The sequence below is a fragment of the Mustela putorius genome, unplaced genomic scaffold, assembly GCF_011764305.1.
Source record: "Mustela putorius furo isolate JIRA1106 unplaced genomic scaffold, ASM1176430v1.1 tig00003867_pilon_pilon_pilon, whole genome shotgun sequence".
NCBI classification, from domain to species: domain Eukaryota; kingdom Metazoa; phylum Chordata; class Mammalia; order Carnivora; family Mustelidae; genus Mustela; species Mustela putorius.
In genome coordinates, this window is record NW_025422019.1 from 8452618 (window position 1) to 8513565 (window position 60948).

At 43.4% G+C, this 60948-nt stretch overlaps 1 protein-coding gene across 1 annotated transcript; it reads right to left on the reverse strand.

Moving 5' to 3' along the window:
- Window positions 1-16453: 16453 nt before the first annotated feature.
- RALB (RAS like proto-oncogene B) lies at window positions 16454-60260 on the reverse strand. The gene is made up of 5 exons (XM_004759776.3): window positions 60069-60260; window positions 36764-36929; window positions 27938-28146; window positions 23997-24174; window positions 16454-18020 (listed from the first exon to the last, which is right to left on the reverse strand). The coding sequence occupies exons 2-5, from the start codon at window positions 36875-36877 to the stop codon at window positions 17901-17903; spliced, it is 621 nt and encodes a 206-aa protein (XP_004759833.1). The 5' UTR covers window positions 36878-36929; window positions 60069-60260; the 3' UTR covers window positions 16454-17900.
- Window positions 60261-60948: the final 688 nt, after the last annotated feature.

The following is a 60948-nucleotide window of genomic DNA, read 5'->3' on the forward strand; positions in this document are numbered from 1 at the left end:
AAACAGAAAGGTCGCCCTCTCTTATAAGAGGTGCGTCCCCGAACGTTCGATCTGATTCTTGATGCTTGGCGTGGAATAAAGCTTTGCTTGACCTTCGCTTTATATCAGTCTCGCTCCTTTAGTCACGGACCCATTTTTGGGGGGAACCTAACAAGGAGAAGCACGCTTCTGGCTCTGTGAAGCACAGTGCGCACACACCCACAGAAGGGAACCTGCTGGTGCGACGGACCACAGGGCACATGGTTCCAAGGCAAGGCACTGAAGGGTCTCTCCGGCTGGACGTGGAGCTATCCCACCTTCCCTGCCACAGACTCCAAGAACGATGCCACGTGGGTGACCCCCAGGGACACAGACCGTGCACCCACCTCCTGCTGCTGGGAGAAGGGGTCAGAGACTCCGCCCAATCCTGGGCTGCAGGCTGTGGGGACTATGCAGTCATGGGTGCCCTTCTGTCTTTGAAGACCACTAACCGGGAGAGTGACCTGACTGGGGCTGTGCTTGAGGGAGTGCAGCAAGGCATCAGTGCAAAGGCCGAGGCAGGGACTAGGGGTGAAGTCGTGTAAGCCAGGACTGGGGGCGGGGAGGAGAGTGGAGGCCACCCAACAGGGACACATTGCGAGACGACCAGGAAGCATAGCGCGATTCGGGACTGGTCAGCCAGGCTAGCCCTGATCCGGTGGTTCTCAGACCAGAGTTTAGTCTAGTCTAAGCTAGTCAGAGAGAGGAGGTAGGGGAGACAGACAGACAGGGAGTGAGGGCCCCCTCCAGAAGCAGTGCTGAAGGACCGGAAGAAAAGGCTTATGGTTCAGAGGAAATGACTTCACGATGGAGAAACGAGCCGTGTTAGGACATGTGCCTCTGCTGGGGGGTGGGGGATGGGGACAGACGGCAGGTACCAGCGATGAAGGACACCAAGAAGTAAAAATTCCCACGAAGCATGAGGAATGAAGAGTGTCCGAGACAGAGCTGGAAAAGGCTCGAGGATAAGGAAAGGGGCAGACTCTGGTCAGTTGTTTCAGGACAGAAAAAGTTAGGAAAACACTGCCCTGGGGTATTTGCCTCCTACACAACCAAGGTATTCTCCAAGGTTAGTGAGAGCTTGCAGGAAGCCCCAGGCCACACCATCTTGCTCTGTTTTATTACCTTTACATTGCCCCAGAAGAGCTCACTCCATCTGGTCGTGGCTGTTAAAAATGTGCTTGGCTTTCTTCTTAAAAATAAAACCCCAATCAAGGGATGAAAGAAAGTGCTTTGGAGCCAGGCCAGGGAACCGCTGCGTACAGGTGGGGATTGAGGAGGGCCAGAGATGATTGAGGGGAAGCGGGCGGAGGGGGCTACCGAAGGCTGGGGCAGGTGATCTGGCTGACATAAGCATCCCTATTAATGAACAGGAGAAGCCAAAGGAGGTCTTTCAGTGCTCAGACGCAGCGAGGATCTGTAATTTAGGGCGCACAGAAGGAGTGGTCGGGGAGCAAGGGAGAAGAGGTGTGAAAGTATACAACAGGAAGCACACAGCTACTTTTAGCTAGGTAACAAGAGACTGTACTAAAAGTCTGCTTTGAAATTTTAAGCAGCATATGGTCACAGCATCGTTGTGTGCAAACAGGTTTCCTCTGCCTGCTCACTCCTGAACTACCCAAGGCCAGGCTAGGGGGCGGCAGGGCCTGGAAGGTGGGCCCCCTGCCCAGCCGTCATGGTCAGGGGCGGCCACAGGCAGCCCCCAAGAAGCCACGCCCATGTGGTTCTACTGTGGTACAAGGACAAAACACTGAGTGCGGGTAGTTTCCCATGACCTCCCACCCACCCGAGCAGAAGGTACGAAAACAGCCGTGGGGTCCAGCTCATCGGTCATGGTCATGGCCAGAACTGCCTCCAACAGCCCGAGCGCCCGCCAGTCATGCGTCCACCGCCCGGCTGTCTCAGGCCTCTGAGGTCAGCTTGTTTGGGCTAGGAGGAGCAGTCCTTGAAGGAAAGGCCATCCTGTGTGAGCACGGCCACCGGGGTACACGGCAGCAGCCACCCAAGTGGGGCTGGGATGTTTCTTAAACTCAAGGTCTGGGTGCCCTTTGGGACCAGGCAAGAGGGCACCCATTCCTGCCCCTCGGGCCCCCTTGGAGCACTGCTCCTGTTTCTCCAAGGAGGAAGACTACGCGGAGGGGTGTGGGCTGCCCTTTCCACTCCAGATCTCTTCTCTGTCAACAAAACTGACTGTGGGAAGAGTTGTGCTATAAATTACAATACAAATTGATTAATGCCATAAAAATGTGACTGAAACCACCGGCCCTTGCAAACAGTGGGGCTTATGTTGTCTGCTCAGCTCCCTGAAGGAACATTGCCCTTAAGAATTTGTGTATTGTTCACCCTTTTTCTTGGCACACACACAAAATCCAAAGCCTATAATAATGCAGGTCATTAAACCAAACAACTGCATTTGGACCTTTTTCAAGGGAGTGATTCAGGCAAGCGCTTTCCTCACGGAATCAGTTTACATTCGGGATGTTATCAGATGCTACCCTCCACTGAAAAGCCGGCGAAGACCAGCTCCGCGGTGTTTTCTTGGTAAAACAGACTTTTCCGTGGCCACTAGGTGGCGCTACCTGTTTACCAAAGCGGGCGGCTGTAGCCTGGGCGCCCCTCGGGAAGCAGGGAAGTGTCGTTCTTTTGTGCGCAGAAATACACACGGGAGGGAGAGGACCATTCTGTGAGAAGCAGCCGGAAGTTTTATTCCGAGGAATAAAACTACCCCATGTGGCCAGAAAGGACTCCATCCCTGCTGTATTTGAGGAACCAGGAAGGAGGAGTTGTAGGAGAGCCCCTTCAGACCCGCGCCTGCCAGCGGGTCCCTGTGCCCTGGGAGTCTCAGGCTGAGGACCAGCCCCTGCTCTGCCCACTAACTGTGCTGTCTGCTCTCCCTGGGTCGCTGTGGCCATGATCCCAAGTACCAAGAAACGGGGCTGACCTCGGCCTGGCCCGCGAATTGGACTGTTGGGAAGACCCAACAACCCCAAGAATGTGAAAGCACCCTGAAAAGATAGAACATGCCTCCAACATATACTATTATCTTGTTAGTTATTATCAGAAAACAGACTGGTAAGCTGAAGAGGGGGCATATGGCAATGGCAGATGCAAGACAAGTCATCTTGCAAACTCGGGTTATCTGCTGCTTTTTAACATAGCTTCTCTCTGATCAAACTCATTTCTTTTTTTTTTTTAATTTGATTTTTTTTATTTGACAGAGAGAGAGAAATCAAGCAGGGGGAACAGGAGAGGGAGAAGCAGACTCCCCACTAAGCAGGGAGCCCCATGCGGGGCTCGATCCCAGGACCCTGAGGTCTTGACCTGAGCCTAAGGCAGTAGCTTAACCGACTGAGCCACCCAGGCACCCCAGCATGTTCACTATTCTTATCAAACTATTTTTAACTATATATGTCAAAACTTTTTATAGCTGCAGAAAACAGAATTCTGGGTATTTAAGAGCAAGCTACTGAAAATGGATTTAATGTAAGTGTTAAAATCAGTATAGAAAAGTCAGTGAAGTGTGCTATTTCCGATTCTGAGGGGATGGAACATGAAAAAAAGCTTAAAGAGCATCCAAAGAATGTCAATGTAAATCATGAAACAGGAGTACCTGGCCCTTCAGTCGTTAAACATCTGCCTTTGGCTCAGATCATGATCCCAGGGTCCTGGGATCGAGTCCCACATCAGGCTCCCTGCCCTCTCCCTCTGCCCCTCCCACTGCTCATGCTCTCTCCCTCTCTTTCTCTCTCTCTCTTTCTCTCCCAAGTTAAAAAGAAAATCTTTAAAAAAATGCAAAATAAACCATAAAACGAAGGTTCCAAAGTACCTATTTAACTAGGGAAAGTGAATCTTATGAGTAGCTTACAGGTTTTACTGCTACAATTTTTGCTGCTGTGTGAGGTCAAGCAAGTCCCTGCCCTTCTCTGAGTATCGGGCTACAACCTTGGTACCTTAAGTCCGCAATGTTGATGAGGCTCTGGAGCAAGACCAGAGGCAATTAGCCTGTAGAGGCCACCAGCTCTAAGCTGGGTAAGCTTGCCCACTTCTGCTCCCAGATGGGTGGAGAACTGGCCCAAAAGAAGCCCTGCTGACCTGTTGTGAGGTCTGCTCTGCACTAAGGGTAACTAGCCCACTGAGGTTGTGAAGCCTGAGGGGGGCCCCTAGGATCCCCACCTCCTGCTGCTCACACCTCCCCTCCAGAGCGGACAGGTGCTGTGACTTTCTTCTACACAACCCAGTATGGCTATCATTCCTGTGATGACCGGACATTGTGATCGCCACAACCTATGGCTTGCTGGTCTTGAAGAAGCTAGCTGTCATGTGAACGCTAATGGAGGGGACCACATGGCAGGGAATCACAGGAGGCCTGGGGAACTGAGGACAGCCTCCAGCCAACAGCCACCGAGGAAATGAAACTCACTTCTGTGGCCTCAAGGAAACGAGTTCCGCCAATGACCTATAGGAGATCGGGGCGGGGGAGGGGGTCGTCCACTGTTGAGCCTCCAGATGAAAACGCAGCCCAGCTGGCCCCTGGACAGCAAGCCTGTGACATCCTGAACAGAGGCCCCAGCTGAGCTGTCCCCGTGCCCTAACCCATGGGATTTGTGAGGTAATAAATGTATGCTTTCCAAGCCACTTGGTTTGTGCCGCACCAGACAACTCATAGACCCACCCATCAAGGGTGTCCAGCATTAGAAGCTGAAGCTGAGCTGCACAAAGAGCCAGTCAGCGCTGGTGGGGACAGAAGAGATGCAGCAGATGTAGCACAGAGAGGGGCTGTGGGCAGGAGGGGAGCACCAGCGGTCGGTCACAACAGCGCGTTTCCCAGAGTGAGGAGGACTCCAATTCTGCATGGGGCTGGCTCTCCACGTACACCTCTCCTGCTGACGTCCTCCTGTCTCTCCCCAAACCTGCTCACCAACCTGTGGTTCATGTCTCAGATGGTGCCCCCACAGCCTCTAGGTGCCCTCACAAGCAGAACGCCAGAAGTCATTACGGATTCCGCACCCCCTCAGCCCCCAACCCATCCCCAAGTGGTTCTGATTTTACCTCTGAAAATGATCTCAACTGCAAACCCTTCTCTGTTTCTCCTTGGCCACTCTCCAGTTCACAGAAAGATCTCAGTCAACAGCAAGAGGCTAATCGATCCCACTCTCTCCAGTGTTACACCCCTTGTAAAACCCGACACGTGGGAGAGAAGGATCCATCGTGTACCATCGTACTCTGCATCTATGATAACCTAAGCATGGCTCACAGATTTATACATACACACTCACAAAATCTTTCCAAAGACCCTAAAAAGAAAAGTGCCATTATCCCCATTTTAGAGATGAGAAAATGATGCCTGGAAATATTTAATAACATATCAACGGGCACAGAAATTCATTGCTAAGCCAAGACAGGAAGCTGCTCCATTCAAATCCTTCTTTCCCTAGCCACGCTCGAGCTATAAACAATCCTTATGGCTGGGCCTGGAAGCTTCTGTGGTCCTGTCCTCAAGGATGGGGTCCCACAGGCAGAGGAGAGGAAGGACGGATTTGGTCTGGTGTTTCCTGGACACCCTTGTCTGGCACCAGCATCAGCGTGATCCACTCCAAACCGATCTGACAGGTCCCTCCCCAAAGAGCCCTTTGCCATGCTGTGACCTCCAGACGCTTGCCACCACCTGGCCTCTCCGTTTTCCCATCAGGAAGGTAGAACATTTTGGAGTTCCCTATATGCAGCTGGTCATATCCCTGTTCCTTCTGATTTTGTTCCTATTCTCCATTTGTCTTAAACTTCCTCTTTTCTTTGCCTGGTTGGCTCTCTCCTTTTTCATCCATCAAGACTCATCTCATCTCTACCTCTTCCGAGCAGCTTTCCTTCCCCTCCCAGACCACGTTATTTATTCTCCTGTCATTCTGCAAAACACGGACTGCACACCACTAGCACGCGTGGTCATGTGGTTGATTACACAATAGCATGGTGGCCGTGTGCACACCGCAGCTTACAACCAGACTCTAATTGGTGTCCATGCCCCCCGCCCCAACAACCTGAAAACCCCTTGAGGGCAGCATTGTTTTTCTGTTCCATCCCCAGTGCTTAGTCCAGAGCTCGGGACAGAGTAGGGTGTTAGTTGAAGTGATGTGTTCAGTCCAGGAAATGCAGCAGCAGCCCTCAGTGCCACAGCCCCGGGACTCTCCATTCATTCACGTTGCAGCCCTACCATCACCCACTTCAACCCACACCTGGCACAGGAGTTTATACAGTTAGCTACTGGACAAACACCTGTCGCATAACGGGCTCTCCCCAGCCTACCCATGAGCCTGCTGGACTCCCGCCCTCCTTCCGGGAAGGAAAGTCCAACAGTCATCCCCATCCACGTGGACCATGGGGCCGTACCTCCTAGGGGACATCTAGAAGCCCCTGGATGCCAACAAGCATGTCTGGGAGCATTCGGAGTACACCAGACAGAGGCAAGAGAATGACCCCTAGTGGTCCTCGCTGGCTTTGTTCAAGTGTAAAGCACCAGGACACAGGAGAACATGTTCAGTCAGGAAAGATGTGGACATTTAAAGACTCTACCATTGAGAAAGAGAGCTGAATGACATCTGAGGATTCTGATGATCACAGCAGAATAAACAGCTACAGAAATGCAAGTGAATAGTAGTAACCTCTTTGTTATTGTTAAAGTACACATCTAAGGCAGCAGGGACTAGAACATATTTCATCAATGTTTTAAAGTCTATGAAATTTTCAATTTAAAAAATGCCTTAAGGGGTTCAGTTGGTGAAGCGTCTGCCTTCAGCTCAGGTCATGATCTCGGGGTCCTGGGATCGAGCCCCGCATCAGGCTCCCCGCTCTGTGGGAAGCCTGCTTCTCCCTCTCCCTCTGCCCCTCCTCCCGCTTGTGCATTCTGTCTTTCTCTCATGCTTTCTCAAATAAATAAAGTCTTTTAAAAAATAAAAATTTAAAAATGCCTTGAGAAGCTCTGACGAACATTCCAAATGATGTATACAGACAATGTGTATATCATCGGTATATTTCTTAAAAGGCATGTTTTAAAATGACACTTATCTTTAAAAAAAGAAAAAAAAGTCCTCCCCTAGAATCACCAGTATTTTGCAATAAGAGAATTTGCAAGAAATGTCCTCAAACCAGGGCTCCGGCTTTACAAAAACCATCCCGCAGGTCTGCTTGGCCAGCATACGTCCTCTCTTGATCCACGCTCAGAACTTCCTCCCTTGTGCCCCCTGACATTGGTTAGAGCAGAAATCCAGAACTGACCAACTGGGTCTTATTATGTTCGTTTTCTCATTTGATTGTCTTTGTTTGCTTTGGTAGAAAGAGGGTGGCCCTTCTTTTTCTGATGGACACGCAGAGTAGGAAAAGAAACAAACAACAAAAAAAATACCTTAGTTCCTTTTGTGAAACAGAAATTCCACCAGAATTTTCTCCCTGAATTAGCTCAGAAAGAAAGTTTATAGCGATCTTTCGTGGTAACAGTAACATGTTAGTCGGTCGGAGGGCCTCTGAAACAGACTGAAACATTGTCTTCCCAAGACCTAGGCACTCCAGTTCAAGTGCTCACACATGTGGGGCCACCCTGGCCTAGCTGCTCCCCAGCATACTTCGCCCATGACTTAACCCTGGACCCGCCAGATGTAAAATTCAGGGAAGGTGCCCTGAGTCTTCTGCAGAGCAAACCCTCCCTCCCTCTGGATTAGGTGCCCACAAAGTCTACACCATCAGCAAAGCAATAAAGCCTGCCGAGCTCCAGGAAGAACTCTCTAAGTGTCAGGCTTCCACATACTCAGCACGGCCTCCTTGCAAACCTTTTAGGGCAGGCCCTCTGCTGGTTACCTTGACAGTTCAGCACGTACATTATACACGTAATGTTCCAGGAAGGACCTGAAGGAAATGTCCGTGTTTAAAATGGCTTTCCAGTCCCTTCCCTCTTTGATATTTAAGTTTCTTCATCCCAGAAGCTGGAAAGATTTCTAGAAAGTTCTTTATAAAAAGCAGCCTGGTGATGGAAGCCACGGCAATCTGTCACAGTTTTTGTCAATTTCCTATGAAACAACCTACGGCACTGGTGTCCCCATCCAAAGACAAAGGCTGGCAGGGCAGCTCCATGAAATGTGCTGAGCCAGGTGACACAGGGAAGCGGGGCTGGGGGGGACCCTAGCCCCGCCTGAGAGGGTGATCTGTGGGAAAAAGGAGCAGAGACAGTGAAGGCAGGGGGCAAGGAGTTACTGACAGGATGCCAAGGAAAGAGAGATGGTATCCAGAGCAGGGGACAGGAGAGGCCTTCTGAGGTGAGCACATGGGAGGCCGAGAAGGGGTGAGGCTGCTGTGTCCCCTCAGAGGGAGGAGTACCTTTTCAGGGTGGTGGTCCTGCGAGGATGCCTGGAACTTTATGAGCCGTGTACCGACTCTTCACAGTCTCCTGAGGAAGTCATGGCAGCCATCTCTGTGTTATGGATGTGGCCCATTCACAAAGCTAACATGGGGCAGAGCCAAAATTCAAATGGAGGGGCGCCTGAGTGGCTCAGTCTATTGAACGTCTGCCTTCAGCTCTGGTCATGACCCCCGGGGCCTGTGATGGAGTCTGGAGAAGTCTGCTTCTCCCTCTGCCTCTGCCTCTGCCCCTCCCCCAACTTGTGTTCTCTCTCTCTCTCTCTCATGTTCTAATAAATAAATTATTTTAAGAAAAATTTTTAGGGGCGTCTGGGTGGCTCAGTTGTTAAGCATCTGCCTTCGGCTCCTAGAGTCCTGGGATCAAGTCCCACATTGGGCTCCCTGCTCAGCGGGAAGCCTGCTTCTCCTGCTCCCACTCCCCCTGCTTGTGTTCCCTCTCTCGCTGTGTCTCTCTCTGTCAAAGAAATAATTTTTTTTTAAGAAATAAAATCTTAAAAAAGAGAGAGGGCCACCACTTGATAAAGGAACTTTAATTAAGTACTTCATCAAGTCGACATGACTTTATATTTGTGCTTTTTAACTCAGTTTAGCCAACACTTGAGATCCTGCAATGGGCTGAAAACAGTAGGAGGCCTGGAGACTGAGCTGAAGAGCCCGGGGTCTGTGTGCTCCCAGGACTTGCTGTACCTTCCAAAGAGCACACAGAGAAGCAGCAGGTACCTATGTGGAGGGCTGGTAAGGAATACCCAGGAAAGCCACCAGGAAGTGGATCCCTTGGCATGTTTTGGGACTAGTGGGCAGGTGGGAGGTGTGGAGGCAGGAAAGTCCTGGGGACGATAGTGCGGAGGCTGAAGGTAGGCAGAAGGTAGGCCTGGGTCCAGGCCTAATCCTGCAACTTCAGGACATTCGGGGTGAAGAGATGATCAGATCTGGACTTTAGAAAGATAATTTATTATTCATCAACAAATCTGAATTTTTTTTTTTTTATAAGAAGACAAGGAGGAGAGGGGAAGGTGGAAGAGGGGGAGGAGGGGGAGGCAGAGGAGAAGAATGAGAATGGACAAGAGTGAAGCCAGGAAAGGAATGAGACCCAGAACATTCCGAGGCTCGGGGAAAACCAGGAGAAAGCGAAGACAGGAACACATGAGCAAAACTTGAAAAAGGCCTCTGATTTTACAGGAAATCAGAAACTCCTATTTTTGAGAGGAAGTCACTGGTGACTTTGCCCCAGACAGCCTGGCAGAAATGGAGATGATGATAGAGCATTTTTCGCATTTCTAGAACACGAGGCTCTCCTCTCCTGGGCATGAAGTAAGTAAGTAAGTAGTAATAATAATAATAATAATAATAATAATAATAACAGGTTTTACCATTGAAGATGAAAAGAAAAAAATGGGTAATGTTTTCCTATACCTACACAATCCAAGCATCTCTGCAGAAAAGAAAACAAAACCTATCCACACACCAAAGGCAATTTACCCCTAGTAAAGGGCACAATCCACACAGCAGGAGTTGAGAGATGGCCAGTCACATCTGGGGGTGCTGCCATTTATCAGAGCCCTTTAGGAAGCTGCACCCCAGCGCTTCCATGATCGGGACACAGTCCCCAGCACCGTACAGGCTGCCCACCTCTGCGGGACCTGCCCACCTCTGCAAAGCGCAGAACCAGGCCGCAGCTGGGTGTTTAGCTGTGCTGAGCTGAGGAAGCTTCCTGGGCCCTAGCGTAGCCCTCCCTTGGCCCGCTCACCAAAGGCAGCAGGTGACTCAGCAATGTCAGGACCAGCCGTCATTTACATATTTTACCACAGGTTTAAAATAAGGATACTGCACATTTGCTTTCACTGGGCCAATCAGATTTTAGGAAAGCTTTTCCGGTCACACCTCCTGAAAATACACAGGGATTATGTGGTGACTTAGCCCGTAAGAAGTTAATCAGGTTACCCTTTTGGTTGCTGTGGCACACTCACCTTGAGATGCATTTGGTTTAAGTACTCGAAATAATGAAGCTTTTTTTAAGATTTTATTTATTCATCTGAGAGAGAGAGGGTGAGAGAGCACAGATGGGGGGGGGGGCAGAGGGCAAAGCAGGCTTCCCGATGAGCAGGGAGCCTGATGCACGACTCTAATCCCAGGATGCTGGGATCCTGACCTTAGCCAAAGGCAGTCACTTAACCGAACAAGCCACGCAAGCACCCCATCAAGCTTGTTTTAAAATATAAAGTTGACAGAAGCCAACTTTCCTAAGGATTTGGGGACTCCAAAATCATTCAGATGCCTGGTCCTTCCTCCATGTGTCAGGAGAAGATTGCAGCAAGAGAGTAAGAGACGAGATGTTGCACAAAAGCAATTCTGTCCTCCTGGGAGGACATTCATTGGGGGCTTCATTCCTGCTCAGGCCTAACCATGTGGACGCTTTTTAGCGTGGGTGGGGAATTCTCCTCAGATGGGCCATGCTACTGAGTTCCTCAGACACAGCCAAGGGCTGTGTTCTACTGCCAATGAACACATGACGGTACTGAGGACACTACTACCGGTACAACAGAATATCTAGCTTGGTGGCACACGTGTGAGTGAGTAGAAATGAACAGTTAGCGACACTACGTCAGAACACGCTCTAGCTTTGAAATTAGACAAAAACAGGAGGAAGACGAGTGGTAACAGAGGAAGTATCTTTCTTCAGAGAGAAGCTTCGCCATAAACCCAAGGGCCCAAATCAGTTTTAAAAATTTTTTTACGTTCTTGGGGCACCTGGGTGGTTCAGTCAGTTGAGCATCTGCCTTGGGCTCAGGTCATAATTTCAGGGTCCTAGGATCAAGCTCCGCATCTGGCTCCCTGCTCAGTGGAGAGTCTGCTTCTCCCTCTGCCCCTCCCCCTGCTTGTGGTCTCCCTCACTCTCTCTCTCAAATAAATAAAATCTTACAAAAATATTTTTTTTTTTACATTCTTTCCAAAATCCTCAAGAAGTGAAACTTAGGTAGTTACTCATAAAAAAGAAGTTGGGTAGTCGGTATCAGCAATATGCATTTTTCAAACCAGCATTGCCTGGGAGCAAGACAGCGGACAGACTGTAAATTGGCCAACAGGATACACCTAAGCCTGACAACAAAACAGATCTACACGATCCACTAATGGCAGGAGTAAATCCACTCAGATTTCTAGACCAGATTAACTAAGAGAACAAAGCCAACCACATTTCTAAAAAGATGCGACAAACTAGAAATCACTGCTTCATTCAGCAGTTTTATCTGTTCACACCCAAGAAATGAAAGACAAAAAACTGAACAAAATCAGGGCAGGCTTAGGGAAAATCCATGATTCCCTCACTTTAAAACTGGATGACAAAAAAAGTAAATAAATATGAAATAAAAATAAAACAAAATAAAGTTGGGGGGAGCCTGGGTGTCTCAGTGGGTTAAAGCCTCTGCTTTTGGCTCAGGTCATGATGCCGGGGTCCTGGGATCGAGCCCTACATTGGGGGTCTCTGCTCAGTGGAGAGCCTGCTTCCTCCTCTCTCTCTGCCTGCCTCTGCCTACTTGTGATCTCTGTCAAATGAATAAATAAAATCTTTTAAAAAATTAATAAAGTTGGGGGCAGAAGACAACCCTCCAGACCCAGGTCTGACCCCACATGATGAAGTCCACACCTCTGTAGAACAGGGATTGCCACAGACCCCCTCATTGAGGATGAGTTCTACAGAGGCTCAGATCAATGGTTTCACTCTATCCCTCGTGCAACGCTGATCTGCCAAAAAAAGGAAATAGTAAATACTTGTGAAAATGAGAATAGGTCAAAATGGAAGAGTGAGGTCAAATGTCAGTCCCCTCTGTTTCCTGACACCTACCTTCAAGTCCTAGTCAAGAAAGACTCCAATGGCTAAGAGAATGAGAGAGGGACACTAAGTGATGCAGAAGTTTGACCAACTTCTGGAAGCTGCACTCCAGAAGGGCACTGATAGATGGAAAAGGAGGAAAGATGGGGCTATGGAGAGAAGGGGCTGACTGCCCAGCTGGAGCCCCGAATCTGCAGACTGAGCAGCGGGCATATGGAGCGTGGCTGGGAACAGTGAGTTTACTCGGAGGTATGCTGGCAACAGTCCACCCTGCTCCTGCAGGCGACATAGCCTCTCCCTGCTCAGTGGGGAGCCCCCTTCTCCCTTTCTCCCTCTGCCTGCCACTCTGCTTACTTGTGCTCTCTCTCTCTCTGTCAGATAAATAAAATTTAAAAGAAAGAGAAAGAACAGAAGAGAGAGAAAAACTGGGTAAAAATTAAACAAAGGTAACTCTAGGAATAGAACTTTCCAAAGATCTAACATCCTCAGAAAGTCATACTACAGGGTTGTCTGGGTGGCTCAGTCAGTTGAGCATCTTTCTGTCAGTTTCAGTGCAGGTCATGATCTCCGGGTTGTGAGATCGGACCCCGCCCACTGTGGAGCCTGCTTGAGACCCTCTCTCTCTCTCCCCACTCACACCCCACATCCCAGCCTTAATTAATTAAAAATCTTTTTTTTTTTAAGTCATGCTATTGCATCCACGAGGCCAAGAACAGTTGCTATGAAAAAGGAACAATTAGAGACAAAGAAAGCTTTTGTTCACACAAACACACAAATAATGAGTTAGAAAAGAAAAGCTGATTGCTCTGGTGTAAGAGGGCAAAGGATTTCGTGTCTGGTCACTGCTGAATCTTGAGAACCTCCAACAGTGTTTGGCAAATCACAGGTGATGAAAAGAGAGGGAGAGGGCGGGCGGCTCTAGGAGAAAATAAACCTGGAACACCCAGGAAGAGATGGTGCAGATAAGCATCTAGGTGGTCCAAAGCAGAGAACAGGAGTTCTAGAAAGAATGCACAGAAAACAGAGGGGTGCCTGGGTAGCTCAGTCAGTTAAGCATCTGCCTTCGGCTCAGGTTGTATCTCAGGGTCCTGGGATCAAGCCCTGCATCAGGCTCCCTGCTGAGCAGGGAGCCTGCTTCTCTCTCTGCCTCACCTAGCTTGTGCTCTCCTGCTCTTTCTCCCTCTCTCAAATAAATAAATTAAATAAAAAGCAAAAGCAATCACAGAAAAACAGAAGAGAAGGGTTATTCAAAGAAATTTCAGAAATCCATTTCTAGAGCTGAAGAGAAGTGAGTGTCCACTGAAAGATGCTGAGTGCCAGGCGGGATGAACAGGAAAGACCCATGTTCAGATCCATCATGGTGCTGTTTGGACACTACAGATAAAGAGAGGATCCTCTACAATTCCAGAGGAGGGGGGAGCAGAGTGCCCAGTACAAAGAATGACAAGCAGAACAAGACCAGTTTTAACAGGAACCATAGGTGCTCAAAGACAATGAGGCAAAGCCTCCAAGTTCCAAGGGAAAATTATATTGAGCTGAGAATTCCATGCCAAGCCAAACTAGCAATTAAATAAAGGGCAAAGGTAACAAGACTTCTATACAGTGAGACACTCCGAAGGCTTACCTCTAATGCACCCTTTCTGAAAATGTCCTCCCCCACAATGAGTTAAAAACCAATAACGGAAGCTATGGGAGACTCAGGAACCTGGAATGGACCCAAGTGTCTGTGAAAACCAGCCTCCACGCACCAGTTGTGTGGAGGACCTAGAAAGTCGTGGGTCCACATTAAACAGGGCAATCCGCACGCTCTACATGTAAGGTCTTCCAAAGAACAATGGAATCAGATCCCAAGCAACAAAAGACAGTAGCACTGGGGAAAGCCTATATTATTATCCTCTCCACCAGGAAAAAAACAACCAAACTTCAGGAAAAATGAGTTGCAGGCAGGGGACACTCCAAAGAGGAAGTGAGCTAGAATGTGGAGTGAGTCAGGCAACTGAGGGGGGTGACCACATGACTGGACACTAAGGCCGCTCTCCTTTGTGTGGTGCCACCAGAACTGCTTAGCCTGAAGGAGAGGCCATCACCACATGGTGTTTGGCCCAGCAATGAGTCATATCTACGTACACTGTAATCAAATTGTTGTTGACTGGTATTCAACTTTTAAAAGTAATCTACAGATAAAGCCAGGAACCTTGAGTGATGGTCACAGAACGGAATGTTCATGTCATCGACCTTGACAATACAAAAGTGAAAGGTGTCACAGAGAAGGAAGAGGTAGGAGGGGGTCAAGAGATAAAGGGCAGACATGTGAATACCCTCACCTTTCAGAGTGGGGAGCCAAGAGATGCTGTCAAGTGTTGAGTGAATAATAAATATTATGGTTTTTTATATTTATTAAAATATAAAATTAAAATTTAAAAATATTTATATTTATTAAAACAAATAACATAGTCTTAAAAGGTGTAACTGTCACCAAGAGAAGAACTAAAAGAATCCTATGAATGTCAAAAATGGAGTAGGGGGAAGGGACCCAAGGGAGCCACGCCCTCATCTACCACAGCAAGTCATCTCCGGGAAACGCTAAGGTCAAAAACCGAGAAATCATGGCCTAAGAACAGTATTGAGAAATTCGGGAGTACCTACGGAATGATTTGAGAATAGAAATGGTGTGGAACCTGACTTTTGGGGCAGAGGGCTGGAATAGGAAGACTGGGACCAGAGCTTCCATCACAAACACTTCCAGACCAATAGAATTTTGAAGCACATGCAGTTACAATTTTGATTAAATAATTTTAACATATTTTTAAAATAAAAATATCTACATCAAGTTTACTACTATAACATAAACTGTATATATGTGTATTTTCCCCACTGTTACTACTTACCGTTGTTCAGCTTCTATTGTATTGTAAGCTTCTAGACTAACAGAGGTGAATTCTGTATTTCAACTGCCATTGAAGTTTACATTCTGTAATTCCCTTAACTCAAACATGCAGTTTTTCCCACACCTTTATGTCACCGGAGTCAGGATGGGCTCACTTAATTGGTATGCTCTTTTTCTTAGTGGTATATAAATTATGGTGGCATTTTGCAATTAATGGCGTCTTGCATTTGATGAAACAGGATACTTGTAGCAAATTACATGTCTAGGTGTTTTTCCCCTACGTCATGTTATGAAACCATAAACTGCTACATCTTTTCTACTACTCGGCCCCTCCCTCATTCCAATCCAGCCATATGATCTTTGGGGTTTTGTCCTGAACACCGTTGGGCCTTTGGACCTGCTGTTTGCAAGGCTGGGCACCTGGCTTCAAGGGCAGGCACTCTCAGCTTAAATGTCAACCCCCAACAAGAAGTCTGTTGACCATGTGGTCAAAATCAGCTCTACTGCCCAGAAACGCTTGCTATTGTATTACCCGGTTTTATTTTCATCAAAATGCTTACCCCGTCATTTTCATTTATTTGTCTCCTACCTCACTGGAGGATAAGCTCCAGGAGAACAGAGCTCTTGCCTACCTTGTTCAATACCATATCCCAGCACCTAGAACCGAGCCTGACACCAAATAGGTCCTCAAATATTTCTAGAACGAATGCTTTAGGAAAACAATGGTGGGCTCTTGGACACAATAGTTCATCATTTAGCTAGTAACAGTGTTTCAAATTTATAAATAACATTGCATCCTTATTTTCCATGTAAAAGGACCTCATATGTATAAATTCTTCTGTTAGAAAGATGCATTTCTGATTGCTATCAAGTTAAATATAATTTTAGAGATACACTAATAGCATACACCAAGAATAATCTCCATTGCATGAAATAATTCATACCATCTTTAATATATTTGTACATCTTCCAAATCTACCCACTATTGACCAAAACTGATATCAAACAGGTAGCAAACTATAATGAAAAGAAAAAGATTGTTTCAAAAACTTTGGGTGTGATTCGCTTCAAGCTTTCAAATTTTACAAAGAAAGAGTAGTCTTCTCTCCCAAAGGAAAGATGAAGTTAAAATTACTGTTCATACTTAAATTATATTTCCCACAACCAAGTTCAAAGTATTAATTGAAACAAAATTTGTCTGATAATACAGAACACTTAACAAGATCAATAATGAGTAAATTACTGTCAGTTTCTCTAATACTTGCATTTTACCTGTATGACAAGAGGAGAAAATAAAAAGGCTGAAAACTTGAAAAAAGTGTTATTTGTCTGCTTTTTTTATTATTATTAAAAAAGACCATGTTTCTTTAGGAGGTGATACAAGATTGCTTTCCTTTCAGATCATAATTTCCACAATTTCTGTACTAACTATAAATTTGAATGGTTCCCACTCTCCCCACCCCAGTTCACTTTTGGCACCTATATGTGGAATATCACTTCTGAGAAATGGGGGAAAATGTGCTGAATACTGGGTCTAAGTACTCCTTTCCTGAGGAAAAATGTTCAGATTGCTAAATTGAGAATATTGATACAAGAAAGCATAACAATATCTCAACAATAAAAGCCTTTTTCTAACCAACTCTAAGGTCATCTCAGAAGAAAATTATGTTAGAAGTAGCAGCCAATTCTCAGAGGTACAAGGGCAATGGCTTATCTTATCCTTTCCCTCTTCTCCTAAATTTAAATTTAGAATTACAGAGAAATTCTATGAGAGGTAGCAGAATGTCTGGCACAGGCTCCAGCTTCATGATTTGAGAATACAATTTCAACTCATCACATTCTTCAGAAGAACTCATGATACTGAAAAGAAATAAAAGAAGAGGCTCTCTTGACCTCTGAATGCAGAGAGGTTGACCAGAAGGAGATATTGGTTACCAGCAGAGGAGGAAGAGCCTAACCATGTCTGGCCATTAGGAAAGGATGTATCCCAAGATATATTCTTAATCTAATTAGAAAAGTGTGTCATTTATAAAGTATACCAGTCTTGAGTCCTCACTTGATCTGCGAAAAAGAAGCTTCTGCATAAAAATAAGGATGCTACAGGAGAAAAATAGACAACACAGGCTATACTTGGCTGTTTAAATATGAAGAATTCAACTTTCATTTTTCATATGGGTGAAGGGTTTATGAGCTTGTTACTGACCTATTTGGCCTGACTCATATTTATTTATTTATTTATTTTTTTGCTGTGCTTCAGATCCACAGGGTAGTGCCAAGAAACTTATCCCAAAAAATCTCTGAATTTTTATTAGAGCTTAATGGATTTTTTTGAGTACTTCTGTTAAGCTGATGAGAGTTAGGAAGGTTCTTATCTTACCCTCTGCCCAAAACTTAATAAGACCTTTTCATTTCAAAATGGAATACAGTGATGTTATAAAACTAGGGAGGGAAGTAAGATGCTATGATAGTACATTTCTGTTTAACAAAACACTTATTTCTTACCTATACACTACATATGTGATTAAACATTTGGGAGGGAGAAGGAAACTCCCAAAACCTCCTGACAAAGTAGCTGTTCCAATGCATGGACAAGGGCTTATTTCTTCTGCCAGCTACTGGTTCACAAACATTTCCCCCATTTAAAGAAGTATGTGTAAATGAGGTTTGGAAGAGCAGGGAACACACCAGGAAGTCGACTATACTCTTCTCTTAATGAGCCCACCCCATGTCCTTAGCGGCGATCGACTTCATCCGCCATCTTGGTTTTCACAGTAAGCAACACCTTTCTTTAAAACTTTTCTTGTTCTTGCTGCTTTTCTTGCCATTCTTGTCTTTGTTCTCAGACATCTTTTTGGCTCTGATTTCTCTCATTAGATCAAAGAACACCTGGGTTGGGAAGGAAGGAGTGAAAAGAATAGGGAGGAAAAAGCCATTTAATGATTTCATGAAGTATTTCCACTAAGTAGGCTATGTACTTACATTTTAAAGCATAAAGCAAACTTATTTTTATCAACTCTGTGCCAAAATTTGCATCAGACTTTCTAGCATCTCCAGCCACCAGCCAAGGTTAAGAATAGGAGTGCCTGCCACTGGGTACTTTCTTATCATGACCTTATGAAGGTAGGAACATCATTATGCCTGACAACTTCCCCGGCAAAACTAGAAGACTCAGAACATGGAGGGGGTGGGGAGAAGGGGGATAAAGCATAAACAAACTCAGTCTCCTGCACCAGGAAACTGGGGAGATGGGGAGGAGAAACATGCTGTCCCACACCCTCCCACGCCCATGCCCCTGCCCTCATTCTCAGGAACAGTCACTTGTTCCATTCCTTGTGATGTTCACCGAAAGGAACTTTATCAAGAACTGATAGAAGGCTTGTCCTTTGAATGCCAGCATGTTATTCAGATACAAATTATCATTGGTCACAATAGTTTGGGTTTTGCCCTCTGCTACCAGCAATCATGCCAAAGTGCCAATGATAACCCAAGCAGACAAAATATGCTTCCTACAAAGAAACATTTCAGATTTCTTGGAGGGAATGACAGAGACTAAAAGTGTGAGACTGAGTGTAGGCTTTAATCTTTGGATGTTCACACAAAACTACAAGCTCCTTTTATTTTATAGACATATCTTCTTGATGAAAAGGAGACCAACTTTCTGAGTGGGGGACTCCTTGTGCATCTACCACCAGCTCTGGGCACAGAAAAAGACCTTCCTCCCAAAGTGACCTAAGCAGCCCACCCACCAGGGCAGCAGTGAATGGCTTCAGATGTTACAGCTTTTTCTTTTTGTTCTAACAGCAAAGGCAGGAGGGGAATGGAATGTGTCCAATTCAAAATGATGACGAAGTTGTTCATGGGCCGATCTTATCAACAGCCTCCCATCCTTTAGTGTAAATTGTTTACGAGTGAATACAATGCTGCCAGTCATAAGTTTCTCCTGGGTCCTGTTTGGCAGGTCAGGCTGGTCCAGTGGAGGAAGGGGCGATGGATGGTGCCTGGCAACAGCCCCAACCACCAGCACCCTGTCAAAAAACTACATATCCATGGTTACATGCTGAGAAAGTCTTCCTGATTTTTTTTTTTTTAAATAAAATACAATGTCTGGATTTCCTGTGTGTTCCTACGACTAGGACACAATTTGATAGAAAGAGGTTTGGAATAGCAGAGGAATCAACATCAGAATTGAGAAATAATATGAAGAAAAAATAGCTAACAAGTAAACATACTTCACGTCACAGACAGTTTTTTATTGTAGATGCTGCCAAAGTGCTTCTAAAGTGAACTTTCTGAGGAGAAATAACAACGGACACCAGAAGATACAAAGAATTACAAGAGAATATTAAAAAAACGCTATGCCAACCAATTAGACAAACTGAAAGAGATGAATAAATGCCTAGAAACATACAATATTCCAAAACAGAATCAGGAAGAAAAAGAAAAATCTGAACAGACTGATCACTAGTAACAAAACTGAACTGGTAACCAAAAAACTCCCAACAAACAAAAGTTAAGGACCAGATGGCCTCACAGGTGAATTGCAATTAATACCTATTCTTCTCAAACTACTCCCCCAGAAAAATGAAAAGGAAGGAAAATTTCCAAATTCATTCTATGAGGCCAACATTGCCCTAATACCAAAACCGGACAAAGACACCACAAAAAAAGAATACTACAGGAGCACTTGGGTGGCTCAGTCAGTTAAGTATCCCGCTCTTGATTTAGACTCAAGTCATGATCTCAGGGTCGTGACCGGGAGCCCACATAGGGTTCCATCGCTTCCGGCTCCATCGAGCTCGGCATTTAGTGGGAGTCTCCTTGAGATGCTCTCTCTCTTCCCTCTGCCCCCCCCCATGTTCTCTCTCAAATAAATAAATAAATCTTAAAAAGAAAACTACATGCCAATATCTGATAAACATAGGTGCAAAAATCCTCAACAAAAATATTAGCAAACTGAATTCGACAATACATTTAAAGGACCATTCACCACAATCAAGTGGGATTTATTCCAGAGATGTAAGAGTGGTTCAATATTTGCAAATCAATCACTGTGATACATCACATTAAAAAGAGAAAGGATTGGGACGCCTGGGTGGCTCAGTTGGTTGGACGACTGCCTTCGGCTCAGGTCATGATCCCGGAGTCCCGGGATCGAGTCCCGCATCAGGCTCCCAGCTCCATGGGGAGTCTGCTTCGCTCTCTGACCTTCTCCTTGCTCGTGCTCTCTCTCACTGTTTCTCTCTCAAATAAATAAAATCTTCAAAAAAAAAAAAAAAAAAAAAGAAAGAAAAAGAAGGCTCTCAAACCAAGAACGTGACTTTATAAAAAAAAAAAAAAAGAGAGAGAAAGGATAAAAACCACATGATCATCTCGAAAGACCCAGAAAAAAATCATGTGACAAAATACAACAACTGTTCATGATAAAAACTGCCAACAAAATGGATTTAGAGGGAACATACCTCAATATGATAAAGGCCATATATGAAAAACCCACAGCTAACATCATACTCAATGGTGAGAAACTGAGAGCTTTTCCTTTATGATCAGGAACAAGAATGTCCACTGTCATCACTTTTATTCAAAATAGTACTGGAAATCCAGTACAAGAAACAAAAATAAAAGGCATACAAATTTAAAAAGAAGAAGTAAAATGGTCACTATCTACAGATGACATGATACTATGTATAGAAAACCCTAAAGATACTGCAAAAAAACCCTATTAGAATGTATAAATAAATTCAGTAAAGTTATAGGTTACAAAATTAAAACACAGAAATCTGTTGTGTTTCTATACACCAAAACTGAAGCAGCAGAAACAAGAATTAAGAAACCAATCCCATTTACAATTATACCAAAAAGAATAAAATACCTGAGAATAAATTTTATCAAGGAGGTAAAAGACCTATACTCTAAAAACCATAAGACATTGATAAAAGAAATTGAAGATGACAAAAACAAATAGAGAGGTATTTCGTGCTCACAGACTGGAAGAATTAATATTGTTTAAATGTCCATATTTACCAAAGCAATTTATAGATTCAGTGCGATCCCTATCAAAATACCAATAGCATTTTTCACAGAACTGAACAAATAATCATAAAATTTGTATGGAACCACAAAAGACTTTGAAAAGACAAATTAATCTGGAGAAAGAAGAATACAGCTGGAGGTATCACAATCCCAGATTTCAAGATATACTCCCAAAGTGTTAGTAATCCAAACAGTATGACCTGGCTCAAAAACAGACACACAAATGAATGGAACAAGACAGAGGGCACAGAACTAAACCATGATTATATGGCCAATTAATCTAAGACAAAGGAGGCAAGAATACATAATGGGGAAAAAACCCCATCTTCTCAATAAATGATGTTGGGAAAACTGAACAGCCACATGCAAAAGAATGAAACCAGACCACTTTCTTACACCATACACAAAAATAAACTTGAAATAGACTAAAGACCTAAATCTGAAACCAGAAACCTTAAAACTCATAAAAGGAAGAACATAGGCAAGAGCACTGGGTGATGTATGGAAGTGCTGAGTCACTGTGTTTGTACACCTGAAACTAATGTTACACTGCATGTTAACTACACTGGAATTTAAATAAAAATTTGAGGAAAAAAAACATAGGCAGTAATTTCTTGTACATCAGCCTTAACCACATATTTATGGATCTGTCTCCTCGGGCAAGAGAAACAAAAGAAAAATAAACTATCAGGACTACCCCAAAAGAAAAAGTTTTTGCACAAGGAAGGAAACCATCAGCAAAAGAATAAGACAACCACTGAATGGGAGAAGATATTTATGAATCATATAGTTGATAAGGGGTTAATGTCCAAAATATATAAAGAACTTACACAACTCAACAGCTAAAAACCAAATAATCTCACTAAAATGCACAAAGGACCCAAATAAACATTTTTCCAAGGAAGACGTAGAGACAACTGACAGGCATATGAAAAGATGCATCACTCAGCCCCAGGGAAATGCATATCAAAACCACAATGAGAGATCACCTCTCACACCTGTCAGGCTAGTAACAAAAAGACAAGAAAGTAAGTGTTGATGAGGATGTGGAGAAAGGGGAATGCTTGTGCACTATGGGTGGAAATGTAAAATGGTGCAGCCACTGTGGAAAACAGTATGGAGGTCCCTTAAAAAATTAAAAATAGAACTACTATATGATCTAGTAATTGTACCACTGGGTAGTCATCCAAAGAAAATGAAAACACTAATTCAAAAAGATATATGTACCTGGTTTTTATATTTTTATAGTAGCATGATTTACAATAGCCAAATTATGGAAGCAACAAAGGAGTCATCAACAGATGGATGGATAAGGAAGATGTGCTGTACACACACACACAGAGGAATATTACTCAGCCATGAAAAAAGAATGGGCTCTTGCCATTTGTAACAACATGGATGGACCTACAGGGTACCATGCTAAGTGAAATAAGACAGAGAAAGACAAATACCATATGATTTCACTTGTATGTGAAATCTTAAGAAACAAACAAACCAAAACAGACTCTTAAATACAGAGAACAAACTGGTGGTTGCCAAAGGGGAGGAGGGTGGGATGATGGGTGAATTAGGTGACAGGGATTAAGAGGTCCAAACCATCAGTTATGAAACAAATAAGTCACAGTGACAGCATAGGGCATTTAGTCAGTAATACTGTAATAATACTGTACGGTGACAGATGGTGACCACACTTATCATAGTAAGCACTGAGTAATACACAGAATTGTTAAGTCAATTTGTTGTACACCTGAAATGAATATGACACTGTATGTCAATCATACTTGAATAACTTTTTTTTTTTTTAATAAAATGAGTCCCTTCTAATGCCAAATTCTCAATGCCAATGTTCTTCTAGCATCACTTCAAGGTAAAGTAAGCTTGATTACCAATCTGTCCCTCATCAGGGAAGAAGTAAAGAAGAATTACTTCCCCCTAAGAAAGCATAAGAGGCACTTTGGGGGATTCAGATGCTGTCGCAGATAGAACAAAGCATATTTAGCCACTGCAAGGAGGCCAAAGTGAAATGGGTTTGGATGTTCCAGGAGCAGGGATCGTGAAGTAAAAGCTAACAAACAAGGTGAAGGCGAAGGAAAAGCCATATGTCTAAGGCTGTCTACTTGAACTGTGTGGCAACCACTCTGCACCTTAATTCTTAAAAACAAGAAAGCAAAACAAAACCAAAAACACACCCCAAAACCTAACGATAGCAATCACTGGTAGGTGGATTTTCAAAAATTGTCAACATTCATCATTGTCAAGGTCGCCCTTTCATTGGCGTCAGAGATCTGAATGAGAAAATATGCAGGGGATGGATAAGAGAGAGAAGAGAGATCCCTGGAGAGTTGATTCCTGAGAGTAAATGCTTCTGAGAAGTTAAGTTATAAAGACAGAACACTTTGGCCCCGCCAGTGGCCAGCAAGGTGAAAAGAATGATTCTGACAGCAAATCAAGATATGCCGTGTGTCTTGGAGGAAGTCCCTGAGAACCTGCTGAAGAACTTGACCCTGAAGAACAGGAAGCCATGGCAATGAAAGCACAGGGAACTACTCGTGTCCACCCACACAGTCTGCACAAAGCCAGGGTCTCATCTTGCTAGACTCCCGAGGGCCGTGTCAGCACTAAGCATACCCCACAAAGTCTCCCGACAAAGTGAGAGGACTGTGTTTTTTTAACTCCAGGGTCAAACCCTCCCAGGGCTTCTCACCGTACTGGCTGAGACATCTGGAAAAGGCAGTCCTCCCCTACTTTGCATAAACAGTTCCCTCCAAACCAAACAGACGAGATGTCTATGTTCTGCTGTTTCTAAGAAACACGCACAAAGTGCACACCTACCTTGTCCACATTGGCCCGTGTTTTAGCCGATGTCTCCACGTACTGCACGCCCCACTCCTCTGCTTTACTCCTAGCCTCTTCGATGGGCACCTGCCTCCGCTCCTCTAGGTCAGACTTGTTTCCCACGACAAGCAATGGAATTTTATCTTCTTCAGCCTTAACGCGGAGGATCTGTTCCCTGAGATAGCATCCAAACAAACAAACCAAATAACACAGCTAAGACAGCTAGAATAAGAATCAACTTCATTGATGCTTCTCAAATGAAAGGCTTTCCTCGGGCAGAAAAGCTTATTACGCTCAGGGCATGTTCCAAGAACGCACTCCCTAGATCCTGCCATAAACGAGACAAGTGTTTTAAAAGCCTGGTTCTCAGTTTGCCTGTATCAGAAGGATGTGGGACGCTCATCACAAACACAGATTTCTGGGGCCAACAGGAGTCCCACAGAAATGATGTCTGATTAGGAGCCCAGGACTCTGCATTTCAACAGGGTCCCCCATTTACACTTAGGCACTTTTCTTTTAAGGAAAAAAACAACTTGGGAACCTCTGGGATAAAAACAAGGTAAGAGAAGTATCTTCATACATAAAATGCTTAATAATTCCCCTTTAAAATGGTATAATTACTTTGTGAGAATAACAGCCACAAAATCAGTGTTTTTTATAAGGAAGGCGGTGGTTCATTAGATCATGAAATCAGTTTCATGAGTCACAACCGTAAATTTTTTCCTTAGTGAAACAGAATATTATAGAATAGAATGGAACCATCAGGGGTGCCTGGGTGGCTCAGTGGGTTAAGCCTCTGCCTTCAGCTCAGGTCATGATTCCAGGGTCCTGGGATCGAGCCCTGCATCGGGCTCTCTGCTCAGCAGGGAGCCTGCCTCCCCATCTCCCTCTGCCTGCCTCTCTGCCTACTTGTGATTTCTGTCTGTCAAATAAATAAATAAAATCTTTAAAAAAAAAAAAAAAAGAATGGAACCATAAGAAGGACTCTTGAGTATAAAAGTATGGTTTTGGGAACTTCTGTTTCAACCAAATCTGTATCTATGTATGCCTCTGCTCCCCCAAAGATAGTTTGCATTTATATACAGTAAATGTTACAGCCAAGAGAACAGGGGTAGTTATGTTAAGGAGTAATCAGATTTTAGTGCATATTATGTTTCAACTACAAAGTAAAAAAAAAAAAAAAAGGAAAAGAAAAGAATCCAATTAAATTTTACCTCTACTAAAACTATCAGCTATCTAAAATTATTAATCAAAATCAAAATTAATTACACAAATTAAACATTCCACTTCCATTATTTTGGTCCAGTAAAGACAATTCTACTTCTACATTTTAAAATATTCCAAAAAAGATCCCTTCAAAAGTGCATTTTGTGGAGCTCTGCATTGGTTTTATATGATAAAGGGTAACATTTCATAAAAATAAAAATATTTTAAATTTTTTCCATTAGAGTCCATTTAAGTATAAGCAAATATTTTAAGAAAAACAAAAAGGAAGAAAAGTAGATGTTTGAAAATTGCCTTTAGATAGCTTTACTATGGGCTACATGTCAACAGTGGTCAAAGAACATACTACATTTATAAGTTAAATGATCAGCAAAACTATGAACAAGAAAAACTGACAGCTCTCTGACTCATTAGTCATGCACAGGTTTGTAAAATTACCTCATTAATAAATATGTTATATAAAAAATTGGGGTACCAAGTCTGGTCTCTTATTACAAACTGATTTTTCTAGCTTATTTAGTATTATCCAGGGAAAGTTTCAAGGAAGATAGAGCATATTAACGTTTTATGTCAGGATCTTCCCATAAATACAGACATGCTACGTTTGAAAACTGCTAAGAGGCATAACGTGAGTTTAAGCACAAAGGGTCAGATACTCTACCTCCATTCTTCTGCCTCCAATGCTGTAAGAAACCTGGACAGCCCTGTGACTTTTATCTGAATGTCCAGAGTTCAAGTCAGAAGAACTAACTTGCCCTTGTTTTTCTTTTTCTTCTAAGGATCCCTGTTCTCACATAATGACCGAAACCCATCTCCCAAGATGAGATGAGACCCTGCTCCAAATCTCTGGGAATGCACGAATGGCGCGTGTGTGTGTGTGTGTGTGTGTGTGTGTGTACGCATGCATGTGGGATGGCATGGGGAGACAGGATGTCTGTTCTCGGGTCAGGACTCTTCCACTGCCTATCATTTCCTTTCTTGGTGAGTCATGCAGGTGATGGGAAATCAAAAGGCTCAGAATATGCAGGAAAATGAGGAAGTGTGTGCATCTGTCATGTTTTATCTTCAAGGACAGATAAAAACAGGATTCTGTAGCTGCAAACACAGTTTTATGAATACAGGGGCTATTCCCACATAGAGAAAACTCTAGGTATGTTGGGAAGTCTGAAAATTAATAGGACCACTCAGAAGAGTCCTGGTCATTTAACTGATCACCACGACTCACACACTATAGTATCAGAGAATTTGGATGTTCCACCCTTGAAGACTTGACACTAGGCAGCACGGTAATAGATATCGACTTTGTTTACCTTCCACTCACTCTGCTGGTTTACCTGAGTGAGGCCTTCCAGGCTCATTGATGCCTCCCCCAAATCTTAGAGGGATATTTAGTTTCCTCATTCTTATTTTTGGTTGATTCCTCGATTTTTGACCAGAACTTGCTAAAGAGTGGGGAAAAAAAATCTTTCCCCCTTTCTTAGTTTCCTGTTAGACTCTAGATCTGGTTCTTAAAATCAAAAGTCAACTGGGCAGATATGTTTATAAGGCGAGTCGTCAAAAAAACTGTAATTGTGTAAGAGAAACAAAAAGCGTATGGGGTAAAAAGAGAAAGATGTCCTTCCCATTGGAATTCCTCTTAGGATAATGCCTAACAGCTCACTGTTTCTTTATAATGAAATGAACTTAAGGTATCTTTAACCTTTAACCTGCATTTGAAATGAATTACAGCAGTTAATATTCTACTCACTGTGTAAGCAGCCCCCACACACCCTGTGAGAAGACCTGGGGACAGCACATGGTGCAGGTGGCCACCGTGTCTGCCCTGAAGGATTTATAGCCTAAAGCATCATTACATTTCATCCTATCAACTAACAAGTGCATTTTCAGATAGAGAAATAGAATCTCCAACGCTGAGTAAACTTGCCCAGGGTCACAAAAGTGCTAAGGGGCAGAGCAAGGATTCAAACCCAGATCCATCAGATTCTAAGGCTGGGCTCTTTTCCATTCACCTAGGCTAACAGTCCTTACAGTTGCAGCAAATGGCCATGCGGACCCAAAGCTTGCAGTCTCCTGACAGTGTTTCATCAACCTCAAAATAGAGCAAAATGATTACTTTTCTGGCAAAATTATAAAAAAGATATGAACAGTTGGGGCACCTGGGTGGCTCAGTGAGTTAAGCATCTGACTCTTCATTTCAGCTCAGGTCATAATCTGCTAAGAGGCAGATTATGGCCTCGAGCCCTGCATTAGGTTCCGTGCTCAGCAGAGAGTCTGCTTGAGATTCTCTCCCCTCCGAGTGTGCACGGTCTTACTTGCTTGCTGTCTCACTTGCTTTCTCTCTCAATACATTAAAAAAAAAATCTTAAAAAAAAAGTGAATGCATCAATCCTTGTCCCTTAGGATTTATATGAAAACAAAATTATAGGTTCTTGAGAATATGGAATGGCATTGTCCTCTCTAGGGACAACAGATTCTTCAGATAATTTATATTCAGAAATTATAAAACATGGCAACCCCAAGAGACTATAACAACTGGTGGACTATAATGTGCCAAGATTCAAAAAGTCACAGAAATTCTTTAGCAGAATTTTCCCTAATAATGAGTTCAACCCTCTACTACTGTGCTCAGCCCCAAAGTCCTGCCGAGTTGAACCTGTGAGAAAGAAAGGCAAAAAGCCTCCCAGAGTCTGGAGTCTCTTTCACTTGAAACATACCTGAATTCGGCAGTTGCTGTAAATGATTCGTGTTCTGTGATTGAGAACACGAGGAGGAAACCTTCCCCGCTGCGGAAGTAGTTATCTCGAATGGCTGCGTAGTCCTCTTGTCCCGCCGTGTCCAGAATATCTATCTGGAATTCTTCTCCATCAAGAACCACTTTCTTCCTGTAACTGTCAGCTTTTGTAGGTTCATAGTCTTCTACAAACTGAGGAAATAAGCAGCATTATCAGTAATGAATAAAGTTTTAAGGGAAAGAAGATCTGCCAAAAACATACATTTCAATATATGGGCACTTTGCCTCCAATCAACTGCATATTTACCGAGTGCCTGTCATTACCACACTATGTACAAAGCATTATGAAATTAAAAATCACTCCTCATATACCCCTTCTGTTCTTTATTGCTCTCAGCTCTGCCTCTTCTTATTTTGTTTTTAAACAGGAGCAGAAATTCCCATTTTGTAGATGAGGAGTCCAAGCACAGGGCAGAAAGAACACTTGGCAATATTATTCTCAGTATAAAATTATACAAACATGGGCAAGGGTGAGAAACAGAAGCTCTTATACATACTCAACAGAAGTATAAAACTCATCTGAAAAGTAGTTTTGGCAAAAGGGACTAAGAAGATTAAATATACACATAATGAAATATAAAAGTAAACCCCTCAAGCACCAGAAGAAAACATGGGTGAAATCCTTTCATTACCTTGAAGTAGGGAAGGCCTTTTTAACTATGACTCAAAATCCAGAAGCCATGTAAGAAAAAATCAATAAATTAGACTACATAAAAAATGTTTAAAACTTCTGTATGGCACAACACACTATAAAAAAAGACAAATGACACACGGAGGGAAAGTATTTGAACCCACATCACAAAGAGCTATGTTTAAACGGTTCTTAGAAACAGAGAGAAAAAAAGATCAACAATCCAATGGGAAAAAGTGGCAACAGACATAAACAATTCACAGAAAAATAAATACATATGATGTCAAACATACGAAAAGATGTTCATCCTCACTTAATAGAGAATGGAAGTTGTTAACTACGTGGAGACACCATTTGTCACCTACCAGACTGGCAAAACCCCACCGTCGGACAACACACTCTGGGGAAAAGGCCCTCTTGTACACGGCTGGTGGGAGGAGAGAACAGTGCAGTCTTTATGGGGATGAATTTGGCAAAATCTAAGAGCACTGGAGTAGCACTCACCCTGGGTCCCAGCCACCCGGCTTCTAGGAATCTAACCTACAGCAACATACAAGGTGATCCCTGTGGCACCGTGTGTGACAGCAAATGATTAATAAGCACCCAAACGCCCAGCAACAGGCGCCCGCCAATGGAATACTATGCAGCTATAAGAAATGACAAGAGAACTATGTACAGATACAGAAAGATCTCCAGATTAGAACAGTCTACCTTGTGCACAAGTAAAGAAGTAAAGTAGGGAGAATAAAAAAAAAAGAAACGTGTGTGTGCGTATAGTGGTTGTGTATGTGTATACATATCTTAATAGGTACATATATGCATATGTATGTTGTTAGGCATTTGCCAAAAAGATACCCTGGAAGGACAAATAAAACAAATTTAAAAGCTGTGAAACAGAGACTGAAGCAAATAAACCTAAACAAATATTAAATTGATAATAGAGCCGAACAGAGAAAGAATTAATTCAAGAGACTTTAGTACAGAGTATTTTGATTTTATGTCACACAAAAAGAGACTAAGGACAAAAGAATTCCAAATAAATGCTAAAGTTCCCTCAGTGCTTGTATTACTGAGTAATAATGATATTAATATTTCAAAGCTCTTTTCATTGTGGTAGACATCAAGTAAGTAATTATCTTAATGATGTCGGAAGTATAGATGTTTAGGAAAAAACTAAATTAATGACAGCAATGTACTATCAAAATTGAATTAGTGCTGGTTTAGGCAGATTCCCACATGCAAAAGAATGAAGTTAGACCCATACTACACATCACATACAAAAATTAACTCAAAATGAGTCAAGGCTGAAAAGTAAGAGCTAAAACCCCAAAACTCTAAGAGGACAACATTGGTGTAAATCTTTATGACCTTGGATTTGGCAATGTGTTCTCAGATAAGACATCAAAAGCACAAATGGACTTCATCAAAATTTAAAACTTTCATGCTTCAAAAGACAGCATCAAGAAAGTGAAAAGAGGGGCGCCTGGGTGGCTCAGTAAGTCAAAGCCTCTGCCTTTGGCTCGGGTCCTGATCCCAGGGTTCTGGAATCGAGCCCCACATCGGGCTCTCTGCTCAGCAGGGAGCCTGCTTCCCCCCTCTCTCTTTCTGTCTGCCTCTCTGCCTACTTGTGATCTCTGTCAAATAAATAAATAAAATCTTAAAAAAAAAAGAAAGTGAAAAGATAACCCATAAAATGAGAGAAAAAATTAATCATACATCTAATAAGGGACTTATATTCCAAAAACATAAAATACTCTTAAAATTTAACAATAAAAAGACAAATAACCCAATTTGAAAATACAGAAAGGACCCAAATAAACAGTTCTCCAAAGATGATATACAAATGGCAATAAGTACATCAAACAAGGCCCAACATCATTAGTCATCGGAGAAATGTAAATCAGAACCACAGTGAGATACCACATCATACCTACTAGGATGTATAATCAAAAAGAGACAATGATAAGTGTTGGCAAGGATATGGAGAAATTGAAACCCTCATACATTGCTTATAGGATTATAAAATGATGCACATGCTATGGAAAATAGCTTTGCCATTCCCAAAAAGTTATACGTACAGTTACCATAAGACTCAACAAGTTTCATGCCTCAATATATTTATGCAAGAGAATTTAAGACATAGGTCTACACAAAAATTTATACACAAATGTTCATAGCAATGTTATTCAAAATAGCCAAAGAAGCAGACACAATCCAATTACCTATCAATTGATGAAGGCATAAACAAAATATACCATGTCCAGACAATGGAATATTATTCCATGATAAAAAGGAATGAAGTACTGGGGCACCTGGGTGGTTCAGTCAGTTAAGTGTCCAACCCCTTATTTCAGCTCGGGTCATGATCTCAGGGTCCTGGGATCAAGCCCCATATCAGGCTCTCTGCTCAGCGGGGAGCCTGCGTCCCGCCCCCCTGCCTGCCTCTCTGCCTACTTGTGACCTCTGTCTATAAATAAACAAATAAAATATTTAAAAAAAAAAAGATTCTCTCTCTCCCTCTGCCCTTCCCCCCACTTGAGAGCATGCATGCACATGTGCTCTTATCTCAAGTAAATAAATAAGAATCCAAAAAAAGGGAAGGGCGCCTGGGTGGCTCAGTCAGTTAAGCATCTGCCTTCGGCTCAAATCATGATCTCAGGGTCCTGAGATCAAGTCCCACATCAGGCTCCCTGCTCAGTGGGGAGTCTGCTTCTCCCTCTCCCTGTCCTGCCATGCCCCACTCCATGTTCACTCACTCTCTCAAATAAATAAAAATCTTAAAAAAAAAAAAGGAACAAAGCACAGATACAAGTTACAATATGGTGAGCTTTCAAGACATTATGCAAAGTGAAAGAAGCCAGATATAAAGATTATATGTTATATGATTCAATTTATATGAAATGTCTAGATAGGCAAATCCGTAAGAATAGAAAGTGGTTATCAAGGACGAGGAGTGGAAGCAGGGGAGGCAGTAATGAGGAAAGATGTTAATATGTAGAGTGTTTCTTTTCTTTTTTTTCTTTTTTTGAGAAAATTGTTCTAAAATTATATAATGATGGTTGCACTTCTGTGTGAATATATTAAAGTCATTGAATTGACTTGTGAATTCACACTTGAAAAGGGTGAATATCATGGCATGTGAATTATACCTTAATAAACTATAATTTAAGTTTTTTAAAATTTGTTTTTTTAAAGGTTTTTATTTATTTGACAGAGAGAGAAAGCAAGGGAGGGAACACAAGCAGGGGAAGCAGGAGACGGAGAAGCAGGTTCCCCACTGAGCAGGGACCCCAATGTGGAACTTGATCCCAGGACCCTGAGATCATGACCTGAGCCAAAGGCAGACACTTAACCCACTTAACCCACTAAGCCACCCAGGTGACTCTAAATTTTAAAAATTTAAAAATTTAACTGAAATTACCAATTTGAACTTATGGACCCTTTGAAGAATACCCTTAAAAAGAGCCTCATGGCTGGGTGGCTCAGTGGGTTAAGCCTCTGCCTTCTGCTTGGGTCATGATCTCAGGGTCCTGGGATCGAGCCCCGCAGCGGGCTCTCTGCTCAGCAGGGAGCCTGCTTCACCCTCTCTCTCTCTGCCTGCCTCTCTGCCTACTTGTGATCTCTCTCTGTCAAATAAGTAAATAAAATCTTTAGGGAAAGAAAAAAGAGCCTCATACTGGGGCACCCGGATGGCTCAGTTGGTTGACTCCAACTCTTGATTTCAGCTCAGGTCATGATCTCAGGGTTGTGAGATCAAGTTCTGCATGGGGCTCTGTGCTCAGCAGGGAGTCTGCTTCTCTCTCTCTCTCTCTCTCTCACTCCCCCCAACCCCTCCCCCCACTTGCACACATCCTCTCTCCAAAATAAATTTTTTAAAAAATAGCTTCATGCTGCCAATTAAAAGCCACTGGTTCTTCAAGTGATTTTAAATTTCAAAACAATTTTTAGTATTGGGTTCTTAAGTTTGTACTAACAGTATCTTAAAATATATAATATGTGAAAATTGACCTATGCTTCACACAGTGTCCTTTTAAGTCCTTTCCAAAGAGACAAATCCATGACCCCAAAAAAGCCCACCACCCTCTGCAAATCTCTGAATATCATCATAAGCATCTCAATTGTTCATTTCTGAGCTTTCAAGGTCAAAACAGCAAGGGTTCCAGGGACTCCCGGAACGCGGGAAATCAGATGTCCTGATACGACAGCATACCTCTATGCCATGAAAGGTGTGCAGATTATTAGAACACAGATTGCAATCTTGATGTTTTCTTTTTTCCACTAGAAACAGGAAATCCCTACAGTCTTGGTATCTGCTAAGATGATCCAGGCCTTGAAAGGCTGTGTGTGATTCAGTTTCATATGCCCAAGACACACAAAACTAAGACAACCTTCATGGAGACCCCCTTCTTACTGAGCATGACTTAGCCAGCCACTGAGCTAGCTGCTGACAGTCTAAAGAGTATAAGAGATCAAAGATAAAAAAGTTAAGATCTCCCTCCAATTTTTCTCAAAGTCCGAACTTAGCCAAAAATACACACTTCTGGAACCACCATTCCTCACATAATCTAATTTTCACAGAAATTTTTGCCATAATCTTGATTTTTTTTTTTAACTTGGGGTAAAGCACAGGACCAAGAACAAAGAACATGGGTAGCCCGTGAGACTTTAGATAACTGGCATCCCCGAGCGCAGGACCTAGTTTCCTCATTTGCGAAATCAGGCTTGACTAGCTCATGTCTCAGGCAGAAGTCGCCACACTTGGCCATATGTTGAAAACTCCAAGAGAGCTTCTTAAAAAGAAAGATTCCCATTTTCAAATCTAGAAATAGTATCCAGAAGGTGTTTTTTTACAAAGCTCCCCCCCCCCCAGAAGATTCTGCGATCAGCTAAGTTTGGGAATCACTGCGAAGGTTTCTTCAAGCTCCAAAATTATGATTCTGGATCTCTACTGCCCAATATAATAGCCACTAAGTTCACGTCATGGAGCTCAGGAGCCACACGTGTGGGCAGAATAAGACAGAACATTTTTACCATGGTAGAAGGTTCTAGAAGACAGCACTATTTTGGAAAATCAATTAAAGACTTCTCCAAACATACATCGCTTCATCTCTACGCTTTGCTTGCTCTAATTTTATGTTATCATTTTTTCAACAACTGCTGCTCTCCAGTCCTCAAATATGATAGCCCAAGAAAAAAACAGACTAAGATCAAGCCCAGCTTTCCGTATTTTCTCTGAAGATACTGGAAAAGGGGAGCAAAAGCCTTCTGCGTGCATCTTTTCCCCTCCCTCTTACCATACGCACACACAAACATATATAACAAAAACATAAATCCCGATCTGAGGCTCCTACTTCATCTGGTAGAGTGTCGGCAGCTCTGCTATTGACAAGATTATCTGCACTGGAGAATTCGTTGTTGTGGGATCTCTCCTGTGTGCCACAGGTTGCTTAGCACCATCCCTGGCCTCTACCCAGTAGGTGCTAGTAGCACCGGTCCTCTCCTTGGGACACCCATAAATATCTCCAGACATTGTCAGTGATTCCCTGGGGAGACAAAATTCCCTTCTTCATCTTGATTAACAAGCTACTCCTCTAATCCTGTCTCCATCTTAACTCTCCTCCTCACTCTCTCTTCCTCCCAGACTCCACAGAAGAAAAATTAAGGAATTTTTAGTAAGCAAATTATGTTATCAAGCAGAAACAAAGACTTCCAAAGCCATCTTCAAGACATGCCCCACCTCTTTAATGCAAAAAAACATTCTGAGTAAATCAAGCAGATTCCACGAGACTTCCCCACTTTGGCCCCTAGTACAAGATAAAGAGAAGCAAACATCAAAAGACAAAGGTTTCTCATTGTGAGATATAGGGAAGGAATGACCCAGGAGGAAATCAAGGTCTGAAGTTTATTCATTCAAGGAGGAAATTTGGTCTGAAGTTTATTCATCTTTTTTAAGGACAGAATATAAAATGACTCATATAATATTGGATACAAAAGTGAATATCTAGAGTGGGAAAAGAAATCATAATCCATTATAAATTTTTTTAAATGGACAACTACTACGGCAAATATACCCTCAGGGGACCCTCAGTAAGTCATGCCTTGGTAAGATGCTCTCCCCTTAAATACAGAGGAATCTGTGACTGGCTTCTAACCAAGGGACTGTGGCAATAGCCACAAGATCATCCTGTGATTTCATCTGCTTATATAAGAATCTGTCTTAGCTAACCAGAGAGACATTCCTACTGGCCCTGAAGTGGCAGCTGCCATCGTATGAACTACCTATGGAAAGGGCCTGGTAGCAAGGACCTATGGTCCTCCAACCCATGTTTGCAAGAAACCGTACTCTGTCTGCACCCAGAGCGTGGAAGAGGACCCGAGCCTCAGCTGCGCTCAGAGCCACAGCTGACACTGCTGCAGCCTTGTGGGACCCGGAGAACAGCACCCAGCTAAGCCATGCCAGACCCCTGGAAACTAGATAATAAATGTGTGTTGTTTGAGGCTGTTTGAGGCTGCTACATTTGTAGGAATTTGTTACATGGCAGCAGAAAATCAATACAAGGGGCTCCTGGGTGGCTCATTCAGTAAAAGCATCTGCCTTTGGCTCAGGTCAGTGTCCTGGGATCAAACTCTGCTTCTCCCTCTCCCTCTGCCTGCCACTCCCCCTGCTTGTACTCTCTCTTTCTCGGTCAAATAAATAAATAAAATCTTTAAGGAAAAAAAAGAAAAACAATACAAATACTACTTATATCACAAAATCCATCAAAAAAACATTTTGGCTAATTAACTGCCTGGCATCTGTCTAACATACCTTCCTGTTGGTTGGTTTGTTTGCCATATACTCTGATGATCTCACCAGACATGCCAGTGATTCTGTACTACTTCCTATAATGAATAAAAAACAATTTAGTCTGTCCTCCAGCATAATCAGTCCAAATTTCTCTTTTCTTGAAAGTTTAGAAGGGTTTTTTGCAGCTTCACTATGACTTGACATCACTAGTCATAAAAGCTGTAGGACTATTGTCAAATTTAGGAAACCTCTATTGAATTTCCCTGTAAGAAGCTGTAAGACCTGGAAGAACCTTCCAGACCAATTTCCAGACCAGCTCTTTATGTCTCGACGCTTGCGTGTCCTCCTCGGCCCACACATTTTCAGAGTCAGGTACCACAGGACAACATCCACACCACAGTATACTCCTAGTTCTGTATCTCATGTCACAGTGCCAGGTGAGTTAGCAGACTAGGTGGTGGCCATATTCCTGGAAGCCATGCTGACAGTGGGACAGCTGGTAACAACCACATGCCAAAGTAACTCCAAACCACATAAATATATTCCACTAATTCCCAGCTAACAGTATCCCTACTCCACTTCCCTAAGCTAGATACCAAAAATGGTCATTGCCACACCAATACGATCCAACATCAGCGGAAACTGGATGGAGGGCAAGTCTAGGGAAAGCAGATAACAATCTTAACTAACTGTGGCTACAAGTCCCTTCTGTTTGCAAATCTTGTAAAGCACACACCCTTGTGAACAGAATGCAAGCTCTTGTCAGAACACTCTGCCTGTAATACCAGCCAATGGCCATCAGGCAGGGATGTTTGTTGCCGCAGAAATCAAAACTGCTGCCACACTGGTACCAGCTCTATTATCTACATTAAGTGATATCAATTTAAGGCAAGGATGGTTCAAGCTTCCCTTTGCTGTGTGGGAGAACTAGAGAGAATTGGATGTCTATCACCTGGGGAAAGACTGTCTTATAACAACTTAGCTCCCTTTAATATCTCCCCAAATTGACTGTTAAAAAACTAAGTATCTGATCTGTTCTTTAGAAACAGCCTCCTCCCTTGTGTCAGAAAGAAATCATAAAGGATGATGGAAATCATGCAAGCAGGGACCCCTCACATCCCTGCCACATTTGAAATTACTTACCAACAATCAGGAACCCAGGTCTTATGCTGGTTAGACTCCCCCAGGAAGCTATTCAGAAACCAAGTTAACACAAATTTGCCCATGACCCTCCATGCGTGTGGGGTAATGAGCACATGGACACAGTTGGAAAAGGGACATTGTTACAGCAGACTCGATGATGAAAGCCATCTGTGCCTGGTATGTCTTACCTCATCATACATGAACTGAAGCGTCAGGGCCGACTTGCCAACCCCTCCACTGCCAACCATGATCACCTTGTGAAGGGCCAAGGAGCTCTGGCCCTTACTCTTGTTTGTGGCCATCCTGCTGGTTTTCTAAGGTTGCAACACACGAAGAGAGCTGCTAGTTGAAGAGCTGCCAATGAAGAAGACAAAGACTTAGAAGCAGTTTGATTTCTACCAACTAAAAATTAAATGAAATCCACATGCCCCAGAAAAGCCTAACCCAGACATTCCAACAGAGAAATAAATCTTCTAGGTTACAAACAGAGATGAAACAACCCCTTCAACAACTCTGCAAGTAACATAGCACAGCAGAGCCAGAGAGAAAGCAGGACAGAAATTGGGAAAAAATAGGTATGCACATCCAATGCCTGTATCGCTGGGGTGGGTAGGAAAGGACAGCCTGCCACCAGAAATCCATATATCCTCAAAAGTGTTTCACTGAAGTGGAGTGACCAGAGAGCTCCCACTTTCCACCCCTACCTCAAGTCATCTGGTACCCCACAGAACACCAGCACTCAGGAACCTCAGCCTCCACCTCTTTATTCTACTCCTCACCCCACCCTGGACCTCTACCTCCGAGCACAGACACTCAAAGAAACCTCCACATGGGTTAAGGAGGTGCTTGGGAAGGGGATGAGTAAATGCAGTTATTATAGTAAGTATCTCTTTGTGGCCTATGACAGAGTTAAGAGAAGGAACTAAATTATTTTTTCCAAGTGTATTTAAGGTGGTAAATTAAAATGAGTTAAACTTTCCTATACTAACAATTGATAAGTCAAAATCAGTTTAACATCAGATGTGAGATACAAAGAGACAAGAATCTCTGGTATTAGTGAGAAGATAAAATTTTCCAAATAAGTAAATTTAACAAATATCTGGAACTTATTTTTAACCCCAGTACCATTTTTTATTTTAACTAATGTGTATGGAAAAACCATTTCACATATACCACAGGGTAAGGAAAAGGATATGGGGCTGGGCATCTCATGGGCTTGAGCCTGAGTCTGTCATTTGTGAGCTGTGAGACTTAGAACTATTTGATTTCTCCAAGCCAGTTTTCTTACCTGCCAAAACGAACCACCCCCTACCTTGCAGAATTCTCCTGAGGATTAAATGAGACAACATATGTGAATGACTACAGTGCCTAGAATCCAGGAGGAACTTAATAAAGGTTGATTTCCTTCCTAGCAAATTCTAGCTTTTTAAAATTTTTAATTTTTTTTTCTAATTACAAAATAATAGGCTCCTATTTCTATTACTGTTGACCAGGTAACTTGAAAGCATCAGTGCTAGAACAATAAATTAATACACACAGCACACACATAAATCATCCAGGCAAAATAAAACAACATTGCTTTAGATCAGTGGTTTCCATCCTTGGCTGCACAATGGAAATCACCTGTGGAGCTTTAAAAACATGCTGATGCATGGGTCCCACCCCAGAGCTTCTGGTGGAATTGGCCTTGCATGCAGCCTGGCCATGGGGACTTCTAAAAGCTTCCCAGATGATTATAGCAGACATCCAAGGTTGAAAAGTTCTCTTACATGCACAGCTGAGCTCAAAAGAAAAGTAAGAAATCCTCATGGTAGGGTAAAAACAATCAGGGCAGTAACAGCCACTATTCCTACAATCCTGAATAGCTGCTGTTCTTGGTAACTTCGGATTAAACAAACACACAGGGCTAGAAGACCAGCTGCCCAGGCCCGGAGGGAGTTAGAACTGAGATCTCTTCTCAGTTGAGAACTGAGAAGCCAAGGCCCTTGGGGGAACACACCTACAAGGTAAAATTAAAAAAAAAAAAAAGGACTACAAAAACATTTGTTGACCAACAGGGGGCAATGACAAGGAAGTTTGTCTGACTGGGCCCCAGCTGCATGGAAGTGTACCCAGAAAATCTGTAACCATAGCATTTCTCCAAATTAACATAAAAAGCATTCCCTGTCTAGTCATGATGCTGGAGCACAAGGCAGAATAATAAACAAAACCTCTCTGGGAGGACAACATGCAGTAAGACAGATCAGGATAGTCAGAGCTAAAATAAGGAGTCCACAATTCCAACCTATGACAAACCTAAGAAAATCGCCATACAAGGGAGTCCACATCCATAACAAGTAGGATTTTTCAAACAACTACTATAAAATGTACATTCTGAGCATCTTTAACAAAGCCAAAATCAAAACGTTAGAAAAATGACTTTGTCAAAAGACCAGGAGGTGAACAAGATCTGCTTTCAACATCTAAAATGTGTTTTTAAATATTAAAACAAAAAATTATAATACTATAGAGAGGGAGAAAAAAAAACCATGGTTTTTCTCTATCTAACTTTGGCTAATTGGCTGGGGCCCTGCAGATTTAACTGACAAAAAAAAACAGATTCACAGAGAAAAACAAACAGGAGTTTATTACTGTGTGCATCTCACATACACAAACTCAGTGATGAGTAACTCAAAGGGGCAGTTAGAACTTCAGCTTACCTAGCATCATAAAAATAATAATAATAAATTTCATGCAGAAGTGACAAGACCAAAAACAAAGAATTTTGCACTTCTAGGGGCAACAAGTTGTGGGAAGACAAATACTATATAAGGGAAACTGACGGACAATAAGAGCTGGTGAGTACAGAGTGTTATGCAGGTTCCACTGGTGCCTTCTCTGGGCTGGTTAAGAGTCCAGAGCTCTCAAGTAATTCAGAATAGCCCTGCTCTTCCTGGTAGAGAGGGGAGGCACAGAATTTTATTTTGGTCTCTTACTTTTCAATTGCCTTCAGCTCAAAATAATCCTATGTCAAAGCAGCATATTTTGGGATAGCATGCTCTGAACCCTTTCAATCCTCAATAGAAAGTTTAGAAAATAGGGGCTTCTGGCTGGTTCAGTCAGTGGAAAGCATGACTCTTGATCTTGGGCCTATGAGTTTGAGCCCCACATTAGATGCAGAGATTACTTTAAAATCTTTAAAAAAATAAAGAAAATTTAGGAAATAACTATCTTTAAAAGAGAAAAAAAATCACTTATGATTCTGCCACCCAGAGATATTCACTATTAACAGATTTCCTGCCAGTATTCTAATCTATATATTTCTATATTTAAAACCTATTTGAGATCATATTTGTGAAGTTTGGCATGTTATCTCTCATGTATTATATCCATCTGTCTTCTTAGAGCAGGCTGAACATAATTAAATCTTTCCTGACGATTTAAGGACCATCCTCAGCATGAGATCAGTTATGTGAGTAGCCTTGGGCTGATGTAAGTAGATTCAGATGTACGCTCATTCGGCCCCCTTCCATGGAACCTCAGCTTACTGACTTACCTGTGCCAGGTCTTCTTTCCACTGCTCCTTTTCCAATTATGTGCTTTTTAATAAGTGTTCTAAGCAATTAACTAGGTAATTAAGCACATCTGAATTGTGACTAAAATAGAATAAATGGGATAAGGCGTGGGCCTCCCCAGAAGACTTCACTTTAGGAAAGTGAAATGGCTTTTGGCCTAATTTCTAGTCCACAAATGTTTCCCAGAGAGCTCAGGTTGATTCATGAGGTTGGAACTTCCAGACCATCACACAATTTCTCTGAAGCAGCCTTGCTCCTATGAATTACTACAGTTCTATGAAAATGGAGAAATAATCTTCCATGTTGGGGTCAGGAGGCTTTCAAATCCAGGTAGACATCTATCTAATTCTGAGCTGTTACTTTCCAAAAGCAAAGTCAATTTCTCTAGAAGAAACCATAATAAATGAACTGTAGACTATTCAGCAAGTCTAAAGATATCTGCCAAAATATCTGTGCCCAAAGCTCAAAAACTGAAATAACTACAGTGGGTATTTTCAACCCACATAACTGCTTTGGTCAACTTGACCTGATGAAGGAAAAGAGAGGTGAAAGGCAGAAGGGCCAGCCAAGCCCATGACCAAACCAATCCTGGAAACGAAATGCTGACCTCCAGGCTCCTGATGCTGGAGATATAAACTCTTATCGGAAATAATAAACCCTTATTTGTTTAAGCCACTGTTAGTCCACTCGTTGTTGTTGTTGTTTTCTTACTTGTACCGAAAGTGTTCCAGAAACCTCTCTAGGTTTTGACTTGAGAAACTCCAAGTCTAGTGATTCAGACAGATTAGTAAACGACCACAGTGCAGGATAATAAATTCTGTGGCAGAAGAATGATACAAGGGGTGCTCTGGGAACAGAGGGGAGAGACGTCCAAATCAGACTGGAAGGTCAGGGAAATTTTCCTAAAGGAAGCAACATAGGAACTGGGATTTGAAAGCCCTGACTTGATAAAGAGAGGAAAAGAAATAACAGGAAGAAAACAAATCAGCGTGGTTTAGGAAGTACATGTTGATGATTTAATGTTTTTAATTGACATGCCTAGCCAATAAATACAGTCTTAAAAAATAATACAAGTATCCTTTTTTCTCAACATGTTGTTATGAAAAGTTTCAAACTTTCAGCAAAGCTGAATAAACAGCAGGGCAAGTCTGTATACCCACCACCTGGATTTTCCAACGAGTGTTTTGCTCCATTTGCTTTACCACAATCCCTGCCATTTGGCATCCCTCTCCCCACCCATTATTTCTTTATACATTTCCATGTAAGCCATAGACAGCGGTACACTTCATCCCTGACTTCGGCAGAGACATCAGGTTTTACAAAGCAATCATATTCTCCCCCACTGCCTTCACTTACAATTTCAGAACTGTAAGAAGTTAGCAATCCTCCTAAATCACTTCAAAAAACTATTTGGGTTTGTGACCAACACATGAAGCCACAACACAGACCTACCATAAGGGGAATTTGGGTCTGTCTCACCAAGTCCTGGCATGACTCTCTCTCAGTCGTAACTCTTTTACAGGAGACTTGAGAAACATGCCAGGGAACCTTTAATAGGTCTCTACTTAACTAACAGGAAAATTCGTTTTGTCCAAAAAATATTTAAGTGCTACTTTGTGCCAAATTGTGGGTCTCTGTCCTTAGAAAACTTAATTCCTTAAGGTTAGACATACAACTAAAGCATTTTAATATAATTTCCCACATGCAATGATGAAAATGTACAAGGTATAATGAAAGGAATAATGAACTCTGGGGAAGACAATCAGCAAAGGCTTCAGAACTGAGGAAGAATTGACTCAGCAGATAGGCGTGAGAGAAGGGAGCTTTCCATGCATAAATGAGAATACACAGTTAGGAACAAAGGCATGAAACATCACAGTGGGTACCAGGTATGGGGTAGGGAAGTGATTGGGGGAGGAGTCTCCAAATAGAGACATGTTCATCTACAAATGGACCTAAGACCTGTCTTAGAGGAAATGAGAAGCCATTGCAAAGTGTGTCCTTCACCCCCAACAGCGTGTAAGTCATTGGATCAATAAGAAGAAACACACATATTCCCATACAGAAAAATGAGCCATTCCAAACTTTAAAAAAATGCTTCATTCAGATGGTTGGGCAGGGAGGCAAGGTTTGGGAAATGCTTTCTTTGTGTCATGTTGTATGATACATTTATATGAAGTATGGCTCTCTCTATCACTCAGCATTAATTCAAAGACCAGAATGCACTCACTTGTGAAGTAAAGTTTTTATAGCAAATCACAATATATAAACCAAGCAAATGCATGTTAGGAGGAAGGAGTGGTTTCTAGTGAACCTTAGTCCCAGAGGCTAATATAATCATCAGTCTTCTGTTAAACTGAGTCTAGCAGAAAATGAGTTGGTAGGTAGAGTCGACATGCCACCATGTCTGTATCACAGGGTTGTCAAGAAAATCAAATGAGAATTTGAAAATGCAAAGGAAAATTAACTCCTCCAGTCTCCCTCATAAAATTCAAGTGTCCTAGGTATACGGCCGAAGAAGCACATGGGAAACTCTCAAACACTACATGTGCGAAGAATTGCACTTGGCACTTTTTTCCACATACTATAACTCGAAGGTAACTTGGATATATACTTCAGTCTCCCAAAATATTATCCATTTTTTAAATTAATTAATTTATTTTCAGCATAACAGTATTCATTATTTTTTCACCACACCTAGTGCTCCATGCAATCCATGCCCTCTATAATACCCACCACCTGGTACCCCAACCTCCCACCCCCCCGCCACTTCAAACCCCTCAGATTGTTTTTCAGAGTCCATAGTCTCTCATGATTAAATTCAATTAGTACATCATTAGTTTCTGATATAATGTTCAATGATTCATTAGTTGCCTATAACACCCAGTGCTCATCACTTCACGTGCCCTCCTTAAACGCCCATCACCCCAGTTACCCCATACCCCCCAACTCCCTTTCACAATCCTGTTTCCCAGAGTCAAGAGTGTCTCATGGTTTGCCTCATGTATTTAATCCATTAAATAACAATCAAAAAGGAGAACAGTCCTAAATATGGGACAATTTAAGCACCAAAGTAACTAAGGATAGTAATAAAAACAGACCACTGAAAAATTAGAAATTTGTGAATCCGTACCTAGAATAAGTATTTTTATAAACAAGGGAAGAGGCAGGGCTCTTGCTTCCAGTAGAACACCAAAGGCAAGACTGATAAATGTAGAGGGCGCATCTGAGTTGGGAAATCAACATTTTGTAACTATCATAGTAAAGACTCGTTCCCGCAAGAATCATTAATAGATGCTAAATCTAAAGGGGAGATCTGGATGACGAACAGGGTATTTGCATGGTCTCAAAGTGTCTCCATACATTACTTATGAATCACAATCTGCATTTTAACAAGCAGCACTGTTTAAGTGTCAAGGCAAATCCCAATTTATTCATACCACTTCCTGTTACAATCCAAATTCGGAACAATCTGATCTAAATTAGGGTCATGAAGCACCCTCCCCCTACCAAAAAAAACAGCGCTTTCAAATATGAAGTCACACAGGAAACAGATGGATTGCAGGGATTGTAATGAAAAAGTAAAACGCAATGATACAGTCTACTCAGTAGACGTCATTTCCTCTAGTATTGAAAATAGACATGGAATCTTATTTCTTAGCATCTAACACCAAATTTATCCAATAGTAGTAACCAAATAAACAAGCTGAGGGCTGGACACAAGTGCATGGGTGTGTGGTGACAGCACCTCCCTTCCTACATTGAATCCCTATATCATTGTCATCTTAATGACACACAAACTTGTGGTTATTGCTCAAGAGTCTCACAGGCACACCTTGAGGGGAGAGATAGTGGCTTATTCCTATGTATGTCACCAGGATCTAGAACTCTGGCCTCCTAGAACTCCTGGAACCGCCTAGAGGATAAATAAAGGGATGAATGAATAATGAGTTTTAAGACTTTTAAGAGTGTTTTGTTTTTTGTTTTTAAAGATTTTTATGTATTTATCTGACAGAGAGAGAGAACACAAGTATGTAGAACAGCAGACAGAGGTGGGGGATTTGGGCGAGAACAGGCCCCCTGCTGAGCAGAGAGCCAGATGCAGGGCTTGATCCCAGGACCCTGAGATCATGACCTGAGCCGAAGGCAGAGGCTTAACCCACTGAGCCACCCAGGCACCCCAAGAGTTTTAAGAGTTTTAAGAAAGGAAAACACAGATACATCTTTTTTTTTTTTAAAGATTTTATTTATCTATTTATTTATTTATTTATTTGACAGAGAGAGATACAGTGAGAGAGGGAACACAAGCAGGGGGAGTGCGAAAGGGAGAAACAGGCTTCCCACTGGGCAGGGCTTGATCCCAGGACCCTGGGATGACGATGTGAACTGAAGGCAGCTGTTTAACAACTGAACCACCCAGGCACCCCAGGGAAACAAGGATGCCTTTTAAATTATTTTCCATGACACATACTATACCACATTTTCTCATCAATGTTCCATGAAGGAAATAGTGTCTTGAGTGTTCTACTGTGAACATTGATTCTAGAAGGTACATCATTAAACTAGAGGCCCTTTGTATGGCTTAATAATAAAGCCGTGAACTACAAAAGTAATAGTATTTTAAAAAATACATCTGTGCACATGCAAACACACACTCAGGAGGCCAAGGTGAAGATACTAGTCAAAGACGGACAATTAAAGATCAATAAAGGCAGTAACCGCAATGGATTGAAATACATCAAATTTTTCACAATAATACTTTTAAGCACACCTTATTGGTCACCGTTGGAGGACTAGGAAAACAACTCATTATTTTGAAAACTGGTAAATACAGGGAAAGAATTAAAAATGCATCGTGCTTCTCCTATACACTGTACTACTGGGTGACTAAATACAGCGGATTCTTGAACAACATAACGGCGTTGGGGCGCCGACCCTCCCACACAGTCAAAACCCCACGTATAACTTTTGACTCCCCAAAAACTTTACTACTAAGAGCCTACTGTTGACTAGAAGCCTTATCAATAACACAAACACTCAAGTAACACATACTTCATATGTTTTATGTATTCTATACTGTATTCTTACAATAAAGATAGAGAAAATGTTAAGAAAATCATTAGGAGGAGAAAATACTGTAATGTATTTATCAAGAAAAATCCACATACAAGTGGACCTGTCCAGTTCAGATGCATGTTGTTCAGGAGTCAACTGTAACATATGAAGTAACATTTCCCTTCACAAAATCTTCTAACAAATTAAAGAATAATAGAATTTGGGCTATCACCATTTTGCACTTCATCACAGATTAAGGAAATCTAGGCCCTGAGCATCAAAGGCTGCTAACATTACAAAAAAAAAGAAAAAAAAAAAAGACAACTTGACATTATGAGCACCTTGAAAAAGACAAATAACCATCAACAAGTCTTGTGAAGAAAGCTTCTATTTCTAAGTGCCAATTTATGGGAAATACGGGAGACAGGAATATGGTGAGCATTACCACATAGACACACCATCAGCAACATAAAAACCAAGGAAGCTCTATGGAATAAGCCACCCAGTTTCTTCAACAAATAAATTGCAAGAAGAAAAAGAGATGGAGAGGGAACCCATAAATTACGAGAACTAAGAGACATGAAGTGAGCGAAACATACGGACTTCAATTTGGATCCTAAACGTGTAAGAAAACTGGGGAAACCTGAATGTTGACAGGATTTGCTAATATTAAGGAAATATTATTTTTTAAAAATCTCAAGTAACTTAATGTAACCTCAGTACAAATGAAGTGGCATGATATACAGGATTTGCATCAGTTATCAAGAAGGAAGGGGCTTGGGATACAGATGATGTTAAGACTGGCCATGAATTGCTAATTATCAAACCAGACAGATGGATATAATGTTGGTTATATAAAGTTGGTTACATTGTTCTCTGTACTTTCACACACATTTGAAAATATCCATACTTTAAAATTTATAAAAAATAATGACAGAGGGGCGCCTGGGTGGCTCAGTGGGTTAAGCCACTGCCTTCGGCTCGGGTCATAATCTCAGGGTCCTGAGATTGAGTCCAGCATCGGGCTCTCTGCTCAGCGGGGAGCCTGCTTCCCTCTCTCTCTCTGCCTGCCTCTCTGTCTACTTGTGATCTCTCTCTGTCAAATAAATAAAATCTTTTAAAAAAAAATAATGACAGAAATTTAAATGCCTGTGTCCCACTCCCAGAGGGATTCTAATGTGGGAGCAGGTCATTCTGACACCCATGTTCTAAGCCTCTCCAGATGACTCCAGCTCATACCCAGCTTTGAAAACCATTCCACTGGAGCCGATGCTCTTTGAGACCAGATTCTATCTTTCCTAAGCAATGTTTCACTCATGACCTATGAGAGAAAACATACTTAAAGATGAATCGAATTCACTAAAGTCAGAGCCATTTTCTCACCTTAGTTCTGTGAGTAGAACATGCGTTGGGATGGCACCATGAACCTACCTTCAAATGAAATTCTTATTTTCTGTTGGTCGGCTGTCTCTACAACCAACTCTCCGACCACCTTTGTTTTTGCAAGGACCGTGCTACGTTACCATTTTAAGAAAACTGATTCACTTTTCACAATCTGATTTCAAAATTTTTGTGAGTTTTCAAAAAAATAATTTTTTCATGTGAGTTTTCTAGTATCTGGTTGGTGATGACAAAATGTAATCTAATGTTGCCCATAGAGGCATTTATTTAGTCTTAATCAGTCTACAAGTGAATGTTTTCCTCTTCCTATTTCCCTAACAACAGACCCTTCTTCACACTATGGTTTTCTATTGATCTCCTGTTCTTCAAACTCAAGTACAACAACTTCCATAACTTTACTCTATGGTTCTAAAGTCTTCAGAAATAGGGGAGCCCCAAGTAAATGAGAAAGATATTTTTTTCAACGATTGTCTGTCTTAGGAAAGCACAGAATTTTACCAAGGATAGGACAAAATGATGAACACTTAAATGATAGACTCAGTTCAAGTAATGAAATACATTCAAAGAAACAAAAAGTGATTCTGATTTGAAAATGAGTTCTTAGATTTTCACAATCCCCTGGGACAAACCGACTGATCCCAAGGAGGGCACCAGATCCAAGCTAGGGAATGGGACAAAACTGAGCTGGTAGACCCATGATGAAAAGAGCAGGAACCTTCCTGTGGCCCTCTGCACAATGTATGGCCCTTCCCAAAAGAAGAACCTGCTGATCCCAGGGACTTAGGAATGTTAAATTTCTGATTCTTGAAGAGATGCCAAAAATGTGGAATTTTATGTGAAATCACCCTTTTTAAATGTTAATAATTAAATCCATTTTAAAACCCCTGTGAGCAAACAATGCATGTCCTCAGGCCACTCCTTTTTGCAAACTGGCAGCTATGTTCTTTTGCCAAGAAGAGAAAGCCAATCTAGAGCAAGAAGGAGAGACAAAGCCAACACATGGGGAGGAAACATGGGGACAGTCTTGGCAGCCTTCAGGAGGCTGGTTCCAGCTGCTCCCGAGTCCCTGCCGCATCCTTGGCCCCTTTTTTGGCTTGCTTTTTCATATCTTTGCTGAGTCAGTGACATGCGTTGGGGTCCACCCAATAAATCCCGCTTTGTGATGTGAGCTCATGTGCCTTACATTTCTATCACTTCCAGCCAACGGAGTCCCAACTGACTGCATGGAATGGCTTTGAAAATATACATACAATCCAAGTCCAGAGACTCGGACCCAGGCAGAGCCAGGGCGGAAAAGATAATGACACACAAATACTTCATTCTGCATGAATAAAGCATGAGCTCTACAAATAGCAACTCCAGCTGAAGGTGCTTCCAGGGAATTCAAATATTCTGGCCCCCTTATGGGATGAGGACTCTTATCTACAATGAAAGACAATGTCACTTTCTCGGAGAGGCTTTCTAGGGCCCCTGCACCTCAGGTAGACCCTCTCATCCTTTGGTTTCTTTCACTGCACTGATCACAACTTACAATTCCTTTCTTTTTCTGTGTACTAGCTTTTCGCTGATTTCTTCCACTACTATTAGGGCTTCATGAGACCGGGATCCAGGTCCGCCCTTTGCCCTCTTATACTCCTGTACGGTAGGAATATTTCCCTGTTATCACATAAACCGTGCTGCAGTCTAAAGAACATAAAGTTTACCCAAATTAGGGTCATCATAAAGATCTAGAAGGCTGTGTACACTTAACACTTGGGTGGATTCATGCAGATCTTATTTCTACTACTCACAGCCAAAAGCCTAAAAAGTTTAAGTCATCATTTCCGTGTTTCAGAAGCCAACTTGGGCAAATGGATGACATGAATTTCTATTTTTTTAATATAATGAATTTATCACTAAAGACTCGGACTCCCTTAAGGTTGTTATTTAAGTATGTATTTGAACTTATTATGGGGTTGTCAGTATTGATGATTAACACAGGCCCTTACCACAGAGACTTCCAGATCACCATGTTAAGTAAGTTTATTTATCAAACAAGTTTCGGGGTAAACAAAAAAATCATTGCCTTAGGGTCTGGTATTTCAAAACAACAGGCCAACTTCCATGGTTATTAATAAAATAAAAATTAGAGCAACCTAGTATTCATAAGAATCTCATCATTTCACCCACTGATTTAAGTAAGGATTTCCAAGAGGATTTTTGAACATTAATTGTTACTCAATTGGCAGTGCCTTTTCGGATTGACCATCTTCTCCTAGGACTTTGCATTCTGAGAAAGGGGCACAGGCCCTTGCAGGCACAAGCACACCATGATGGGGTAAGCGACTGGAATCACAGGGGACGTGGCTCACAGCCCCTCAGCTCAGGGTACTACTAGTCGCCGGGCAAAGAATGTGTATCGGTTAGCTAACAATCTCTCCACGGACACAAACTCACTAGGGTGGCTGCTAAACCTCTGCTAAATCTTTCTAGTAAATGAAAACACTCAAGTCTTGACTTTCCTATTTGGTAAATTTGTATTTTTTTACTGCTTTTCACGGACTAGGGCACACCAGCAGTGACAGTCCCAGGAAGACACATCTTAAGTCATCAGAGTTCTTGGTGTTTCTCTTTCTGCATGCTCAGCCTTGCCTATGCATACTTACTTAAAGAAGGAAACTCAATTTTCCCTTCCCTTGTCCAACTGCTATTGTCATTAGCACCAGTGGATAGAATATTTTTATAGTCATCCACATATGACTCAGTTTCCATGTCTATAAAAACAAGGAAGTTGAATTAAATGATCTAAGTTCCTTTCCAGTCTTTTGCTGTTTTTTTTCTGAAACTCAAGCTACAAAACAACTTCAGTAAGTGCCCCTGAGTGCCTAAGGCAATTTGTTTTAGGTCTTTCTGATCCCTAATGAGTATCTCTTTAGATGTTCCCCTGCCAAAACACACACACACCTAACTGAACAAAAGCTAAATTAACTAAAACAAAAACCAGAAAGTTCTGAGGTCACCGTCAGAAGCACTCAGCTTCTAGTTTGTACCCTTATGCATATGTGATTCCCTCTGCCAGGATTGTCCTTCGTCCTGATGGAGGATCACCTGTAATTTAATACTTCGTCTAAATACTTCCTCTGCCACTTTCCTAAATCTCCCGGAGCATGGCTGACCCTCCCATAAGTGGACCCCCTGCCTGCCGATAAGCCTACTGAGATAAACCAATAATTTCCTCTTAGATGAGGTCTATTTCTCCCACCATACTGAGGGCTGCCCATTCGTCTTTGTGTGCTCAGCATGCCTGGTACTTAGGAGATACTCAGTATTTGGCAAAAATAACCGAGTTCTCCATCTGGGTTGAGAGGTCTGGTCTCAAGAGGATATCTGGTAACTGGTAAACTTTAAAAAGTTAATTTATTTCTATGGTGACTTTCCTGAACTACAAAGCAACTGAACTACAGTGGGAGGTAATTTGCAAGCTCTAGCTTTTTTTTTTTTTTTAAGTATACGGTATTTTTGAAATAAAGTCCTCTTCCACCATATGCTCACCCCCAGTGGAATCCAGGATTTCACTGGTCTTGGAGAGGTCTACCAATGTATACAGACTTCAGTTCCTTCCACCTGCAGAGGCAGCCTCAAAGATCCACTTTGTCTTGGGTGCCTGGATGGCTCATTAGGTTAAGTGCCTGCCTTTGGCTCAGGTCATGATCCCAAGGTCCTGGGACTGAGTTCTGTAGGGAGTCTGCTGCTCCCTCTGCCCCCAACCCCTGTGTTCGCGCTCCCTCAAAAATAAATAAATAAATCTTTAAAAACAAAATAGAACTACTTTCTCTCTCAGTAGCTGCAGGTCAAATCTGGAACTAGCACACATGGCCCTGTTCTAAATTACTCATCCAAACACAGTCCAGTTTAGAAATGTACTACTATTATTTTCACTTCTACGGCATCTACTAGTATATCGTAGCACTCAAACAGAGCTTGGAGAACTTGTAAGGTCACTTAACTAGTCTTGGGAAGGCCTAGAACTCCAGCAGTCTAGCTTAGGAGCCATGACACAGAGCTGCTCATTAGTGGACTGGGGTGGGGCAGGGAAGACCTTCAAACATGGTGTGAAATAGTGAAATTTTTAGCAATGACACAGAACTGTGGAGCAGAAAGTTCGTTAAAGAGAGAAAGACAGGGACGCCTGGGTGGCTCAGTTGGTTAAACAGCTGCCTTTGACTTAGGTCATGATCCCAGTGTCCTGGGATCAAGTCCCACACTGGGCTCCTTGCTCAGCGGGGAGCCTGCTACTCCCTCTCTCTCTGCCTGCCATTCTGTCTGCCTGTGCTCACTCTCTCTCCCTCTCTCTCTCTGACAAATAAATAAAATCTTTAAAAAAAAAAAAAAAGAGAGAGAGAGACAGAGAGACAGAGAGAAAGACATAGGCAACTAAGGGACAAGTTCTAGGAGGAAAGAAACCACAAAAAGCAGTTCCCATTCAGCCTAAAGAACCGAAAGCAGAGATTTGAAAAGATGGGTCCACTCATGTTCATGGCAGCACTGTTCACATCGGTCGAAAGTGAAAGCAACCCAAGTGTCCACTGAAGAATGAATGGAAAACAAAACGTGGTCTATCCATAAAATGGAATATTATCCAGTCTGAAAAGGGAATGAAATTCTAACAGAAGCTCCAACACGGATGAACCTTGAGGACATGAGGCTAAGTGCAATAAGCCAGACACAAAAGGACAAAGACTACACGATTTCACAGAAAAGTCGATTCATAGAGATGGAAAGTTGACTAGTAATTGCCAGGGGCCAGGGAGGAGAGGATGGGAGTTTGTGGTTAAGGAGCACAGAGCTGCAAAATGGGGATGATTGACAATGTTTTGGAGATAGATGGAGGTGGGTGATTGCCCAATGCCGTGAATGTACTTAATTCACGCTTAAAAATCACTAAAAAGACAGAGAGACATGGGACAAATCTTGATCTCAGGGTCATGAGTTCAAGCCCCACATTGGGTGTAGAGCTGACTTTTTAAAAAGATGCTAAAATGACCAATCTTATGCTATGTATATTTTACCACAATTTTTTTCAGTAGTTCTGTACCAACTACAGTGTGAGACAGGAGGAGAAACATTCGGTTTGAAGACCAGAGTCTGCCACCAGGCAGCTAATGCCCTTAGTTCCCTCAGTGAAGTCGCTTTCCTCAGCTCGGTGTCTTCTGTTAAATGCACAGGGCACATGTACCTTCAGGTTATTATGGACACTAAATAAGAAACCACCTATCGTAATACCTGGCTCAGAGTAATCTCTTACCTGGTTTTTGGACATCATTCTGATATTCTAGAAAGTCCTGAGAAAGAAATTGGTCAAGTAGCCAAACAACTTGAAGGCAGGATGAGTTGCCAGTCCTTAGAATAGGCCCGGGGGATTCTTTTCCTGAGACTCAGTCCTCGGAGAGCACAGATGACACCAGTCCAGACCACACTGCGAAGGAAGAGGTCTGGCTTCTAGACCTTGTTCAGCCCCTCACTCACTGTATGACTTCACAGTCACCCCATCTATCTTTCAGGGTAACTGGGAAGGAACAAATGGGAAAATTCGTACAAAAGGCTTTGGGGCCTCGGCAGCATTTTCGATATAGAAACAAGGAGTGTTATCACCAGAGGCCCTTCAGAGCTTTCTTTCTTCTCCATCACCCAAAAGACAGTATCACTCACCCTCAGAGGCATTGCTAGTGGGCATCTCCAGACCTACCCCAAATCTCCTCCCGTAGCTCTGGAAATTTCTCTAACAGTCCTTCATTCTCTTTGCTGCTAGGCTGTGTATGAAGGGATAGGGAACCTAGGGAAGCTGCCATCTAGCCAGCTGTGACTAGGGAGCTACAGTGCCAGAAAAGGGTCCACCTTCTCTCTGGGGGCAGCATACAGAACATCCAGTCCCCACCAGAAGTGCAGATGTCACCCTCCTTCCCTCATTACTAGAACTCCCTTCCCAACAGGACTGTCGCCATCCTCTGAAATGACTCATTCCACCTTCCAACCCACCCACCCCGGCAAGCACCAGCCAATTCTTTAAGACCCTCACCTCTTCCAAGAACGCTCTTCTGTCTTTTAGCTTCCTGGAGACTTGGGTGTGCCCTGGGACACCTATCTTAAGCAGATACTATCTTCCTCTCTCACCACGTGCCTCAGGGCCAGGAAGAAAGTGTCCTTCCTCCCTCCCACTATCACTTCTAACAGAAGACTTCCTTCAGAAAAATATTCTCCTTCTTCTTGCAAAAAGCCTGCAGCTTCAAGGCATGGGCAATCCACTCCCCCGCTGCCACCACCACCACCCTGCTGCCCTCGGGTATCTCTGGACCTCGTCACCTCCCTCATCTATTGCTGGTATTTGCTTCCGGTTCACAGACTTCCTTTCTACTCCATCTCCTGTCATCCTCCTCAGGGACTCCTACGTTCATAGGGATGACCCATCACAGGGCTCCACCTCTCCCAAGTCCTTGGCCTCTTCTCTGAAAACCAATTCCTTCTTTCTGTAACACGGTTGTGTTCAGGCCCTGAGCATCGCCATCAGAAACGCTGTCTCCTCCAGCCTCGGCCTCCTTCCTTTTAGCTCTCTTGCTTAAATACCCTACCACTGCCACAGTTCCCTGCCTGCTGGTCACATGCGAGCACAGACCTCTAGGAGAGGCCCTCTAGCACTTTCTCTCCGGGCCCCACCCCGTCCTCAGAAGCTTAGGTCTCACAATATGAAAGCCCTCTTGCTGACAAACCTGCATTCGCCCCTCTCACTGCCTGCCAGCCCCAGTACCTGGCAAGCCAAGGAGCGTTGCTGGAGAGGGAAAGAGTCTTGCAGCTGGCCTCCTGAAGCTTCATATGAAACACATTTATGACCCTAAACCAGGAATGGGCAATTCACTCTCCACTGCCTAGAAATCTTACAGTGATTTCCCCCCATGTCCTCCCAAGCTCACTCTGGACAGATAACCCTGCCTCATTTTTCCCAAACACAAGTCATCAGGGACAAACTCTACAAACCTCCCAGCATGTGTGTCTATGTCCTTCCATCTCCTGCTACAGGGATAGCGCAGTACTGCTCTTAGCAACAACCAAGCACGCCACACGGGCTCTAAGAGACTCAATCTGCCCTACCTCTATGCCCAGGAGCGTCATTCCTGCCATTATCCCCTTTTCCTGCATCATGAGTCAGTCTTTACCTCAGTAGGGGATCATCCCCCCCTCCCCAGCACAGACACTTTCTACTTAATCTCCATCCTAAAGACACATCCCCCCCTCTGATGGCCATAGGCCCTCTAGCTAGTGACACAATCTCCCCCAGCCCTAGTTATCTATACTAGGCTTCTCAAACTTGAATTACCTGGGAAGCTCCTTCAAGTGTGTATTCTGATTCAGTAGGTCTTGGGCTACAGTAGGTTGGGCTTCAGTAGGTTGGGCTCTACCTTTGGGGTAGAGCCCAAAGGTGGTCAGCACTGCCAACCAACTAACCAACTCCTAGATGACTGGGGGTGGGGGGGTGGGCAAGGACCCCACTCTGCATAACAAGGCGCTGGGTTTCCTTTACTCACAAAATCCCTTCTAGTGTGGCTCCCTCCACCAACAAAACTTCCCTGAAACTGGGCTGGTCAGGATTGCCAATAAACTCCACATTGCAAACTCCAGTAAAAACTGTTCTCTTTCTCCTCGCCCATTCACTCCCCCTCTTTTACAAAGGAGCTTGTAATAACCATGAGTGAACACTGTTTGGAAAGGGGAAAGCCCATAGGAGGCCAGTTCAAACCCCTCTCTTTGGCATCTCCCTCCGGAGAGGGTCTGGCCCGGCCTTGAGAGCACCGCACTCCCCCATGGGCCTTGCAGCTTCTCTGGCAGCATCCAGCATCGCTGGCCAGCCCTTCCTCCTCCCCCTGGCATCTAAGTGTCAGACCCCTCGGAGCTCCGTCTTACACCTTTCCCATTCCTACACCCCCCTTTAGTGGCCTCAGCCGCTCTGGTGGCTCTACAAGCAGCTCCCAAACCTTTCAAACGCAACCCAGAGCCTTCTCCTGACCTCCAGTCTCCTTTCCCTCTGCCTGACAGCCACCCCTCCCCACATGGGTGTCCCAAACCCAAAGGGAGCACCTTTTGTTATTATATGCAGTCTCTTGTCCTCAGCTCCTGAAAAGCTTCAGAGCCTTAAAGATGAAAGGAGGGGGTTATTATTCATAACAAGTCCTTTCTACCACAACTGGGTTCCTGCTAATGAGGGGACGTTTAGACCACCTAGGACAGGGGCTGGCTGCCAGAGGAACCAACCTTGAACCAACCTTTAGACGTGAAAAAAAAATGGCAGAAATTAATGAATGAGCACATATAATTTTAGATTGTAAAAAGGCTTAACATGCAAGTATGAGTAGAGATACCACCTTAACTAAATCCACTACTAAGAAGAGGGGTTTAGAACTTCCAGTCCTACCCCCTGACCTCTGGGGAAGGGAGAAGGGCTGAAGGGTGAATCAATCCCCAATGGCAACGATTTCACCAATCAGGTCTAGGTAATGAAGCCCCCATAAAAACCCAAAAGGATGTTTGAGAGCTTCCAGGTAGGGGAACCAGACAGAATACTTCCATATGCCACCATGGTGGGCCACCAACTCCTTTGTTCAAGACCTGACCCTATGTATCTCTTCATCTGGCTGTTCATATCCTTTAAGATCCCTCATAATAAAGCAGTAATCGAGTGAATAAATGGGTTTCCCGAGTTCTGAGAGGCGCTCTAGAACATTAATCAAACCCAAGCAGGGGGTTAGGAAAACCTCTGATTTATAATGAGTCAGTCAAAAAGCAAAGGTAACAATTGGGGCTTGCAACTGGCATCTGAAAGTGGAGTGTGGTCTTGTGGGACTGAGTCCTTAATCTGTGGACTCCGATGCTGTGACCAGGTAGTGTCAGAATTGAGTTGAAATGTAGAGACCCAGCTCGTGTCAGCAGAGGATTGTGTGGTGGGGCTGGAAAAACCACACACATACACCCCACCTTGGAACTGGGTACAGAAACCCTTTAGACGTGAAAAAAAAATGGCAGAAATTAATGAATGAGCACATATAATTTTAGATTGTAAAAAGGCTTAACACGCAAGTATGAGTAGAGATACCACCTTAACTAAATCCACTACTAAGAAGAGGACCAGCCAATCCACACTCTATGACCACCCACGCGGATCCTTTCCTGTTTTACTGGCAGAGTGGGGTGGGAGGAAGGAGAGGGACGATAGGGAGGCAGGATGAAAGAAAAGAAAAATACTAGCTCACAAATGAGGGCAGCAAATGTGACAAAAGCCAGAAATGGGAGGAAAGGAAACACAAGCTGTGCTGAGTGTCCAGTCTGCCCCACAATGACTCGAGCAAACTTCAACTGGGCTGGGATGAACAAAAGCCATTCTCACCAGCCTTCGCTTTCTGAAGTTACATTTTAATATGATTTATGAATGCTCTCATTCTAAATATGCATCATTCCAAGGATATTTGTTAAATGAAAATACTACAATCACAGAAGTTTCAGAGATGGAAGGGAACTCAGAGGTCAATTAATCAGGCTTCAGGCTCAGGATGCCTCCTCTCTCCACCTTCAGGGAGATTTCATCTAGAAGCTAAAAGAATAAAGTCCTTGCAGCCAGGTGGATAATTAAAAAGTATTAGGTTTTCAAAAGAGAAATGAAAAAGTGCTGGCCAAATAAATATTGTCCAAAGATTTAAAATAATTGGTGGGGGGGAGGTGAGCAAGGTTCTCCAAGATTTTTTTTTTGTAGCTACTTTGCCAATGAGTTTTATTTTTAAAAATACACAGATGATTAATGACTAATTTTAAGCTGTTCATCAAGGAGCTCATTTGGCAATAATTTTTTTTTACCAATTTGTTTTAGGGTTTAAAAAAAACTCAGCTGTTCCATTTGCTTTAGGGATCAGCAAGATTTAAATTTCTAATTTCCAAAGCTACTGCATATTTGGCTAATTAATTCGAGCATATGACAAAGAAGAACTAGAAGAAAGAACATAAAGTTAAAAGTCTAATATTAAAAGTTTCTAAAATGGTAAAAACTCCAGCTGCATTTTATTCTCCTGGAGTACATACTTTATAAAGTATGCATGTGAAACAAAGATTTTTCTCAGTAATGTCTGTCTAAACCTTCGAAAGGAAATCTGGTGGCCTCAGACAATGTCAAGGGTCCTCAAGCTCCCCTCATGCAGTCCCTCCCACATTGTGCCATGTCTGGTCTATGTCCCAGTAGAAGGGATGGTATGTCACCTCCAAGATTAGATACAAAAATATCATACTTTCCATCTTGATGGTCTGCTTTCTATCTCTCCCTCTCTCAGATCACTTGTTCTGGGGAGAAACTCGGTGACCATGTTGTGAAGGGTCCTACAGAGTGGCCCACACCATGGGGTACTGAAGATTCCCACCAGCAGCCATGTGAGTAAGCCAGAATCTGGAAGCAGATTCTCCAACCCCGGTCTAGCCTTCAGATAACAACAACCTCAGAAGAGACTCTAAGCCAGAAGCACCTGCCAAGCTGTTTCCAGATTCCTGAACTTCTGAAACTGTAGGAGATGATACATGTCTGTTGCTTGAAGCTATTACATGTGAGCTAATAAAGTATGCAGTAGAAAATTCATTCAAGACAGACTACAGATGTGGCCAACTACACGGACCAAACTTTTTATATATTTCCTTCAACTCGTGCCATATACTAAGTAAAATTACGTAGTTTGACATGTTTTCATTTGGATCAGACCTCATTTGAAATTGTTTTATGTCAATTCCCAATCTGGTGGGCCTCAAGTATACAAAAGCAATCACAATATATTAGCAATTAGCAATTAGTATGCAAAAGCAATCACAATATATTAGCAATTATTGGTTAACAGCACTATTTCCTGCATTTAGATTTCAGGTTTTTTTTTCAAATAGCATAAACTCCCCAAAGATTCACTGACACCCATCACAGAGAACACTAACACAAATTATAAGCAGTTCCTTTTTTTAAGAGTAACACAAACTTGAAATGCCTTCCCTCTTTGACTTCCCACTTCCACATTCTTTTCATCCTTCTTCCCACTCTCACCCATCCAAAAGCTCATACACCCTCTTGCCCACTGGCCCCTCTCCTTTTTGATACCTGTAAGAATGTGTAGACATATACGCCCATGTTTGTATTCCTAAGTAATCAAAAGAACTGAGGAGCCAAACAAGATTTGGTGACCAAATCTCCAGGCCAGATATGTATCTGGTATTAGCTAGATCGGTGGGTCTGTGCCAATAGATAGCAGATGCTCAATAAAATATTCATTTCCCTTCTCTTCCTTACCCACCTCCCCCGTGATTAGGAAAGAGTTCCATTTTCTCTGGTACTCTGGTCTCTCTGATTCAAGCTTCTCAACAACACATAGTCACTTGAAAAAAAAAAAATCTCAAGTATCTTCCATATCTAACAGCAGGGGCTGTGTGTTTGGAACTGATTGGAGCCAATGAAAAGTGGGACTCTTGCCTATCATCTCGAGACAAGTTACACTGGGAACATTAGAAGAGTTCACCAAGATCTCTTCCAACGCTCTTCTTACACTGTCTACAAATTTAGCTCTCAGAAAACATTTCCACCAATGTTTCTAACTTCCATAAATTCCATGAGTGAAGAGGAATTTAGTAACTGAATGCCAACAGGCATTGTGGGATTGGGTGAATGTGGCACAACGGATTACCTCAACTCTCTGGCTTACAAGTTTCCAGAGGCTCGAGCCATCTCCAGCCAAGGCAAGATTACCTTTAAGAATTAAGCCAAGAATTCAGAACTTTTCTACTTCCACTTTCCACCAACACCCATCTAGATCCCATCTGACATTCAAATTCTTGTCTTCCTACCTATGTGTCTTGGTCCCATGTTCACAAAGTCCTGGGAAAGTTTCTACCGCAAGGGAAATCTTGCTGAGTGAGATCTCAGATCTCCATTGTTTCCAATGGGAAATACCATGAAAAGAAAAGGAAGGAAAGACCCAGATATAGCCAGAAGAAAGCAGACGAGTGGACAGGAGTAAAACCGCGCACAAGGAATGTGTATCCCTGGCTTTATTCCTACCCCTACCTCCACCCCCACTACCACAAAGAACACCTTCAACATTCCTAATTTCATGTAATCCTAACAGGCAGGGACAACTATTGCCACCTTCTCACTGCTGTAGACTAAGATAGCTAAGACAGGTGAAAATAGCTAAGACAGGTAAAAAGTCACGCTCAAGATCCCACCCTTAATAAAGTTTCAAAACCAGGATCAAACCTAGGTCTTCACAACCCGACCTCCTTTTCTTCCCAATATTCCATGCCGCTTCCACAGTCACTCTATTTCTGAGGACTTCCATGTTCTAATTCTATTGCTCCAGATTTAAAGAACATTGCCTTCACCTGTTTTGGGCTTTGACATCCAAGAACCTCGCTGCTCAGCTGTAGCGCGTGGGTCATTTACACACCTAATGAAAGATACGCTGCAGTCTTTGACAATCAGTGCCCACCATCCATCCCCAAAACTTACAAAGAAATGAAGTTAGAAAGCTAGGTCAAAGCAGAAAGTTTCCTGATCTACAAAGGTTGAAACCACCTTGCAGGGAAAATAAATGAAGAATCAGCCAAGTCTCTTCCAGGGGCAATTCCAAAGGAGTCCCCCAGCCCCAAGAACTTCTCCCCCAAAGACTCACCTGATAAAAATATCAGAGCTCCAACCTTTCCAATATCCATCTGTAAATTAGCCCAGAAAGGACACAGCTCAAACAAGCAGTCTGGGCACACCTATCTCTGCCACTAGCAGTTCCGAACCAACCACGACCAGGATAACCTTATACACGAGGGCAAGAAAAGAGGGGTGGGGAGCCTGGTCCAGCCAAACAGTTCAAGTCCGTGGTGCTTCCTATTAGAAGCTACATCGGGTGTCAGCCTCTATCAGAAAGGAACTAAAGGGTGGGGAATGGAGGGGGAGCAAAGAAACAACTTAAGGCTCACTTGCAAGACAGGACCAAAAACAAACAGACCAAACAACTTTTGGAACACGGCCCCGGTTCAGTCCAAGTTCTTAAGGTACTAATAAGTTTTTGCAACACGATTATAGCTCTCACCCTGCCCACAGCGGCAGCTAAGGAACTGAGGAAGTGGACTATCCTCGGGCTGGAGGCCCGAAAGTGCAGGAAGTGGAAGCAGAGGCCATTTGTGGGAAAAGGGAAGGAGCGGCGAAAAGGGAGAGGCTGGGGCGCCGCCCCCATTTCCTCAGCCCCGGGGCCGCTCTCCGAGGCTTTCTCCAGGGGACCTGCGGGACCGAAAGCGGCCGGCAACCCCGCGTCACCCTCCGCCGCCGTCCACAGCCTGCACGCTTAGCGCTGGGCCAGGCGTCCACGGAGGGCCGGGCGGTGCACCCCACCTCCCCAGCCCGCGCTCCACTCCTCCCGGAGCGGGCCTGTTGAGGCGCGGGCACCCTTACCTGGGACCCGTCCCGCGCAGCCTCGGCCGTCCGCTCCGGTCCCGTGGCTCTTAAACCTGCCCCGCCCTCTCCTTCGCCTCCTCCCGGGACCGGACCCCAGCAGTCCCCTGCCGATTTGTCATTGAGCAGCCCTGGTTCGCTTCCCCACCCCGGAGCGCGCCCCCGGCGTCGCCTAGGCAACCCCGCCTCCCGAGAGAGCGCGCTTTCCTTCCGCTCCCGCCCTCCCCCTGGGGGCCACGCCTACTGAGAGCCTATTAGCCAGTCCGAAGTGGGGCTGGGAGACTGGGGCGAAGGCTCTGCCAGTGAGAAGCCGCCGCGGGCGGGAGGGGCGGGCTCTGCACGCCTGCCCCGCCCACCTCCCCTTCCTCCTCCTTCCCGCGGCCGGACTTGCTGCGCGTGACCGCTGCTGCAGTGGAGCAGTAGAGTTGGGCTGGGGACTCTGGGCGTGGGCGGATGGACAGCGCTCCAGTCGTGGATTTGGGTCAGAGCGAGGTCAGACTAGTGGAAAGCAAAAGGGAACAGCAGACCGATATAGAAAAACCAAAATTACGATGCGGCGCGGGCGTGTCTCCGGATCCAGGAGGCTGTCGGACGCCCGCCGGGGGCACCTGAGGCAGCGGGACTTCCGCCTGCCGCCACGACTGGCCTGGCTACATGACATCCCATTAGCAGTAACGGAGTTACTTGACCAGTGCCTAGCAATAGATACTGACCCAGATCACATACGCGGGGGAGAATCCTAACCCCAGGTTCCTTGAGGCAGGAAGTGCAGTAGGCAAGCTCACGGACAGGTTTTTCTCCCACAACCTGCCCCCCCCCCCGCCACCCCGTCATTGTCCTCCAAATCCAGGGAACTTGTCATTTTCTATCCAAATAGGGT

Excerpts from the sequence above, each read along its gene's own strand:
- RALB (XM_004759776.3), bottom strand. The coding sequence starts at position 36,877 with ATGGCCACAAACAAGAGTAAGGGCCAGAGCTCCTTGGCCCTTCACAAG. Across the intron at positions 28,147-36,763 it reads TTCAGTTCATGTATGATGAG|TTTGTAGAAGACTATGAACC; the intron begins GTAAGACATACC and ends TTATTTCCTCAG. Across the intron at positions 18,021-23,996 it reads CACGGGCCAATGTGGACAAG|GTGTTCTTTGATCTAATGAG; the intron begins GTAGGTGTGCAC and ends TTCCCAACCCAG.